The 72089-nt window shown below is 38.5% G+C and overlaps 2 protein-coding genes across 2 annotated transcripts; both read right to left on the bottom strand.

The window, feature by feature from the left end:
- Positions 1 to 39070: 39070 nt before the first annotated feature.
- Positions 39071 to 48270, bottom strand: C4H5orf15 (chromosome 4 C5orf15 homolog). Its single transcript, XM_053463398.1, has 3 exons — positions 48101 to 48270; positions 40723 to 41339; positions 39071 to 40041 (listed from the first exon to the last, which is right to left on the bottom strand). Exons 1-3 carry the CDS (start codon positions 48192 to 48194, stop codon positions 39910 to 39912), a joined length of 843 nt encoding a protein of 280 aa, XP_053319373.1. The 5' UTR covers positions 48195 to 48270; the 3' UTR covers positions 39071 to 39909.
- An 8226-nt stretch (positions 48271 to 56496) lies between these two features.
- Positions 56497 to 69617, bottom strand: LOC128491173 (voltage-dependent anion-selective channel protein 1). Its single transcript, XM_053463397.1, has 9 exons — positions 69480 to 69617; positions 62994 to 63063; positions 62858 to 62907; positions 62088 to 62240; positions 61945 to 61997; positions 59907 to 60134; positions 59126 to 59276; positions 58222 to 58279; positions 56497 to 57477 (listed from the first exon to the last, which is right to left on the bottom strand). Exons 2-9 carry the CDS (start codon positions 63058 to 63060, stop codon positions 57386 to 57388), a joined length of 852 nt encoding a protein of 283 aa, XP_053319372.1. The 5' UTR covers positions 63061 to 63063; positions 69480 to 69617; the 3' UTR covers positions 56497 to 57385.
- Positions 69618 to 72089: the final 2472 nt, after the last annotated feature.

The following is a 72089-nucleotide window of genomic DNA, read 5'->3' as shown; positions in this document are numbered from 1 at the left end:
TTTTGTTTTTCGCACAGGCATCCATGACAAATAGACCAAACTTCTGCAATATATATATCTTCAAAACAATAGCAGTGGGCAAGAATCCATAGCCGGCTTATAAATGAAAGTTTCTAGAACATTCCTAAACTATTCCTATTTTGAATTCAAAAACATTAAATGAAATGCGTTTCTGATGAAACTTCAGCAACCTGACATATTATTTATTATCAGAACAGCACATGCAAGGTGCTTGGTAGTTGTGTCTCAATAAATTGTCAAACTGTTTTTAGCCAGCATTTTAACAAAAATAACCATTGGCTAAGAAGTGACACTATTTTACTGATTCATTATTCTAACTACCAAGGGACAGAATTTCATAACATTGATGGCCATGAAATTTCAGATCCGTGATTTTGTTTGCTCTTCTTGTCCCTTTGCTTCCTTTCCACACACAAGCTTCACCATTTTACCGGGTATAAATATTTGCTGCAAAGACACGCTAAATTTATTTTGACACCCATGGGATTATAAATAGTTTGTAAAGTTGATCGGATTGTGATGAGAATTCTGAATTAAATCCACTGTTAGTCTTTCTGGCAGTAAAGAGCACCTTGGGTGCCATGAGATTATATTGATTGCTTTTCTTCCCACATGGATGAGATCTTATTTATATGTAACCAGATGAGACTGACAATGGCTGATGTAGAACAAGAAACGAGCGCATAGTAAGTTGGTCATTATCAGTTAGTGCTATTCAGTGTGTATATATCACTTATTCAAATAAATACCGATTAAGGCTGATTTTAGGTAGATTTATATAATCGCCAAATCAGCATGTGTGTAACACTTAAACAACTAGTTCTCAATATATGTTACTGCAGCAGTAGAATCATACATATATCCCATACCACAATGTCCATTCTAGACACATTCTCAAAGTCTTCCATCATTGGAATGTGATATTTGAGAGACCACAGGAGAAGTGCATGAAGAAGAGGGTACATGAGCTAGCCTAGCACCATGTGAGATGAACCCTGGGAGGTTTGAGAGGTCTACAGGCAAAGTGGTAGTAGGAGACGTGTTACATTTTGATGGGAATGGGAACAAATAAATACCAAGGAGCATGCTGATGAGTCCTCTTTTCATGACTAGATCAGAAGATCAGAGTTTTCCAGATGGAGGATGATATTGAATATCAGAATGGCTGCAAAAACTAGAGAACCTCCATGGCTGCAAGATTGGGTGCCTTGTGTATGGTGGAGGAAGCAAGGGACTGCTGGCAAGAAGGTCAGAAGTGTGTTCAGGCTGCACATGACACATGATGTCAGCTGATCGGTGAATACCGGAATGCTTCTTCTCAGCTCCCCAGTACTAGGCCTACTTCAAGATGCAGAAACGTATGCCAGACAACCTACTGGCTTCTGCAAAGACTTCATGTGCTGAGGGTGGCTCTGCTGGACGTCTAACATATTCTGGACCCATGGCTTGCTGTGGATTGCTCCCCAGTCTGGTCAGTGACATGGGGTGGCCCTCCCCATTTCATATTTTTTCTCACCCAGAGTTGGGTTTAAAGACAAGGGCTATTTCAGGTTTAAAAGACCTATTGTCCATGACGTATAGAGGGTGATAGAAGCAGAAGTTGGGGTGTATCCACGTTAGGAGAGGGAACAGGGTAAATCGTAGTAATGTTGTTAGGAACTCTGGATCTGTACAGTTACGGTCCTTCTGCAATATTGTTAGATTTTGGTTGGCACAGGTGCTTTCAGTTGATGCCTCACCAATGAATGAATAGGGCAGCTATGAAGTAGCTACTACTTCTCCTCTCTCTACGCTGAGTAGGACAGGGGCTTCAGCAACCCCGCTATCGGCAACAGGGTCTCAGGTAACACATTCAGGGACAGAGGCATTTTGTTATCTAGGGTACATGAGGCACTGGCATGGATCAGATATGAAGAGTAACTTTGTCACAGGAAGGCAGCCCTCCCATGAATCAGATATGATCAGAACTATAGTGCCCTGTGGTTAAAGGTGATGTTACCTATGCAAGGAGCTGCTCAGTCCTTTCATGCAGATTCCTGAGGCTTAAGTCAGGGATGGAGAAAAGGGGCATGGGCTGTGGGAGCCATTTGTACGTACTGTTTTTTTAACAGTAACTGCGTAAATACACAAGTACTATGAAAGGAAGTGTCAACAGTTAATGCGGACATGATGAATAGAGACTCAGAAATGTTATTGGAACAAGGTTATGTTTTTCAAATTCCTATTTTCGGTGATGTAAAAGGTTTATGTGAAAAACAGGTGGTGACTGATAAAATAATAAAGTGAAGGCTTTGGGGAATATGCAGGCCCCTTTTAACACACCATCTTTGGTGGATCTCCTATGGGAGTGGTACCTAAAAAAGACACAAAAAATGTTTTGTTTAATACATCACTTGTCATTCTCGAAGGGGCAATCAGTAAATGATAGGATTGGTAGGAACTTCTGCCGAGTATCCCAAACATCTTTCATCAGAGCTATTCATTGGATTACATGGCAAAAGCCGATATTGAGTCTGGCTGAAGTCGGATTGTTTTTGTTTATTGGGGTACCACTGGGAGGCCACTTATATCATTATTTGCCGTTAGACTATGCAATATCTTGTGCATATTGAAGCATTCAGTTGTTTTGTGTGGGTTAGAGCTTTTCATGTTGCATGGATTGCTAATGAGATTGCAACAATGGTAACATTTCAGAGAAGTGACACTAGAATCAGCTCCCTCAGGTGTGAACGTACAAGTGTATATTTGGAATCTAGTCGACTTTACTTTTTTAATCTTATTTCTAGGTCATTAGTACCGGCAAAATGGGCAGCATATGTAAACGTGTGGAGGGAATGGAGAAATTAAATTAATGGAGGAAATTAAGCTCATGATTAAGCACCTTGTGAAACGCATTATGCGTCTTGCTCTTGTCTTTCAAAATTTGACAAAAGAGATTTATATTACTTCAATGGAGTTCATGAAATGTTTTCTATGAAATCACCTGGTTCACAGAGCACCGACTGGTCTTTTGTGGGAGTGGGAGTCTTGATTGTTTTATCTCCTAAGATGTGAGACAGCCATGGCGGCAAAGTTTGACCCCTCTTTGCAAAACCTTTTTAAGATTGTTGGGATGTCTCCTGCATCCTTGGAGATAATAACATATTTAAACGGAAATCGTCTTGTACTATCATTACATTAATGACTTTTGATAAACCTACATTTGTAACTACTTATAGTCTAGAATATCCCTTAATTTGTAAGTTAATTGCAGTATTTGCTTGACGACCCCCCAAAATTTGAATATTCATTTAGAAAAAAATTAAGAAAAAGCCTGAATTTAACACTACCCTATAGGAAAAAGGGGCAAGGAGCTGCAGTGGAGTTGTAGCACTCTATTCATGCATTAAATTAATTGGTGCCTGCATGATGCATTTTTCAGGGTCCCCAGAATTAAATCCAAACAGTGGTTGGATAATTAGTACTGGAATACTTAGTATTTTATTGGACACATTTATATACATGAGATTATGTGTATTGACTACCAAACATAACTTTATTTTTATGATGGAGGATTTATTAAAGTCATATTCTCTTGGGGTTATGACTATTTTTTTCCTACCAAAAGACATACCTACAGGGAGCCATTTATTTGCCCACAAATCAAACTGTGTTGAAACATGAAACTGCTGCATTCATTTGATATCCTTTCACTCACAGTAAGTTTTAGTTTTGCTCACTACTTGAAATGAAAAAAAAGGTGTTATCACATTAACAAAACAATGCTACAGTGTTATACCTATTTTAATTCTGAGTAAATCCATCCCAATCGACTCATTAAAGATTTTGTGAAAAATTGACAATGCACATTGGGGCATCTTACAGATAACTGCCTCACTTTTAGTATGTTCAACAACAGCACATATCGAAATGTATTCTCCCACAAGTATCTTCTAGGGATTAGCTAATTGGTAAGAAAAATGTTTTTTTTTTCAATTTGTTTTTTTCATTCATTGAACATTATGTCAATCAATTAGATCAGGAATTGACTTTAAACAAAATCAAAATTTATGAATAACATTTTGCTTTGTGTATTTTTTTTTCTTCAGGCTAATAGATTAACAAATTCAGTTTCAGTTTACCCCTAGGCTTGACACTTTCATTTAATTTGTCTAAATGAAATCATAAAAGTGAAGACTGGGACTTATTTATGCCGATACGGCATCTGTCAGTTGCATTGTACATGAATGAGTAGGGAGTTATTTAAGTGCTCAAAATAACAATTAAATATCAACCAAACAGATAATTTATGTTACACTTTAAAGAGTCTTATTATTGTTATTATTACCCTTATCATTATTATTATGTTTTTTAACCTCAAAAATTATTTAACATTCAGAATGATATACAAATAAAATCAATAAAACTATCCTAGACTACGGTCTTCTCTTACCACTTTGCTACATCTCTTTAGTTTTTTTTTTAAGATTTAATACTCAATATCACAGTTATTTGTTGGAATTATATTATTGAAGCTCCAATGCTAAACCAGTATCACAGCTATTCATATACATTGCATGAAAAGTACAACCAGCAGTACCAGCATGTCCTCCTTTCCTCCAGAACAGCATTAACTTTTTTTCAGCAATTTGAACAACAGTAGCTTGTCTGTTGGATTTGACCACATGGGCCAGCCTTTGCCGCCCCCCCCCACATGCATCAATGAGCCTTGGTCGCCTGTGACCCTGATGCCGGTTCACCTCTTTTCCTTCCTTGAATCATTCTTGATAGGTACTGACCACTGCAGATCGGCAACACCCCTCAAGAGCTGCTGTTTTGGGGATGCTCTGACCCCGTTGTCTACTCACCACAATTTGGCCCTTGTCAAAGTCGCTCAGACCCTTACGCCATTTTTCCTGCTTCTAACAGATCAACTTTGAGGACGACATGTTCACTTGCTGCCTAATATATCCCACCCACTGACAGGTGCCATGATAACAAGATTATCAGCGTTATTCACTTCACCTGTCAGTGAAGCAATGTTATGGCTGATTGATGTAAGTATGTCAACCGCATATAAACATATTTTAAGCTCTTCTTTTTTGTTTGTTGGAAAATCTCTAATGACAAGATATTCTTTTTATGTTGATAGTTAAAGGTTTTAGTGATGAAATATTCAAAATGCGTGACACAACCTGAACATACGTTTATTCTTACTATTCTTGCTGTTGGCTTGGAATAGAGAAACCTAATAGCTCTGTGCATCCATCCAGTAATTCCAAAAGCCTGAAGAGTATGAAGCATATACATATCCCCACCTGACCCTGTCAAAGGCTTCTTCAGTATCTAATGACAGGGTCAGGTGGGGCATGCCTTTTTTACTCGCAGAATCTAATATATTAATAATTGTTCTGACGCTATTGCAGGGCGATCTCCCGGATACAAAACCAACTTGGTATATATGAATCACTGTCAGCAAGATCTCCTTCATCCTCTTTGAAAATATAAAAGAAAGAAGGTTTGTATCTACATTGATAAGGGAAACTGGACAGTAATTAGAGACTCACATAGCTGCTTTATTTTGCTTTACGGTTGGGAGGATATTTGCTCTGAGCATTTGATCAGGAAAACGTCCACTTTAAACAATATATATATAGAAAGAAAACCTTAGACTTTGACAGCAATTAAGAGCTATTCCCCCATCTAGTCTGCCCATTTTTCCTGCTGTTAAAACCTCAAGCATTATTGGGTCCTTGGTCTTAAACTACCCAATATATCTGCAATAATAAGCTTAATTGCCTTAAGTATATACAATTATTTTTAACATTATTTTTAGATGCTGTTCTGTTAAGATAATGCTTGGTTTAGCACAATAGGCTAGATATAGCATGTTTGCCCTTGTTCTTTCTATTAAAAATACGAGGACAGCAGGCTTGTTTGACCCAATTGCTTTTTTCACATTTTAAGAAATGAATGTTCCAAAAAAAGCTTTACAATATTGGATCATTATATTGTACATTGAGATTAACCTTTGTATTCCCATGATAAAATAAACCTTATACTTCTCAATAACTATTGAAAATTACTTTCAACTGTGTTTTGCTAGACACTGCTTGACCTACTTTATATTAATCATAAAACTAAGGAGTCAAGGACAGATGTGACCTCCACATATTAGTTCACTGGATATTTTTTTGTCACTGCTCTAGTTTTCTGCAAATAAATTCTGAAACAGGCCATTGCTCCAGTTGTTTGCTTCTGACACAAACCCCAGGAAAATTGGGGTAAATGTCTGTATTCATTTAAAAGAATACTTAAAGAGTAAGGGTGCACAGTGCACAACATACAGACCCCAGGTACATTGTGTGGATGATTCCCTGCTTCTTTGCATGCAAGCCCAGCTGCTGTATACCCACAGTACTGCTTCACTTAAAAAAGTGCAGCAGGTGACTGCCAATCAGAAGGCACCTTGTAACATTGAGGAGAGGTTGCCTTAGCAGATCTGACATAGTTTTGGCATTAAACATGGCAGTACCAGCAAGGTATCATGAACACTATGTACCAAAAGAATTCAGCATCAGAAGTTCAGCAGCGAGCTGTCACTACAGCCATCTCTGCCTCCAGCTGCTACAACAGAGCTGCTCTCACACACAAGTGCAGAGTAAGGGATTATTATTTTAGAGTCAGGTGGTTTGACTATTTAAGCAGTTGACATCTTTGCTCATTTGTGTTTGTGCTAGCACTGCAAAAAGATATTCTTTGATCCAATCCTTACTGTGTATTGTTCCGGCTGATTACCTTCCCATTGAGGACCATTGGCTTGTTTGGACCACAAGTTCCTGAGACATTGTCTGATCCGTTGCCGACCACCATCTTCTTTAATGGCTCTGCTCCTGTTTCAGTCTCTCTGGTACCTTGTATTCACTGTTTGATTGATCCTGGTTTGACCCATTGGCTTGTCCTGACTATGATTCTGGCGTGGAAGTGCATGGTTGAGGCTATTCTCTGTTAGAGGCTCCAAGTCTACTTTAACACCCCAGGCATGCCTAGTGAGGTACTTGATAGTACAACAGAGTCATCATAGAGCCTGAATGAATGACTGATGCCATTTCAGCATTCCCAAAGCAGCTGGCTGAATTGGCTGAAACCATTCAGGATCACTTTGCGGATCAACTTTATGTTAGCAAGAAAATCCAGTGCCCCCGGGATCTAGCTTCCTCCTCTCCTGTCCGCATCCTCACCAGTAGTGCTTCCAGAACAATTATTTGGTGAATTGGATCACTACAGGATCTTCATCACAACCTGCAAGATCCTGTTCTAATTTAAGACCTTGACAGGCAACACAGACTTTACAATGTGCACAAGTGTTTCCCAGCTCTCAATGCAACCCCAAGCCGAAGCCCAATATTTATTTATGGAAATAGTCCTGTTTTGGATTATTCCATGTAAATTATTGCTATGGACATGTTAAATGAAGAGCCCTACAAGTCATTCTCTGCCCAAGCTATGATTCAAGCCCTACAACAGGTCAGCTGCACGGTGGAGGACTTCATTGTTAAATTCAGGGGTCTAGCTATTGAAACAGGCTGGATAAACCTGCTTTTTGGATCATTTCCTCCTGGGACTAAATGAAGAGTTCAAAGATGAACTCACTCATATAGAAAGCCTCACTCAGATATCCCTACTGATGGACAGTTGCGAGAAAGACACCTTGAAATGTATTCTTCCTGCTCTAGCCTTGTGAACACTGTCCCAGAAAAACTAACCTCATTGGCCTTGCTGGTTTCTACAAGTTAAGCTAGTTGCAGCTCACTTGGTTTAAATCAGGAGTGCACAAAGGGAGTATGCCGATCCAGTTTACTGCCTTTTTTATAGCAGCCTGGAGAGCTGGACTACTACAAACACTTCTTTAAGTTTTGTTGTGCTGCGCAGTAGGGAAGCAACCCTAATGCTAGAGAGCAACTATTATGTTTAGTTAGGGCTCCAGAAGTGTTTCATCCTGCTGCTGCTAAAGTCTTAAGCAAAAAAAACAAACAATTGAGCTGGATAAGCTCTTAAATTTATCAGAAGTTCTATTATTACATTTAGTACTTTTCCGACTCCCAATGCCTGTTGACCAACACAAATTAATACTATAGTACTCTTACAACCATTATATGGTGAGAACTGAGCTTGACATCAACATGCCTCCTGTTTTCTCTCATAAAGACAGGGACACACATCAGGCTTATGTAGGAAAAAAACAATATCTTTCTCATTTTCTCTCACCCAGCTAGATGCAATACAAAATGTCTATGTATACTAGAACAATATCCACATTTAGAGGCTTCACATCTTTTTAAGCAGGACAAGTGCAATAGTAGTAAAGAATGGATAACCATAAGTACTTCCCAACAATAGGCAGATGTTCAAGAAAAGACACTCTCCGACTATCCAACATATAGATCTTCTAAGGGGTGCTTGCACAATGGGGGGGATATAAAAAACACAATAGTGTAGATTGTTATAGTAATTGTAGAATATAAATCTGTGTATTTCCTTCTACTTCCTACTGCGGTTTTTGCATATTTCATGTTATGTGCAGTATATTCCTATAAGCGTTCTGGAATGTATTCTTTTATTTTGACTTCGAGGGTATTGTGCCATTGTGTCTTGTTTCTTCTGATTAGAGACCGTGGAAGTAAAGACTTGAATTTTGAGAAGAGCAGGATTTCATTTTTTCCTCTTATGAGTGCATAAAATACACAGATTGATATTCTACAATTACTATAACAATCTACACAAGTGCAATATTAGCTACGAGGTAGCACTTACATATATGGATTGTGACAAAATACCCCTTAACTTGGTATTCTGTCCAGGAATCTTTGCTCACACACAGTCTTCCAGGTTGCACAGACAGCGCAGGCACAAGGAGGGTTAAATAAAAGGCTGGTGCCTGTTTTTATTTTTTTTAAGACAGGCACAACAGAACAAAACAAATCAAAACAAAATCCTTGCTCTTATGAGTGCTAACTAAACAAAGTTCTCCAGCCTAACTGTGGTTAGACGGCTTATCGGTTACCAACAAAACCAGGCTACATGTAATAGCAGCGATAAATAATATAGCAGCTCTCTCCCTCTGTCTCAGGGAGCCAAATGATCTCCCTCTGCTCAGATCCAGAGGCTATTTAACTGCCTCTCCCATTAATTAGGGAAAGCAGGTGAGTTCTGATGAGAGTATGCTGGAATCTCCAGACTGGATTCCCACCTGCTGTTCATAAACTGTGGAGTGGAGCACTGGCCTGACCTACTCTCCAAGCGCTCTACCCCAGGGACCCAAAATACACAATTAACATGGAAGCAATCATTCCAAACATCTCCCTGGGGCTGGTAAAAACTACTGAAGGTAACCCCCCTGCAACATATAAGGGGATATATATATACACTCCCTCCATTATTCTCCCATGCTTTCTGTCACAGTTTATATGAACATACAGTCCAGGTCACCTTATTTTGTCTACCATCTTACTTACATCAGACACATTTTGAACAACACTACAAATAACCTGGGTTGCAGGTCAGTGATGCCCTTTAATCTCATCCTTTAATAGGTTGTCCTTCAAAGGTAATGTCAATCAATGAACCTTCAGGAAAATCTACATTTTCAGATTTTACAATATTTACTCTAGACCAGGGGTTGCCTAAGACCATCGGAAAACACATATTTCACAATATATAATTACATAATTTTATGGTTGGGGGGTCACCACAACATGAGGAACTGTATTAAAGGGTCGCGGCATCAGGAAGGTTGAGAGCCACTGCTCTAGACTTTATTGAATAGCACAATTCAAATCTTTTTTTTTTCTTTTTGTGTGACTCTAATTTTTTTTTTCTTTTTGTGTGAATTCTAAATTGTTTTGCAACAGGGAAATATCTATTGAAAACTAGCAGGTGAGTCTACATTAGCAGTATGTTTGAGCATAAATTGGGATAACCTTATTGTTCAAGCTACAAGATAAAAATCATATCTAGCCTCGGGCAACCATAGCTGCAAAAAAACTTTGAGCCTCAATGGAAATATTCACTATTTTTGTAAAACCAGACAACTTGTAGGGATACAATATGATATAAAATAATATCTGTAAGAGATTTAGGTAAAAGCAATACTTAAATTGTTAATTAAGTATATTTTTTGCTTAATGAATTCGGGCTATATGCATTTCCGTAGCTAAAAATTGTTGCATTTGTTGTTGAAGTGGATAGCAACATATTTTATTTTGCATTTGGAAAGAGATGGAAAGTCCGGGATGTAAATAAGATCTAAAGGTAGACCACACATACTCACAAAGCAGGCCTGCTCTGTAGAGCATAAAAATCACCTGGAGGCTGTTCTCAATAAATACATTTTTTTTTAAAAAAAAACTAATGCTGATTGGAAATCTCTGTATCAGAGAGCCTTCAATTTAAATCAAGCTTGATAAATAAGGTGTTACTTTATTTAAATTAAAACACCATTTGTGTGGAACGTGTATTAAGCTTTAACCCATTAATATTTTGCAATCCGGACACCCGTTCCCAGTAGGAGGCCAAGTAGTTGTTATTGTTATACTTAGGTAATTATTATCCTTTTGCTCAGGACAAGTTAAGGTATTTATAGACAAATTTAGTGCCAACCATACACCCCATCACACAATTTAGTGGTAAAAAAAATTTCTTTAAAAATCACCTTAAATTCCAAGCCAAACAGTAAAATTAACAGAAATTAATCCATATCAGCTGATAGAATGCTGACATTCTTTACAGTGTTGGCTATCATGATAACAAGGAGACATATTAAGAAGTGATCAGATAATAATTTTCTTTTTTCCCCACTAATAGACACTGCTGATTGGCCTGTGACTTTTCTGCAGCTTTCTCATCTTCCTCAGAGGAACCAAGCATGAGACTTTGAGGTCGGAACAAGAGCCATTCCACGGTCTCCACTGCACTGCAGAAAAAAAATCCACAATTTCTACATCACAAATGTAGCTGGAACTGAAAGGGCTGGCACTGGTAGTAATGTATTCAGTGTGAGTTTATTCCTGCAGAACAGTATAGATCTGTGCCTTGTTTCATTTTTTTTGTTTTTTTTTGTTCTGTAACTCATATAGATTATTTGTTTTCTGCCAGGAATATGCCTATTCAGAGATGAAATATTAATAATTAAAATCTTCTTAAATTGATCTTCACACTTGCATTGCTGCACAGAATTAGTTTTCATGGTAACACTGAACGCATAAGATTTTTATTTGTCCGTATAGAATTTTTATTTGCCTTTATAGTCCTATAAATTCATAGCTTACAGCTCAGATAGCAGCAGCATTGTAGCATTTAGGATTTGTTCAAATCCTTTCTGAAACTTTGCAGAGAAAATAAGGCTCATCTTCTGTTTCCATTCTTCAAAATGTATTCATTATCTCGTATAAAATCTGCTCTAGATAAGTAAGTGTCTTTTAGTTTTCAAGCATGTCCTAGGCTATTACACAAAAAAGAGCTTGGTGTTGAAACCAACAGTTGTGAACATTGCAGATTTGCTTAAAAAGTAAAGCTATAATAATTATTCTAATAAATATCAATGTACGATAGTTTATAAGTATCATGGCTATTCCGAAATTCAAGCACATTTGAGCTGACAGAAAATCAAAGTTTACAGGAGCAAACCTATAAGCGTTGGACTAAGCACCACATTTTAGATCAGTTTTTGTCAGCGAGTTGAGTTAACCCAATTTCACAAAAGCAAGAAATTTGTTGATTCAGTAACTCAAGTTAAAATGGGGGTTGAAACTAGGTTCCAACTTGCACATTTAATGTCAGTAACCTGTCACTTACCTGAGAAGAAGGGGGAGACCCCTCGCCTCTAACATACAGCAGCAGCCGCTGTGAAGAAAGGGAGACCGCCGCTTCTACTACACAGCAGCCTCAGCTGCTGCGAAGAAGGGAAGGACCCCCGCCTCCGTATCACAACAGCCTCAGCTGCCTCATAGAAGGGGGAGACCCGCCGCCTCCGTATCACAGCAGCCTCAGCTGCTGTGTAGAAGGGGGAGACCCCTTATATAGGGAGGTTACGTGCACACCACACTCAAGATGGCCCCAGGATGGATGTGACGTAACAGAACATTTGAAAATGTGGCGGCAAATTCAAATTAGGCACCAAAACATTCCTGCCTATTTAAAACTCTCAGAAACCCTTGGGCTTTGCCTTCTGATGGTTGTGCTTATATCCTATGGTACCAATTCCTCATTACGCGTTTCTGGTTGATTTACTGCTACTGATCGGGCTTTATTCGTTGTTCCTGATTTCTGGTATCCTGACCTCGGCTAGCTCTACGACATTCCTGCTCTCTGGCGCCCTGACCTCGGCTTGTCTGACCTTGAACACTTATTCCGGTCCTGTCTGATATCTGTGTCTCTACTGTACGTGACATAGCCTTGTTAAAAAAAATATATATTTAAAGTAAAATAAGAAAACAGGGATCCCCTGGTCCCATTCTAAACCAATAGCAAACACCCCATCAGCACTTGCTATTACACCACATGATTATTATACATTCAATAAAAGAATTTCCATGAAAAGGGTTTAGGCATTCTGAATTGCTAGAAATGATGTTTCTAGTGCTCTAGTAAGTTTTAAAAGTATTATATACATATACAGAGTATTAAAATCCTAAAAATGAAAACCTACTCAAGATACAGAATTTTGAGATAACTCATCTTCATGTGGGGGTTTTTTTTATCGGAGTCCTCATTGAGTAATGACTGGGAGTATTTGGGTCATTGCTTAAAAAATACAGAAACAAACACAAACAGTGGCAATTATTTTAAAAAACTGTGAGTTTAAATGTCTCCTGATGAATACAGTATTCATTATAAGGCACCATCCTGTTGATTTGGTCAGGGTCGTCCTTCGTAGGGCAAAGATAAAAAATAATCATGTATGTGAGATTATATTAACAATTATGCATCGTACAGGAACATCACAGTGACCTCAGAAAACAGTGGGTGTAAACCTAATATATGCAATAATATACTAACTGTGGTATCTTAAAAAGTAAAAAAAACTAAGGCAAAGGTTCCAGTATTTAATTTAACCCTTTAAATGTTGGACGTCTGGACACATTTTTAAGGCATTTTCAATATTTACCCAGGGACAACTCCTCCCAAACTTAAACCTACCCCCATAGCGCTATAAAGACAAATTTGCAGTTAAAGAATTAATTTCTGATACAATCAGGTGGCCGGGAGAATTCTCAAGATTCTTATGAATGTTTGGAAGATGATAGAAAATGTTCATCTTTGAGCTTTTGTTATGCAAATAATCAAATTCCCCTTTTGTTTAAATACCAGTTCATTCGCTCTCCAAAACCTCTTTCACTTCCATCTTAAAATTTTTAGTTGGATACTTATCTTGTTAGTCTTAGTATACCCTAAAAATCTTAAGCACTCTGCATTTTACTTTTCTGCACCCATTAAAACTTCCTTACATTATATACATTATATTTCACAAAACAATCTGTTAATTTCTCTAATGGCTAGGAGTTAGCATAAGGGTTTAGGAGTTGCATAGAGATTGTGTTAGATAAAGTGAGATGTTAGAGTTAGGTTAGCATTGGCGTAAAGTTTAAGAGACAGGAATAATGGTTTAGGTCACTGGTCAATGATCAAAATAATCTCTAATTAGTGATTGAATTATTAGGTTAATAATATATTTAAAACAAATCTGTAATCACTTGTAACTGAAATGAATGCACCACTGACATTTATAAGTGAAATTGATAAATAATCAGTGACCGAAAGTCACTAATCAGTAGTCAGTATACTGTAATTATGTAATAAAAAATAAACATAAACATTAATAACATATTTATTTTTAATAGTAATGTGTGTTTATTTTTTTGTTAACAAGATCTAGATGAGCCTCCTCATTTGTCACTGAGGGGAGAGAAAAAGTTCATCCAGGAGCTTTAATAATTATCAGATCCAATATCTTGGTCAAGGGTTATCTGATCATCACTCCTAATTGGTTCTCAAACTGGCAGTAACATTCAGGTCAGTGCTATGGAAGTTTTTTTTTTAAAGAACATATAATTTTTTATTTATAACCATTCCAATGCTGGTGTTCCTTGACATGTAGATCCGAAGAAGTCTCAACAAGAATGTTGAAAGTGCTTTACTGTGATGTGCACATTTATTTACTGTTTTTAAGGGCAACCATTGGGGGTCAATAGATTAAAAGTGTTTTTCAATATTATGCTATGTCTGTTTGTTTTTCTTCATCAGTTGTATCTCTTGTTTGATTAATCCATTTTCTGATTTTTCATATATTGGATGGAAAGTACAGACTGAAGTCATGCTTGTTTATACATAGTAGAGCCGGTTTCCTAGCACACGTGAGTGGAATTCCAATGGGGGGGTGTTGTGATTAATTGAGCACTATTATAAATATAGATTTACACATTTCTTTTTATTTTTGACACATTTTCACATTTTTGTTTGTTCCTAAAGCATTGATTCATGCCTGGCCCCCTTAAGCCTGTGGAGACCGAACAACTGCAATTGCATCACAGAACATGCAGAACGTATCTGTAGGGTTATTGCAGAATAGAAATGGTGAATGCTACAAGGTCATGGATGGATCGTGCAGCAGGGGGGTCAAAGGTGGCCTTCAGTCATGAGGGCACCGAAGATAACCCAAATATTGTCCTGAAGCTGCTTGGTCAGCTTGGACGGTATCACTCAGAGTGATTGCGCGGCTTCCTGGAAGAAAAAAGTAGCCCTGCAGTTTTTTATATATAAAAAAAAAAGTTAATTACACTCTCTATTATGTTGTCCAAATGAACAAATTCATTAGCATATCAGTCATTTTATTTTTTATTAGAAAGTGTTATCAGACAAAAACAACATTTTTAAGAACATTTTATGGCAGTGCTTCCTTCATTCTCACATGATTATGTGAATGAGATATTATGAATGAGACAACATGATTAAAAAAATATTTATAGGGGGGTTTTGGACATTCTGCAGTACTAGGTATGATGTTTCTCTAATGACAAAAGTGTTAAATTCAACAGAGTAGGTGGAACGGCAGTTTTAAATAGCAACACGTAAATATTTTTTGGAAGATGTAACACAAAAATGTTTTAGTTATACCACGCTGAAATACTATATAAAAGGACGGGCACAATTTCCCAAACTAACTAGCTCTGTGTCATTTGGGATATCAAAGCATACTAATTAGAATGCATGTTGCATCTGAATTTTCTGTTCACCCAACAAGATTATAATAGGTTTTATGTGGCAGGAACTTCAAAGCTAATATGCATATTGTATACTGCAATTTTATTTATTATTGTCAGCGCGGCACAGTACAATGAAAATGAAATTATATGGTGTGTAAAAATGGTGTAATCAGTGTCCAGCTACATGCTTTGTAAAACCCCATTGATGAATGTGATGACAAACAAATGAAATAATGACCTTTCTTTTATTATTTGTGGATAAAGTCCCCAAAGAAAGGTCAGGTCATAGAATTCAAAGGGTATATCTAGAATAGTGCTGAAGTGCCTTTACCATTACTCTTATGCTATTTACATACAAGCATAAAATTATTTTAAAAAAAATAATTGTGACTGCGCAAGAAAATATCCAATTCGTGAAAACACCCAGTGTATTAATAATTAACACTTACAATCTGTAGATCATGTGTTAATTTAAATATATAACAAGGACCATCTCTAGGAGCCAAAAAAGAAATATAAAAATACATAGTACAATATTGATGTTGAAAAATATGTGAAATAAAAAAGAAAAATCACAAAGAAGGCTTCAATTCAATAAAGTGAACCATTTTTTTTTAATTTCACTTATTTTTCAACAGCAATATTTCACTATTTATTTTTCTATTTTCTATTTTGGATCCTAAACATGGTCATTGTTATATACTGTATATATAACAAATAATCTACAATTCTTCAGAGTGTGTTTTCATGAATTCGTTTTTGCACTGTTTATTAATAGGCTTTCGTGCTCTGTTGTTTCACTCTTGCTGCATAAAATCACTTTTATTCTATAGGTCATCTTTTATCACTATTTATAGGGATTAAATTATACCTTAAACTCATGTACTGTGGCTTTTCTTTCTCTCTCCTGTGCCTTACTCTTTGGATGATATGGCATTGTGAATAATGTTTGGCTGTTCATTATACTGTAGTTATGCATTTACAGCCAAATATATTGGTGTGTTTTCATTAAAATATTTTATAAAAATGTCCCTTATTGAAAAAGTATATCTTACATTGGATAAGTAGCTTACATTACGTTAAACGATAGGTAATATCTGTTGCTTCCAAAATTCATTTTTTTATTTCTAATTCTGAGACAGAATTTTAGAAACAATTAAATGGTGTACAATAGAATAGCCAAATAAATATTAATTTAATATAGGTATCAATATCACTTATTATATTAAGACGCAAAATAATAGTGCATGGTGAGTAAAACCATCATCTTGACATTGCAGGTACAGCTCATAACAGAATATAGCTCTCCTCCAGAGAGCAACAGCATTTCTGATGACACATCACAGAGCAGCAATAATAGAGGTTGTCAGCAGCACCAAAAAATCAACAGGTGCAAGAGCTGGGCTCCACCAGGTACAGTCTATAAAGGTAAACCCTTCATACAGACACATTTAGAAATAAAGCATCATTCCCAAGGAGAGAAACCTACAGTACTCAATTGCATCATCAAGGTATATACTTTGTATAATAAAGTACCTTATTTAAGAAGACTTAGAAGCTGTGGTTTCAAAAACTCTTTGGTCACAAAAACATTTAGATATTAAAGGGCAAGGGGAATGGGAGAGAGAATAAAGGAGTGTGAAATCGGAGAGAGATGAGGGGGAGGGAATAGGAATGAGAACGGGAGTGTGAGAGGAATGAGAACGATTAAAATAATACTCACGTAATAGGGTTTCTTTCATGATATAACCCTAGGCATTTATTATAAATCACTGTTTAACTATATGTAAGCCGTAACCTTATATAGGAGGCTGTCACGTTGGCGATCTTTTGGACACCACTGCAGTTGTGACCCCTCAAAAAAAATGTAATCTTGACTGTTGATTCTTATTTACAATATAACTCCAACTGGTCAGGAGGGAATAGAATATGTGAGGATTTTTAGATGGCCCTTAATAACCAGTTAATAGAAGACTAATATGTATTACTCATATATATATAAACTGATGTTTTGAAGGCTGGACAAATGTAAGAAAAAAAACACTTTAAGCACAAAGATACACTACACTCATTACAAGTACTTAAGGATCCCCACACATCACACTATAACATCAATATGCATTACATGGACAAGTAGACACAGATAACTACATGACAATACCCTATGTCTTACAACTCTTATGTTCTTGCATTGTAACCAATCAAAATAAGTCAATAAATGACCATCCCTATTACTATCATGTGTGTTCAAGAGATACATAGAGGCCACCCGAGAAGGAAATGAGATGAGGTATAAACAGGCTCCATAACATTTGTCCACATTTACACATCAACTTGCATCCATACACAATATCTACCTGTCTATTATGGGTGCAGTGCAGCTACCTAATACTACCATCATCTCCACCTGAGCCAGTTGCACCTGTCACCCAGTATCCCCAGTTGACATATGGACCTGTGCCACCACCACACAGGAGTTGGCCAGACCGAAGATATTGGATATGAATGCTAATGACACCTATAGCCAATCCATCCCATCTGTCCCATAAAGGTTCTGTGATGTTCACATAATACAATCTATGATCCCACAAATGTAAGCAAACAAATAGTTGATAACAATCTAACATAAAACTAGATACAGAACAAAGGTTACTTCCTGATCGTGACAACTTCTCTCTGTAACTGTTTCCTAGTTCCATTCTTAACTTTGGAAACAATGATGACATTAAAGAAATCAAACACTTAGACACGATCCTTTTACATGCAGTCTCCAAAACTATCACACAATATTAATGTAAAATACTATGGAACCATTAATTTTCACAGCAAAAATTAATTTTGTATGATGATGTCTATAGTCCGGTGATATATAATACCATATCTATAATTATGCCGCTTAAATATTTAAGCTACCAAAAGATAAGAGGTTATTTATTAATTTTGTCATTCGTTTATAGAGAACAGACTCATAAAAGGTCACATGGCTATATCTGCCACTAAAACGGTTTTTAAGTAGAAGATTATTGAATATTCAAGTCTGTTCTAATAATTTACCCATTTGGAAATTTAAAATGAATATACATATTGTGACACTACACAGCCCCAGGGAGATGGTTGGTGCATATTTTGGGCACAAATGATGTGAAAAATTATATGTATGGGTCCCTGGTGCGAAGAATTTGGAGAGCAGGGTAGGCAGCATGCTGACCCGTCATCTGCCGAAAGCACCTATAATGGGCACATGAGCATTTGAATTGGACCACAGAGCAATGGAGGAAGTTGGTATGGTCTGATGAATCACATTTTCTTTTACATCATGGCACCAGGATGCACTATGGGAAGAAGGCAACCCAGCAGAGGCAGTGTGATGCTTTGGGCAATTTTATGTCGGAAAACCTTGTTACCAGTGAGGTACTGTAGTGAGCCAGGGTATCTCACTTATTCTGATATGAACTAACACCTACATACACATGACAGAGCAGCTTTGCTTTAGGGGGAAGTGGCAGCATTAGAGCTAACAGGAAACCAACAACACCCGCCAACAGCAGCAGCCAGAGCAAAGGGTGTGGTGAGGACGTAGCCGCCTCAGGATCCACTGAGGAGAAAATTGCTGAATTAACAAAAAACAGTGAAAAGCTTTTTTAGATATATAAGTGAGAGAAGAAAACATAAACCAGGAATAATTAAACTAACGACAAATAAAGGGAATATTTAAAGGAAGATAAAGATCTAGCTGACTGCCTGAATAAGTGCTTCTGTTTACAGATGAAGATGAGAGACCCTTGTTAGCAAAGAGAAATTAGGGTGACATGTGAGACAGTTATGTTTACAAAGGAGGAAGTTCTACTTAGACTCTGCAATGTAAAAACAGACCCATAGTTGAGACCTGATGGTATATACCCAGTATTATTAAAATAGCTCCAAAGTGTCCTGGCAAAACCACTAGGAGACTTATTTAACCAGTAAATATGAATATGAATATGATTGTTACATATGAGAATACAGGTTTTATGCAAATATTATTTAAAGAACAATATTTGTTGGCTGTAGAACACAGATGCACAAATAAATAAAGTATTTTAAAATACATAACTACATACAAAAATGCACAGAAGCCCCGAGTACTCGTTTATGTTGATATTTTAGCACAGATCACTAACTACTACAGACACCATCTGCCTTAATATAGGGGGCATCCTTTTGTTTGTTGTAATGTGTAAAAATATAAATATAATTTGCTGGTACAGTACACCTATTTCAGACAATAGGATTATCACCTCTGTACACCAGAAGTGGTCACAAGAATAGTGTATATTATTTGCTTGCGAACACAAAAATCTGTTTTGCACACTTATATTAAACATATGTTTAAATTAGTTAAATAAAATAACTAGGGTATTAACAGGATCACTACAACTGAGACCCATATTTATCAAGGCAAAAGGAAAAATCATGGTATAATAACATTTTAAACCATTTCAACCAGAATTCATCTAGTTTTGGTTAGATAAATATAGGAGTCAAATATATTAAACTTTTAAGGTCTTCTACACAACTTGCGGCCTCTTTTGAATTATGTTTACACTACCATGGGATGTACCTGGTAAAAATGCTAAATTATCATCTGTTATTGTAATTATCTAATATTTATTGACCATCTGGTTCAGTCTGTCACTTTGACCTCAAAAAAGAGTGGCTACAGGTATTCTTTTTTTTTTTCTATGATTTCACACTCAACAGAAATATACGGTATATCTGCAACTCGTCTATAAACATACACTTTACAAATTTTCTTAGACAGACATAAAAAAATCAATCATCTTAAGCAGTGCCAAACTTCTCTTTGGCTTCTGTGCAAACCCAAGAGGATATTATGCTTGCTGTTTTACAGATTAGGATGGCCATTTAGACAACACAACATTGACTTCAATTATTGTCCTTTCAAGGATATGGTGACATATCTGGAAATTCTAAACCAGAGATTAGGGTTTTTCAGATGTGAGTAATTATGTTTACATACTGCCATCTTCTGGAAATAGCTGTGAAGACAGTCCCTTCAATTTAAATGAACCTTGCGCTTTAAATAGAGTCGGAGCTTGTGAAGGAAAAAAATATATTTTATTCCTCTATTAATAAGCTAGAAAATGTTTAAACCTGCCCTGTACATCCTAGATAGCATGTGGAGGGAAATTCACAGATGTCTAAATGTCTATCTATTATATTCAGTATGATAGGTGGGCAAAAAAAAAACAATTTAAAATATACGTAACTATATTATTTACATTTACTGTAGGGAAAACATATTAATATAGTCTTTTCCGTAGTCAGAAGTTTCCAGTGTAATCAAGGTCATGTCTTTTTTACTTGTATGCTGCATTTTATGTCTCCAAGTATGCTGCTTTCCCTGTTACATTTTCAATGGACAGGAAAGCTACTAAATGTGCAGATAATATAATACATATTCCATAACCTTTGTTTTTTAGGCTTTATAAGGTGACATACATCACATTTGTTAATATTTCCACTCAACTGGGTATAATACAACTTACAACAGTAAATTGCACCAAACCATTTTGCCAACATGATAGAATCAACATAAATGTATGGTATTGCAGGACAGTTCAAAAAAATGTACAAAAATAGAGGAGCACACAACCTAAAAGGCATTCAAAGATTCAATAATAATGTACACAAAACAAAGCAAGAATTCAGCAGATACCCAGTGAATGCCATTCAAAAAACACCTCAGATCTAAATATTGGGGATTCTGTCACACATTATGGCCATATTCAGCTGATGCCCAGCGAATACTTAGCAAAAAACACCTATCAAAGGTTGACTGAACCATTATCTTCATAACAGGTTGGATATGGAGCACACCAACTGACAATCTAAATATCACACAAGGAGTGGTGTTTAGCCTTGTCCACTCCAAGCTAATTCAAATCTATCTGTGGCTAGCCACAACCCTTGGGTAGCAAACCCTATCCCCACATGAAGCTACTCACCCAGAAGAGGAAGAGCTTTGGGTGACCTATCCTGGGAAGTTCCCAGTTCCCAGATCACACTTCTGTCTGAAGGTTACCCCTAGACCAAGGAAAAATGGTTTCTTTATGTTTCTAATAGAATTCAGTACTGAAAAGTTTAATTCCTCAGTACAGCGAGAAAACAAAAGTAAATAGAACCTGGACCCACTTAACACACAAAATGTTAAACTAGTTGGGATCAAGTTTCGGGATGTATGCAGTATTTGCATTTAATGTGCAGAAGTTGTATAATGTAGCAGTGAAAGGAGTCTTGCATGCAGTATTGGCCTCCAAGTAAATAACAAACTAAGATTAGTGTTCATAATGAGGCAATCACATGTAATTAAGTTCCTAATGAGAATATTAGTAGAAAGTACGCAATTTCTTGCTGTTATCTATCTTGGAGGCAGCAGCTGTTAGGAATGATTTTATTCCATTTCCCTTTCACAACATTCGGTGATGTCGTTTGCACTCTTAGAGGGACTATGGGAGCAACAAACTGATAAATGTAACTAAAACATATTTGAAAAATAAGACTGGAGCTGTTTATATATATATATGATTCAAATATCAATATTATAAATAATAGATTCATATATTATGTAATCCCACAGCAAACTATAGGTTTCAGCATCATTTTAAGTGCAGAATTACCAGTGAACATGTGACAGCATGGATTACTCAAACATTTGTACAATTCACAATCAACATTTCGGATGTCCACACCAAGACACCTCTGTCTGAGGTTGAGGCTAGAGGCAGGGTGGGGAGGGTGGTGAAATGGCGTCAGAAGTGGGCATCACACGCTAGCCACATGGAATCTGCATTTATTTTTAATATTTTTTTATGATGAGTCTGTTTTTCTGTATGGATATCTGAGTGCAATAATCACCCTCACTAATACAGTAGCTTTATTGTTTTACAATATCACATTATTGCCTGTATTTCTTTCTCCTGTGTGTTTGTGGCACTACCTTATATAAAAAAAAAAAATATGCAATGATTGGAGTCACCCCAGGACATTTAAGTTAAACTTTAGCTCAACTGGCCACTAGTCCTCTTAGTGACTAGACGCAATTGTCTATTACCGTATTTGCTCGATTATAAGACGACCCTGATTATACAAAAAGCCTGAATATAAGACTACCCTATAGGAAAAGTTTTACTAGTAAATATTAATTCATGTAAACTATTTTTTCATATTTAATAAAAGCTATGATTGAGAAAAATATATTTTTTTAATTTCCTTTTATTTGCCAACCTGCCCCCCCCCCAGTTATGCACATCTGCCCCCAGGCTTGCCACTCTGCCCCCAGAAATGCCTTATACCCCCCTATTTGCCACTCTGTCCCATGATGTGCCTTTTAACCCTCTATATGCCACTCTGCCTCCAGAAATGTCTTATACCCTCCTATTTGCCACTCTGCCCCATGATATGCCTTTTAACCCCCTATATGCCCCTCTGCCCCATGATATGCCTTATACCCCTATATGCCACTCTAAAAGGAGGAATTAGTGTAGATAGGCTGAAAGTGAGATACTTGAGACTCCATCAGCTCCATGTGTATGATTAGCTAATTTAAGTGCTTCACCTGTGTTCGAGGAAGCTGATGGACTGATGATGCCCCCAATTGTTGCTTTACTCTTTAGTTTCTTTCTTAGTTACATTTCCCAAATTGGTTTGGATCATGGGCAATTCCTTTATATACTGGGTGGCAAGGAGTGCTGAGACATGAGTTTACAGCAAGAATGTAAGTTTTTTCTCAGAGAGGGCTTGCATATGCTGGCAGGGTTTGAGAGGGCATCAGTGGGACCAGGTGTTTTTCGAAATGTTGCAGAGGTTTGTCCCCAGTTTCATCATTTTAGTCATTCACGCAAGTAGGAACGATCTCAGTGTAGTGCCTTGCTAAGGGAGGTGTTGGAGACAGGGGGGCTGGTGCTGGTGTCAGTGATGGTCCCTTGGCCAGCATGGAGTTTAGCTCCAATAGAACTGTGTTTAGTAGAACTGCCTGCCAAGCTCCTGTAGCAGGTCATTTACATTTGTTAGTATGAAATTGGTGCCACTGGCCTCAGGAGGGGAAACTATGTATATAAAGTTGTGGTTGATGCCCTACCCATAAACTGATGTCCAGAGTTACTTGGGCAGGTCAGTTGGAGTGTCATGATCTGTGCTATGGGTCTAAACAGTCACAGTCTGGTGCTGTTTTTAAGGGTTTGGGCAAGTTTGGTGTGGAGAAATTTCAGTGGCCTGCACAGAGCCCTGACCTTACACAGTTGAATACATTGGAGATGAATTGGAATGCCAATTGCAAGCCAGACCAATGCTCTTTCGGTTGAATGGGAACAAATTTTCCCAGCCAACTCCATATTAATGCCCGTGTTTTTGGAACTGAATGTCCATCAACCTCATATAGGTGTGATCAGATGCCAACTCACTTACGGTCATATGGTGTAACTAGATCAAAACAACAACAAATGTGTCTGGGTACCAAGCACTTAAAATTGGTATTTAAGAACAACCATGAGAAGCACTGTTGTTTTAATCCTCTGCTCTGCTTAGTTTTGCTTACTGTTTTCAATTTGTTTTATGTACATTCATAAAAGTTCATTCACAGAAGGTACTGGTGACCTTGATATTTTTGCTAGTGTGACACAAAAAAAGTAGTAATTATAAGTTTTAATTATTTAAAAAGGCCATAGCCGAGCCTACGTAATTAAAAACAACTTAAAGGAAGCCACTAAGGGTATTTAATGATTATTCATATGCCAATTATATTTGAAAAATTATCTTATACCGCTATTTCAGTATATGAAGAGCAACATAACAGCAGAAATTTATTGGTACAAAAATAATTGTTATTTATGTGCAAAGCCCAAACTTGAAGCAAACTTCAAATTGCCAATTTAATTCCTTATAAAACCACATACAGCATCATGCTTAATTTCAAGTTGCTCATAAAAGGGAAACAACTGTTTAGAAAATATTAATACATATCATACCAAAACATAATATTTTTATTCATCTGGCTGTTCAGTAGCAGCCACACACACATTATTCATTCATACATATATATTCCTTAAGTCTACCTTATACTTATTTATCGGTAGTCAGGGCTTACAGCATTGGTACTGTGTAAGTAGGAGAATAATTAGTAAGAGTATCAGGCAGTATGATGTTTTGAAGAAGATCAGTTTATTGCAAAAAATGAAATAAAACAATGGTATATTACAAGTGATAAAAGATATATTACAAGTGATAAAAAGATATAAAAAATTTATAAAAGTGCCATTTTTAGGTAAATAATGTATCTAGAAAATCAGGAGCACTTCTAACAGCTTGGTCTTTGGATGATGCCTGGAGGGAAATTGTTTTCCAGTAATAGCAAGCAGCTCCGATTCCGAATGCATGTCATGAATATGATGAGAGAACGCAGTGAAGTTGGACGTTTTAAGAGGCCTATTTGCCATGGCTAAAAGTGTAGAGACAGGGCATCATTTATGAGTGGGGTAGAAAGGAATATGTGCATCGGAACCTGTTTGATCACTCTTGGATTTGTTTTTTTGAGGGAGAATTGATCCTGAATTTCTTTTGTTTTGTTTGGGACATCTTTAAAGCTGACCAATTCAAATTCAAATAGTATATTTTTGAAAACTCGACAACCCATGGTTTTTTTTTAGCTTTTGTTGAAGTGATTAACCTAGGGGTTCACTTTTTCCAACCCACACATTTATCTAGCTTCATGCAAGAGTAATACATTTCAAATGTGTCAGAACTAGCTATTAAATCCTTCACGTATGTATAATAATAAAGTGTGTTTATGTTATTCTAGAGCTCAACTGTTTATAGTAGGTAGTACCTCAGGTAGTACCTCAGATTTAATATACACCATAATGTACTCAGGGTCTGAGCAAGTAAGGGATTGCAGTGAGTTTCCTCATCAAAAAGTACAGAGTTAAATCTGACTGCTGTGACTGCTTCGGAGAGACTGCTTAAGAAACCACAGTTCTAGAGTCTTTCTCACCACTTTCCAGTTTGGTCATCTTCAGCCACTTCTCTTACTGCTGCACGCTCCAGTTGTTGAGTTGCATTGGCTATGACCCAATTCACCACCTCCCCTGATGTTTTGGGTGTTGGGGCCATTAGAGGTTGCGGAGCTAGGAGATCCAGCTCATAAATGTTTCATCTCCATCAAAGCTCCTTTGTACACACTGAACTTGCTTCAGTAGAATCTCTTGATGGACTTCCAGTAATAGTTTGGATCACTTTAGGATGAAGGAATCCAACTGAAACCACAAAATGTGACGGTACCCAGGTGAGGCTACTGGACCCTTGCAGGGCTGTCAGTTCCCCTCTCCTAGGTCGAGAGAGCACTGCTACTTCCCAGAGCAATGGATGTAAAATATAGCTTTTTGCCAAGGAATTCCCTCCAGTAACCAGATGAGACTTAAGGGGGAGAAGCAGGATTGAGATCAATGTGGAATGTGATATTGTCCCAGTCCCAAACAGTGACTTACACTTATATGACAATGTACAGTTCGGAGGCATCATCTTGTCTCTTTCTAAAACGTCATTCCTTTTCATTTTATATTTTAATAGTTTGACTCTATCCAGTTTTCCTTTACCAGGATTTAATTATTGTACGTCTTTTCCAAAAAGTTGTTTTTACATTTTTTTTTACCTGTTCACCACTCTTCTTTTTTTAAAAAAAATAAATCCTAATTCTTGGTGCATTTTGTAGCCGTCAAGGTAGATGGTAGCTTTAAATGCCAATATGGCCATTTACATTTATATATTTTAAAAATGTTTTTTGTCTGTAATATGTAATTATCGATGTAAACTAAGATCTAAAAATCACTTTACTGGTATGTTTACTGATTAACATTATCCCCCGGTTATTATTGTTGTGATACCAGACAAAATATTTTAAATCACTCTCTTCCCATCCTAAATACATTTCTTATGATTATCTAATAATGTTTATATAAAATATTATTTTTATCTTACGAGTGTTCTGAGTATATATATTGTTCCTCCCAGTATGCCATAAACATATTGGTTGCAAATTGTGCACCCATAGCTGTACCTCTTTTCTGTAAATAAAATTTGCCTTGAAACCAAAAATAATAATTATTAAAAATTACGTTCTGGGATAGGGGACAGGCACCTCAGGACTCAGGGCACATGACAGGAACCCCTCAGGCAATAAGATGTGATCAAAAATAAGGCGGGTCGGTAACAGAAGGACAGAATCACAAAGTCAAGTCAGGTATCCAGGAGAATGGTAACAAATAAGCGGGATCAGAATCAGAAGATCAGTAGGAAGCTGCTAGAAGAAGTACAGGATCAGGATACAGAGCCACAGCAGTAGGCAGGTTTAAGGACAGGCTAAGGCCCAGGTAACGTGGCTCAGCTGTCCAGAATACCGTATTTGCTCGATTATAAGACGACCCTGATTATAAGACGACCCCCCAAAATCTGAATATTAACTTAGGAAAAAAAGAAAAAGCCTGAATATAAGACGACCCTAAAGGAAAAAAGTTTTACCAGTAAATGTTAATTCATGTAAACTATTTTTTTTAATAAAAGCTATGATTGAGAAAAATATTTTTTTTTTTGTTTTTATTTCTTTTATATTTTCTATTGTATTTTCCAACCTGTCCCCCAGTTACGCACATCTGCCCCCAGGCTTGCCACACCAATATGGCACTGTGGCCCATGATATGCCTTTTAACCCTCTATATGCCACTGTGCCCCATGGTATGCCTTTTGACCCCCTATGTGCCACTCTGCCTCCAGAAATGCCTTATACCCCTATATCCCATTCTGGCATTTAGGGGGTTAAAATGCATATTATGGGGCAGAGTGGCATATAGGGAGGTATAAGGCATTCCAGGAGGCAGAGTGGCATTAAGGGAGTTAAAAGGCATTATATAGAGCACTCTGCCTCCAGAAATGCCTTATACCCCTATATGCCACTCTGGCATTTAGGGGGTTAAAAGGCATATTATGGGGCAGAGTGGCATATAGGGAGGTATAAGGCATTTCAGGAGGCAGAGTGCACTATTAAATGCCCCCTTAACGCCACTCTGCCTCCTGAAATGCCTTATACCTCCCTATATGCCACTCTGCCCCATAATATGCCTTTTAACCCCCTAAGTGCCAGAGTGGCATATAGGGGTGTAAGGCATTCCAGAAATGCCCTACACACACACACACACACACACACACACACACACACACACACACTTACTTACTTACCGGTGCTTCCAATTTCCTGCTGTATTGCCGGGGCAGCGGGTTGACGTCTCATTCCGCGGCAGCCGGAAGGAGGTGGAGTTGGCAGCGGGGGTTTGTATGCGTCCGTCGCAAATACCTTCCCCGGCTGTCAGAGATCAGGAACTCTGGAACAATGATCTCTGACAGTCGGGGAAGGTATTTGCGACGGACGCATACAAACCCCCGCTGCCAACTTCACCTCCGGAAGCACCGGTAAGTGTGTGTGTGTGGGGGGGGCGACGACAGGAGGATCCAGGTCCCCTGCAGCGGTGCGGGGGATCTGGATCTTAGTCTCCTAATCAGACCTCTATTTGAGGTCTGATTAGAAGACGACCCCGATTATAAGACGAGGGGTATTTTTCAGAGCATTTGCTCTGAAAAAAACCTCGTCTTATAATCGAGCAAATACGGTAATTAGTAATGGGTGCTCCTGAGAGGGAAGGGTGGCCTCTAGTGGCTGCAGATAGGCACAACGGTAGGTATAGTTGTCACAATGTCCAGGATGGCAGGGTGGAATCCTGGCCTCCTATTTCGCTTTATCTCTCCTCCTTTTTAACTTTATCTCCCCCTTTTCTCCCTACCCCTTCTCTTTAACTTTCATCTCTCCCCTCTCTCATTTATCTTTATCTGTATCTTTTTCTCTTCATTTTTCTCCCCTCTCTGTATATATTTTTTCTTTCTCTTTATGTCTCCCTTTCTTCATAACACTTCCTGCCCCCTTTCTCTTTATCTCTTCCTTTTCTCATGCTTAGTAATAGTTGGGTGGCCCCTGGCCCCTTGCTCCCGTTCCTTGTCTCCCAGGATTTTACCCAGGCAGCGCCCCAGCCACCCTCTCCAAGGCATCTTCAAGGCCTCTGTCCTCTCTGGGGAGCCATGGGATAAGATGTCATGTCCCGGAGCTTTGTGTCTTTAAGGTGTAAAGTGTGCGTGTAATGCATCCAATACAACCCATGGAGGCTGTGACACTTTACACGCTAATAAATAATGCCAACAAACACTTCAATCTAAAACGGCCTTTCTACTTTTCAAAAAAGAGAATTGAATTATCAACCACAGAGAGAGATTTAAAAACGTGGGATTTGTATTTCTCTTTATACAACCTGAAGGATGATCCAAAATATGTGAAAGAGCACAAAGCAGATCCAAAGTTTTTATCGGCCATCTTATAATAAGATTCCTCTTAGACACACAGACAAACACTGATGTATAAAATGAATAATGGGTCATTATGAAGAGCTCATTGGCTTTAAACATAGCACTGTCACACATTTGCCACAAGATCTAGATCTAGTGGCAAACGTGATCTAGATCTGCCCTGGTTACATTACATTACATTATATTTATTTGTAAAGTGCCGGCCATTTCCGTAGCGCTGTTACATTCATTAGAACAATTTATAAACACATACAATAACAAACTGGTGCAAAGGAGAAGAGGGCCCTGCTCTTGCGAGCTTACAATCTAGTTCAATGTAAGCACTATTGAAGTGGAAGTATCTAGTAGTAACACCAGCTCTACAACGAAGCAGTTGACCATGCATACTCATGGAACAGGGCTTCTGAGTGCTGACTAAAAATCAGCTGTTCTCTGTAACATCACTCACAACAAGGTTCCAAATCGACTCTAATCGTGTCTATTAAATCACATTAAACACAATATTTAGGAGGGATTTCCATAGTCTTTTGGTCATATAGTGTTTATAACGTGTATGGAGATATATTGCCCAACACATCTGGTACATGGAAAATGATTGGACTGCAGGCAAAGGTGCAAATGTAATGGAGGACTCTGCATTTGCAAGGTGAACACCATGTAAATTTAAAGGACCATATGCATTAAGGTACAGGGGCTGGAGTCTCCTTTTAATTACCCATAGTATTTTAATATCTTGCCGTAGAACTTTATATATCATTAAACGTACACATTGATCAATAAAAATGGCAACATACTCACTCATTTCTTTATAAAACATATTGCTGCAGACTTCATAAGTGGAGGTTGATTTTCAGGACCTCAAAACCGTGTCCTAACAACAAAATATTCATCCGATAAAAAAAAAAACAACAAACTGTAGTTATCTTTTTGTATTTATTGTCAACAGTGTAATGCAGCAAAGAAATGCATACAGAAAAAACAGGAATTTTACTCACCGTAAATTCTTTTTTCCTTAATATAGTGGCAGTACACATGGGTGTTGCTCTTCCTTAGGGACAAGGATCTGAAATACAAAGTTAAAACCCTCCCCTTCCTTAACTCCTCCTCTTCCTTACCCATAAGACCACACCGGACCAAACACAGCCAGTAAGTACCAAGAATACTAACATGCTTGAAAAATATCTTTAATGGTAAGACAACATGAGGGAGGGAAACATGTACTGCCACTATATTAAGGAAAAAAGAATTTACGGTGAGTAAAATTCCTGTTTTTCCTGGCATATAGTGGCAGTACACATGGGATATAGCAAGATAATCAAATGGGCGGGGAATACTTAAGAGGCCACTGACTGGTGCATCCTGCGCCAGAAAAAATGCCACAGAGGAGGAGAAGATGTCTAGTAATGCTGGACAAATGTATCGAAGGAACACCGGGTAGCTGCCTTACACATATATCTTCAGGAGATGAGGTCGACTTCCCAAACCTAGACAACGACATAGCTCTTGGGGAGCGAGTCAAAATATGGGACAAGATGACTTGCCTGCTGCTTGAGTGAGCTAGTCAAATGGTTACTGTAAGCTACCTCAAGATGGCTAGCATGATCTGAATATCTACCAAAAAAGGACAAACAATTGATCCGTATAGCGGAAAGCAGTGGTGCGATCTGTAGAAATGTCTAGAGCTCTTTGGACATCCCAATGTGCCATTGTCTTCTGCGGAAATACCTGATCCTGATGGAAAAATGGTGACCATAGCAGCTGAAGACAGAGCAGTAGTTACCCAGTTGTCCTGCTGAAGTAAGAGTCACCAACAATGTCATCTTCAGTGACAAAAACTTCTTCCAGCGATTCGAAGGGTACAGAATAGAGAGCTAGAAAAACAAGGTCAAAAACCCAGGAAGGAAAAAAATGAGACTGTCTGGAGGTTGCCGAATAGTTGCCGCTTAAAGAAATGCCTGATCAGAACATACAAGGCTAAATCAAAAAGTAGAAAAAAATACCGAGGGCGGATACTAGCCCTTTTGAGGTCGACACATTAAGACCTGCTAAGAATCTGTCTTGCAAAAAACCACGAGGACGGCCCTGCATAACCAGGAGAGGAATTCCTCCAACTCTGAAACCTCCGAATAAGGAGGACCTCAGCATTGTCATGGGAAAGTCCATTACCTCTAAGGATAACCCTCGTCAAAGCTAGGCCATCAAAATGACCATCTGAAGGAATTTTGTTCTCCACCAGCTGGGACGAAAATGGCAGCTCCTAAACTCGAGGCCATATTGTTTAGCTCTAAGAACTAAGTCTGTATTGGCCAATATGGGATAGATGTTAAGACCCTGGCCTAGTCCGTTTGAATCTTGAGGAGGACATGTGGGATCATAGCCAACGGAGGAAAAATGTAAGCCACCCTGAATCTCCATATTACTGGCATAATGTGCAACACCAGAAGGTTGACCCATGAATACAGAGAGGCTAAAACCCAGAAGATTGCTGTTGTCTCTGGTTGCCACAATGTTGAAACCTGGAAGACAAAACTAGAACCAGGATGGAGAAGATTCTTTTGTCTAGGGAATAAATCCGATCTGCTAATGTAGTCTGCAATACAATTGTCCCTTCCCCTGAAACGCGTGGCTGACAAATCTTGTGGTTTTGTTGAGCCCATGCCATGACTTCTTCCGAGAAGGCCTGAAGTTTTGGAATCCAGGTGCCGCCCTGTCTGTTGATATATGATATTGTGGTAACTTAGTCGGCTTGGATTCTTACAGCCTTCCCTTTTAATCAAGGACTGAACTACTCGAGGGCCAAAAAAATAAATAAAAGCTCGATAATTTGAGGACTGGGTAAGATTGTTAGTGACCGCTTGCCCTGCCTGAAGAGGTAACCAAAATGCGCTCCCCAGCCTGTTTAAGGCATCTGTGGTCAGAGTGATCCACTGATATTGATGAAAGCAAAGACCCTTGCTGAGACGATCTGTCCTCTTCCACCAGTTTAATTGGGCTTGGACACTGAAGTCGATGTCCAGATTTTCTTATTTCTGGGACAAATGCCCAAGGATGTCCCCTTGAAGTGGCCTATATGTGCTGTGGCAAGGTAACAGAGTCCGTCTATATCAGTGGCAAGTTGGGCGCTCTCTATTCCTAGCATGGGGGGTTAATTGCTGGAAGTCAGCCGGTGGATCCAATTAACCTGCACTGAGACATTTAAAGGGTGGCCGTTAGAGGCATAAGTTGTCTGAAAACAGGGAGAGAGGCAGTAAAGCCAGAGTTCCTAAGACTTAAGGAAAAGTTACGGTCCAAAGAAACGTCTGTTGTGCTGTAACTACTTATGACTGGGACTGGATTAGCTGGCCAGTTAGTATAGGTAGTCTCCAAGATGGAGTAGGATTTGTTTCTTTGTTTTGTTTATTTACACTGTGAGGCGCAATACTGTGGACCTCAAAGAAAGCTACAATAAACCACATTTTGCTTTTATTCTGTTGGTGTTGGGAGTTTCTTGATTGTAACTGGGCCATCTTGCCACAGTGCCTTGGAGCAGCTTACTGCAGGGATACAAGTCGTCAGAATGCCCAAGATGCTCATAGCCTTTCTAAAAGGGCCAGGTATGATTTTGTTGCAAAGCTGACACAACCCTTCTTACTTTTCTGATCTTTGATCTGGAATAAAGAGCCATAAGGAGGAGGAGTCCACTATCAGCTGCAAGAACTGCATACTTAGAAAAAATAAGGTTGGACTTTTTATGATCAAAACATATCTGTATGAACCATTGCAGCCGACCACCAATTCCATCAGAATTAGCCTAGACTCTTGTTCTTAGGATGTTACTGAAACCTTTTGTCCTGGCTTTGTCTACAAAATTATGCTCCTAATAAAAACGTTGAAAAAGCCTGGTGTTTTATCTGGGCACCTCCTGTTCCATCTGGTCTTCTTATCCTGGGGAAGCGTACTCTTGATGTGCTCTGCCAATGGGTAAACAATGCCATCTTAATGAGAACGAAGGCCGGAGCTGAAATGGATTCGATGAGCCGGTCGTCCAGGGATGGGATGACCCTGATACATTATTCTCTGAAAGTTGAGAGACCCAAACTGGAAATGGAGAATTCTCGGCCCATTCCTTATAGAGAGCCTGAGGAATTTACTGGATGCAACTGCAATAGGCACATGAGCATCCTTCAGGTCCATGGTCACCATGTAATCTCCTTGTTCAGTAGTTGGCTGACTGTGAGGATAGATTTCATTCTAACATGCTTGTATAGAATACAGGCTTAGACCATATTAAAACTGGACTGAAGGATCCAACTGGTTCGTGACCAGGAACAGCCTAGAGTAAACATTCTGAAAATTCTGCACGTTTTGGATTCATTCTTATAGAAGGGTTGCACCTGAGACAAAGTTTTAGATATCCCACGTCTGCAGGTTTAAGACAGCTGAACTGGACAGCTTCTCTGGCAACTCTTCCACATTCACTAACTGGCTTGAGAAACCAGACGATACCAGTGATGATGTGAGTGATAATGTTTCACAAGAATGTGGCTTGTGTTGGCCATTTAAAGGCAAATCGTCCGCACTTTGTTCCATACTTAGTGACAATGCATTTATTGCCTAAAATATTTTCCGTCTGCAATGATCCTCAGGATCCAATTGTCTAAACAGCTTATGCCTTACAAATGTTAAAACAAACAAGGCCGACATAGATGCTGTCCTGGCCACTGATTCTTTTGGCAGATACGACAATTATAAAAGGCTCAATTTCCTAAATTGGCTAGATACTTCTGTATCCGGTTCCCTCGACAGGAAGTACTCCCATCCAAGTGCTAACCAAGCCCAACCCTGCTTGGCTACCGAGATCAGACGTGATCAGGTGCATACAGGGTGGTATGGCCGTAGGCCTAATGCCTGTTACCAGATGCCTAGAGCTCTAGCCACTGAAGCGCTAGACAATGCTACTTGCACTGGAATGCTGAGGATTGGAACATACTCCTCTTAGGCAACATGCAAAATCCTTTGGATGCTTCTCACAATTACCTCTTGTAATCGCCTGGAGAGATCTTATAAAATTTCCAAAGCACTTGTGGAGGAAGGGAAATTATATCCTCTGACTCCTCACAAGATGAGCCTGAATTAATAGATTTTTAACACCTGGTATTCCCCGGTGGAAATTAACCAGGCCCAAGCCTGTTTAGCTACCGAGATTATGGCCATAGGCTAACTCCCCGGTAATCTCCCCTGAGGACAACAGATTCAGGAACCAACGTGAATGAGACTATCAAAGTTGGGTTCCAAAGCAAAAACAGACGCAGTCTTGAATGGTTATGTGCAAGGTTGTCTAGAAGCCAACGCCCAAAAACTGCATGTCCTGAGCAATTAAGCTGAGCAAGGATTGCCTAACTCCTTTATTCAGCCGTCCGGCAAGGGGGTGCACAAAACATATTTGGACTTAAAAGGAGCCTTAATCTTTTAGAAAACAATGTTACAGGGCAGAGGCTTTTTTAAGATTAAGATAAATTAATCATACCTTAAAAGGCCTCAATCCGTGTGGGGGGTTGGTGCCACGGATATCCAGTACTGACAAGCCCCACTGCTGTCAGACTGGACTGCACAGCTTAAATTTAAATTTTGTGCCCTGAAGATCGGATCCGCGTATGCTCTGTAACACGATCAGATCTTCGGCGGAATGCAACGCCTCCTGGGTGTGCGTTCCACCGCTGTGCTACTGCTCCTTCCCTTGCCGGCCTGAAGAGAGAACTCTTATTCTGTTCCATAACATCCGCCGATGCGGATGTTCCTACCTCACTCTGCTCACCACCCGGGGAGCAATTGGAGGAGGGATCCCCCTGGACACAACCCGTGTGCCCCACCGAACTACATGTCCGTCCCTGACAAGGAAGAACTGGCTGTGTTTGGTCCGGTGTGGTCTTATGGGTAAGGAAGAGGAGGAGTTAAGGAAGGGGAGGGTTTTAACTTTGTATTTCAGATCCTTGTCCCTAAGGAAGAGCAACACCCATGTGTACTGCCACTATATGCCAGGAAAATAAAATGTATCTTGCAGTCAGCTTATAAATCACTTTAATTAAAGAAACATGCATTGCCTTATTTAACACTAACACAACCAGACACTCAACACTAACACACACATGGAGGCACTAACATGCATACACACACACTCACATACCCAGACACACATTAACACACACACTGCCATAACCACAGATGCTCATAAACACTAACATATTCAAACACACATAGACACTGAAAAAACAACCAGACACATTAACACACACACTGACACTAACACAACTAAAGACACATTCAGACAATAACACACAGGCACCAACACACACATTAGCATTCCCAGGGACTCAAACACCCACACTAACATTGTCATACCCAGACACACACAATAGCATACTCAAAAACACAGTCACACACACTAACATACCCAGACACACACAGTAACCACACCAACATACTCACACACAACTCACTTCTCTTCCTCTTCATTTCTGTATTTTCTTTCTCCTTTTTTTCCTTTGCTGCCTTATTCTTCTACAGAGACCAAAAAAGAGAGACCAAAAAGGAAAAGAGACTGCAAGAAAAAGGTAGACATGACATGATAGCGAGGGGGAGGAAAAAGAGGCACGCAAGACATTAAAAGAGATCCAAAAAAGGCGATATAGCAAAATAAACAGTACAACAATTAAAAAGACAGAAAAAGGAATATCAAAGGAAAAGGGACTGCAAGAAGTACTTTTTTAATCTCATTTTCCATGAGATTATGACAGCAAGAGAGACAAAGGATATAAGAGAAGAGAGAGAAAAACACAGAAGATACAGTAATTATTTAGTTCTATCTCTTGTTTTGCACCTCTTAATGACTTCTCTTTCTTTTTTATCTGCTATTTTTCTATCCTTTCACTGTCCTTATTATTATTATTATTCTTGCTTTCTGGCACCTTTCTTTTCTTGTTTACATCTAGTTCTATTTCATATTAAACATTTCCTTTTATTAAACCCACCTATTCCCCAGAAAAAGCCACCACTGGGACATAGTGCCTCTAGGGTCGTAATTGTGGCCAATGAATCAGTTATCTCTGGGATCTGGTCTTACAACATAGTCTCTTTAAAGGCAGTCCTCTCTCTACATTGCCCACCAGAAAATGTCGTTTTCAGCACACAGTGTATAGAGGGGACTTCAAATAAGCTAATAAGCAATAACAGCTTCCACTCCTCTGGGAAGGCTTTCTACAAGATTGTGGAGTGTTTCTGTGGGAATTTTTGCCCATTCATCTAGTAAAGCATTTGTGAGGTCAGGTACTGATGTTGGATGAAAAGGCCTGGCTCTCCAATTCATCCCAAAGGTGTTCAATGAGGTTGAAGTCAGGGGTTTGTGCCGGCCGGCCAAATTCTTCTACACCGGACTCATCCGCCAATGTCTTTATGGACCTCTCTTGGTGCGCTGGGGCACAGTCATGCTGAAATATAAAATGGCCCTCCCAAAACTGTTCCTACAAAATTAGAAGCGTAGCATTATCCCTTCAGCATACCTAAAATTCCCAGAGAAACACCCCAAAATCATGTGAAAAGCCTTCCCAGAAACACAAAGGGGGGGGGGGGCAGGGCCGGCCGAAGACTTAACGCCGCCTGGGGCGAAGTTTAAAACGCTGCCCCCCCCGCCGACGCCGGGGGGGGGCGGGGCGAAGTTTAAAACGCCGCCCCCCCGCCGACGCCGGGGGGGGGGGCATTTTAAACTTCGCCGATGCCATACGACCCCCCGTACTTACCTTTTAACAGTCTCCCTGCTCTGCCACGGTGCCGGCTTGTAATGCTGAGCGCCGGAAATTGACGTCACTTCCGGCGCTCTGCATTACAAGCCGGCACCGGGACCGAACAGGGAGACTCGCCGCAGAGGAGAGAGAGAGAGGGGCGCCGAGCGGGTAAGCGAAAACCACTCGGTGCCCCTCTCTCTCTCTCTCCTCCGCTACAAAAAAAAACAAAAACAAAAAAAAACGCTTGCCCCAGTCTGCCCCATTATAGGGCCGGCCCTGGGGGGGGGGACACATATTCATGTCTATGAATTTAGAATACCATGTTATAAAAGTCCCTTTTGGTGTAATGGTTATGCCATTCTTCGAAGTGAAGTTCTTTCCATAGGGTTTGACTGAAGTTTAGCATGACCCTTCTCTGTCTGCAGAATAGTACACTTTTACATATTGTTATCTGTTCACAAGAACTCAATAGCCTGCTTAACCCCTTAAGGACCAGGCTGTTTACCTTTCGGGACCGAGACTGTTAACGCTTTTGCCGTGCTTGTGTTTAGATATAATTTTCTCGTCACTCATTTAGTGTACCCACACACGTTATATATAGTTTTTTCAGGACAAGAAGGGCTTTCTTCGGATACCATTTTTGTAAATCAAATTTTCTAATTTCCTATTAAAAAAAATAAAATATGATGAAAATAATATATATGCGTGTGTGTGCGTGTGTATGTTGTGTAATCAGGCAATTTATGCATAAATTGGATCATTGCTCAGTAGTGGTATCTAATGTGTACAAGAAACGTTTACCTATTTTAGTATGTTTTTGTCTGTTTTGTTTTTTTACATATTAGCATTTGCAGTTATATTTTATGTCTAGGATTGCAAAGGCACTATTTGTTATGAACATAGTTTACAATATATGTGACTACATCAAATATGAAAAGGAGAATCAAAGTTTAACAAATATATAGTAAAAATGTCAAAAAAAATGGTCATTAGGGTATGAAAAACCCCAACCCTGAATGGATTAACTCAAAGAAAATGCAACACAATTTAAAGTTATGATTTTTTATTTTATTACAATCACTGAAATCATTGAATATTGTGCTCCTGAAAAGTAAAATTAAATATGTGATCTGATGTATTTGTGCTTCCTTAAGAATGTAATTCCTTTAGTTCCTTACAAAATTGCAGCATAGTACAAAGTTTTTTTAATGCTTAAATGAAGGAATTAACATTTAGTTTTCCTCATCAGAAATCACTCAAAGCATTTGAAATTACAAGTAAACATATGATGCTAAAATAATCAGAGATACAGCATAAAGTTAAACGGTTTACATAAATAGTTAAGTTTACAGAAATCAGATAATGATAAACATACATCGTACTCAGACATATGTTATGTACATAAGTTCCACTTCTGGCAGGAGAAAAAAAAAAGACCTTCCAGTTTCTATCACAAATGTCTGCTCTACAGGTACAAAAGTATTAGCCACTACATTATCTTTCACACAAATATCAATATTTCAAATATTTGTCTTCTTCCAATGAAACCCATTTGTAAAAATATACATTGTTGTATTGTGCTGGATTCAATACGAGAGAGAAATGTGTATTGGCCCAGATTAACAGAATGTCATGTTTTTGTTTTGTAGTCTAATAATTATTTATCTCTAGCATTCAATACAGGCCAATATCTGTGTACATGTTATATATATTGCAAAGACGACAAAGCACATTAGCTGCTAATGTGCACATATTATGATTTTCATTCAGACTTTAATGTACCTTTTACTCATATACTATTTGCTCACAAAAAAAAAAACTGCACAGAAAGGAAATAAATGTAAAATGTAATATACACTGGTATTTAGAGGTAGGCTAAATCACATTTATTATTAAGGCCCAAATGCATCATAGCAGTCTTGCAACATCAGATATGCTGGTATAAATGTATGGAGTGTTTATGGGGCATTTATATATAAAAAAAAAAACATACCCAATACAGTCCCAAGCAAACTGGACAATGTTAATGCTCACTAGCTTATTAAAGCAAAAGCTTCTAAAGTTGGTTTAGACTAAAAGGTTTTTGGCTTTGTCTTACTTTTCTTTAACTACACTGGCAAGATTAGATTTTGGCCCCATGTGTGTGCTCTCTCGTAAATATAAACCAAGTGTACCAAGTACAACCTCTACAAATAATACAGAACATTTTCATTGGTTAACAGGACAGTTTAGTTTCATCACATGGCGCTTCTTCAAAATGATAATATTAACGTTCTTGGCAAGTAGTTTAATATGCATTCTTTATCTGTGGGGAGCACAGCAGGAAACCAGTGGCATGAAAGTACTCCCAAGGGGAACACTTTCTGTGCGTGCGCACAGGGGCTCACAGAGCGCTGGAGGTGGCTGGCCCAGTGTGACTGTGTAGTAGCGAGTAGGCGATATATTTGGCCGAACAAATCACCTGCAAAGGAGCTTGGGGGCAGAGAAAGAGGCAGCTGCATAGAGGTGGATTCTCCTGAATCGATAATAATAAACCATAATTTTAGTATATTCAATAGTATTTGTTGAAAACGTTACTCAGATAAGCATTATAACTTTTTATTTTCTGTCTGTCAATCTATTTTTAAGCTGCCATAGTAGTTTGAGTTTAGTGATCACTTTAAAACAACCAATATTACACCACATGTATGGGGTGGCTCAATAAATTAAAGATGGGTTAATTATTTAAACCCCTTACAATAAACTCATTGTATTTCTGAGTTAAATTATCCATGGAAATGGTAAACCAGTCTGCCTTGGATTGATTGGTTAATACACTAAAACATGTCAACTCCAGATGATACCCAATTATTCATTTAGGAAGGAAGCCACAGGGAATGCTATCCTAGTACCTTTTTAGAAATTACAACGGAAAACCGATTCTAAATCTCTGTGTGTGTAAAATATACATACATTATATATACATATACACATATACATATGTTCCCAGACTCAGGACACTTAAGTAACAATTTGTAGCCAAGTGGGAAATGCAGAAGCAGAACACCTGGAAGTCAATAGAAGTATTTCCTTATCTATATGGACAAGATCATATTAGTATACGAGGTAAGTGCTATGCTTTGAGTTAAAATGTACTTTGGCCTTTGCACATTAAACCAAAGGCATACCCCACAGCAGAAGACATTACCCAACACACGTTACCATAAGTTAGGAAAACACTGAAATTAACTAACACGTATCTGATCACATGCCGTTGAAGTTTGAAGTGGATCTCTCCAAGGAAGCAAAGGGATTGTCAATCAAAAGCAGAAAATACAAAATTAACAATTAACTGTTATTTTTAAAAAAATGTGCAACCCAAACTACACCATAGGTAAGATTTATGGCGATATGGCCAAAATTAGGGCCATAAAAAACAGAAGATATTTAGTCTCTTAAAAAATGTAATCCTTGGTCATTTTAAGTGAAGGCATTGCTTCATTCACATTCTGATCTAGCCGGCGATAGCCTACACCTTTAGAGCAAAGACCGTCACGCCATCTTCTGCTTTGTATCAGGATGAAGATCTAAAAGAGAAAGTAAATGAAACATTATTGTTTAGCTTACAGAAACATGCATTTTCTAGAATGTATCTAGCTCAGGTGTATCATAAATAAAGTAATTCTAAAATCCTGCATAAGTGCCCTTGGCTCTGCTCAATGTGCAAGATGTTTTAGGCTATTTGATCCAAAGAAGCTACAGAGGTTAGAAAGCTCTATTTTCATTTCATATAAAAACCTTGATATATAGCTGCTGTAACGTAGCTTCTACATCTTGATCCAGCTGAGCTCATTGGGGTATCTGAGCCCTTGGATATTATTTCATACCCTTTCACTAATCTATGCGTCTGTGTTTTACTTTATCTCAAACATCCGTAGAATGCTATGTGCCTTTCATTTTCTTCCATATGCACATGCTCACCAAAGATCCTTCGGCAGTGTTTTATCTTACATTTTGATAGCAACCTTAACAGTTTACAGGCCGTAAGGTAATTATATACTAAACAAACAAAGACATAACAGTGCTATAGTGCTTGTTCAGCTCCCAGTCTATATAAAATATCACAGGGTCGGGGTGAGAATATGACAAAAACATACAAATACCAAAGCTGAGTGATTTAAAATAAGTATATAAAATTATACACACACAAATTGTGTGTAAAAACGATGTCTATTAAATAATTAAATCTTAATAGCAAATGAACATACCTTTCTTTTGTTGTGGTAAGTGATGTATACTACAGCAATCAAAAATCCAATTAGTACCAAGTGTAAGAAGAAGTGGCTATCTTCTTCCACATCAGAATCAGTAACTCCAGCTTTAATAACGTAGTTATTCAAATCATCATCATAATCATGGTTATCTTCCTCCACTACTGGGTTAGGCTGCTCATCATCCGGATTGGATTCCTCGACCCCATTAGATGTCAAATCATAGTCATTGTTAGTCAAGTCATAATCATCAACGTCTGCTCCCTTGGTGTACGATATGGTGGTGACAACGGAGCTCTTCTCTTCAAACAGCAGGCCATCGTCAACGGTGAGCTCTTCGGGAGTTTCAGAAACAGGTGCAGAAGTAAGTTTAACGAGTTTAGAAAGTTCGGAAGTTGTTGCGACGGCGGCAGTTTTGTTGTCTGCGAGCCTCTGTGGTGTAGTCGAGGTAATTTCAATAGGAGGAGTACTCGATAAAGAGGTTATATTTACAGCTACTAGATCAGTAACATTTGTATCTGCACTTTTGTCAGAAGTCTGCAAAGATGTCACATTGAGATTCAGCACTGTAGTCTCATTAACTGTACTTAAAGGGACAGGTGAAGTTCCAGGAGCTAGAATACAAAATACAAATAATTCAGTGCATAAACCTGCAATACATCCCTCCATCTTCCCAGAATTCAGCCTTCAATGTGCCCTCTATAGAGATGGTCTATACCTGATCCATTCAAACGTTAATCTCTTATCCAGTAGAGGACACCAACTCTCGGTATTACTTCACTACACTGTGCTCAGCTGGACTGTTCGAAATCATTCTCCACCTCTCGTTGTGTTCTTTACTTTTCTGTGGATAGCTGTCCTAATCCTGGTCCTCCACGTTCCTCTCTGTTCCCACATCAATCTGCATACCTCATGTTTCTCTATCCCCTACTCCGAATCGTAAGCAGGGTCCTCTGCCTAATGTATCGATGTGCGCTCTGAAAACCAACCTTTTCCAAGAAGAGTACAACCTTTCTTCCTGACACTTTCAGCCTTCACCCTAATCAAGGGATCAACCTCTGAACCCAATCAACTCATCCCATCCACTCTGCTATTGTTTCTCTTCCCCCTCAGCCACTGACTAGACTGTCAGCTCACAAGAGGAGCTCCCTCTATTACTTTTGTACCAGATTGCTATTGTGTGCGACCTTAAATTATCCCATTGATTGTAACAGGAATTTGCTGGCGCTATGTAAATAGATGTAATGTAATGTCTTAGTCTGTCATACTCATAGTTTTGTCATTTCAAATGTACTGTGTGAAGCCAGGCGTAAATTGCCGTGGCTACATAAATAATAGTAATGATAATATTAAAACATCAATAAAATTCATGAAAAGATGAAAGCAAAAGGGTACATTTTCTAAACATACAAATGCGCCATACATTCGTCATTTAATATTTCATTTTAAACCGAACGTCACACAGTATTTAAACAAAAGATTGATGCTCACCTAGTTTCTATTCTAGCACACCATAACCCCACACCACATGGGAGCGAATTCAAACATTTAAACATGAAATATTACTCTGCAATGTGTAGGCAAATTTTAAGTCCTTAGAATTTCTTTATGAATTAATACACACAGATCAAAAGAACATTATTTGTTATAAAGTCCAGTAACAAGCTTCTCGTAAAGAAGGGCAGAGCTGAGCTTGTATATGTATGTTCAAGGGGTAAAGAGACTGAACATCACTACAGGTTCCCTTTAGAATTTATATTTCATGGAGTGTAGTTGTTAGCACACAGATTTATGGGAAGGAAGCTAAGAAAGGGTGACTTCAGGCTCATTCCGTACAATATCTTCGTAAATCTAAATACACATAAGGGAAATGTTACATCGTGAAAACGACTTAAAATATAATTATTTGCTGGTAAACTAAACCAGTTAAACTGTAACGGTGCAGGCCCACTTTTTGTAGCATTCATATTGGCAACAGAGATGTGTGATAGGATGCACATATATCTTTTAAATGTTTATTGTTTAACTATAAGCTTTGTTACAATGAGTAGTTTGTAAGAGAATTATCCCCTCAAATATTACAAAGTAAGATTATGGACTCTGAGGACATTCCGCTCACAAGCAATGACGCAGGTTACAAGCAAAGGCAGTGTCTAGTAACTAATTCTACCTTCATTTTTGGGGATACGTGAATCCATGGTCATTATTATATTATTATATGTATACTAGTGTATATTTGCCATAAAATTACTTACTCTTTTCTCCTCCAATCTCCCTTCTCTTTCACTCTTCTGTACTCAACCTCTTCCTCTCCCCTTTTACTACCTCTCTTCTCTCCCCACCCTTAGATCTTTCCCTCCTCTTCCTCTTTTCATCCATCGCCGCTCTGATCTCTTTTTCTTCTCACTTCTTTCCATCCCTCCTGCTTCTCACTCTCATGGCCTTCCCTTTCTCCCCATTTGTAATGTTTTCACAACTCTCTTCGTTCAGACATTAAATATATACAACAAAAGAGTTCATATAAAAAACACTATAACTTTGTTAGCAAGGATTCTTTCATTAAGTTTCAAATCACTGTTTTAAGAGGCCAGTTTTCTGTAATGGACTTAAAGACTACTGTACTTTGCAACAAATAGATAAAGCCATCTGGTATACGATATCAGAAACTGCTTTTTTCACTCTCTCCACGAGAAAATGAGCATTTCACGTGTAGTAAATTAAAGGCAGTTTAAAATATCAATGAACATCACTGCATTGCTTACATCTGGGAAATGGTTCCTGTTAAAGCCCATAAAACATGCAGATAATTATTAGTTTTGTAGTGAAGCAGAATATCTATAGACCAAGTGCACCATATGATACCTTTTAAAACTCGGAGAGGTTTTTTTGTGTGTTCTTAAGAGGCATTGAATACTCCATGAAACATCTGGATGCACTTAACCACTGACTTGTAAAACTAGAGCACTTTAATAGCTATTGCGCAACTTATGTTTGAACATTCTGGTATATAGCGTATTTCTGTTTTTTTCATTGCGTTCATTATGTGTAAAGTTTTGGGGCTTTTTTTTTTTTTTTTACTTACATTTTAACAATTATTCTTACTAAAATGTACATAAAATCTTTGGTGGTTGTGATAATGTGTAATGTCCGTGTCGACTTTATAAAAATTGAACCATGAATCTGCACGGCAGACAGCCACTATTTGCGAGCATTTACTAGCAAACATACACCAAACCGCCGCAAATGAATTGGAAATAGTAAAGATATTTTCACTGCAGTACAGACAATTTTATGCCCCATTGTACCTCAAATCCCCTATAAAATGCATTACCGGGAGAGTCATCTAAAGAACTACAAGCTGGTAGCAGTTACCATACAGCTTGACATATTGCTACTGGAAGCATTAAGGGTTTTATGGGGGCCGGTAGCTAAAGCGTAAAAACATATTAAGTTCTTTGAAAAAAGTAAAGAGAAAAAGAATACTATAAATCAAGATGTCAACAACTATTATCCTGGAGATAAAAACATGGAGAACAAATGAAAACTGAGACTGTGAACACAACATAGATTAATATAGATTGCAATGAGTTTATTACTTCATTTAACATTAACAAATGGGTGCTTTTTATAATGCCGTATTGTCCCCAACATAGGATGCACTTACCAATTAAAATCATCAAACTTTTAAAAGCAAACCAAGTAATAATTCTATCTAGAATAAAACACAGTCAATGATTATGGCGCTTTGCTTGCAGAAAAAAAAAAAGTTTATTTCCCAAATACAGACTAAGCGCAATGCAGCAAGATTTAGCTATGATTTGCACATGCAAAAATTCAGGCTTTAACCCCTTAATATTTTGTGCACTTATAACTGTTTTTTTACTGCCATTTTTATACATCAGACCAATCATTTGGTGTAAAAAGAATATAGTAAGAAATATAGGAAAACGCCTTTCAAAAAGGTAAAATGCATACTAGAGTAAAATGAAAATGGCAACGTAACCGGAAACCCAATATTAATAGATTACAGTAACATTACAACATATAGATGTTGATTCTTTTGAAGAGACTTACAGTGTTATATATATACACACACACACACATATATACACGCATACATACACCTCACTGCTCAAGCTTAAATACAGGCAATCCACAGAGTCTGCAAATCAAGAGTTTTTGAATGTTGTGTTCGGCTAAATCCGTGCAGGGCCAAGGCACACAGTGACAATCTCTACACCTATTTATCTAGAAAACGGTGAGCTGCCTCAATCTAATGTGTTATTAACTTCTATAAATAACAGGATCACCTTTGACCGAATATATGTGGTTCTAGATACATGTAGATTGTATATCATGGAAGACAGGTTCCACTGGAAGTCTGGGAATTTAAAATTGCTCTCTAGTGGGTTACTGGAGATCTTGTGCAAACTGGACACAATATCATGAGGTGACCTGCGTCCAATCCTGCAGGAAGAACCTCAGCTGCCCCTATAGGAAACTGTATGGGGTCAGGACCAGTTTGTTGAATTGAACATAGCCTCCAGGACGATACCTGGGTCTTTACGGTTTGTCCCAAAATCCTGAAGTAGTTCTTGAAGTGGCTTGTAACCTTCGGACATGAACAGGGTTAGCCCTAAGTCACAATAGTAGCATCCATCCATCCTGCAAAAATTCAATGTCACACCATGAAGCTCTTCTGATGTTATTGTAAAGCCTTAGCAGGCCTATGCCAGCATCATGTAAGAAATACACTGTGGCTCTGAACCTCAGATGATCTCTTCCTAAAGGGGTCTTAACTGATCTGGCTACTGACCAGGCCTGTAGAGGACATTCGCTACCTTGGAAAGCCATCTTCAGCCATAACTAGAAGTACTCAGGAAAAGAAGACAGATTAGACTCCTTCTAGAGATAGATCCTCTCTTCTCTGGATACTTACAATGCACCATAATAGGCAAACACAATCCTGGAAAAGACAGCCCTACATTTCGTATTTCATATCTAAAACAGCGCCAAGTACTACAATACTTTTTTGCCCACTTCTCTGGGTGGGAACAAAGTGGCTTCCTCAAGAACTAATCTTCAGAAGAGGGTTTTTCATAAGAAACCTGCTCGAGTTCATAGCTGACTATTCCTTTGCCTTGGTGCAAACTGTGACTGCCCCTTGAATGGGCCCGACGGGGCATTTTTGCAATTATAGTAGGTAGGATATTATATATACACATAAACAGCAGCACTTTCCTGAATTAGAGCAGGGACTCCACCTCGTGCAATATGTGCAAAGGTGCCAACACACCAAATGCTCCCAGCTGATTACAGTCTAACCAAGGACAGTTGAAAAGTGTTTCCCTGAACTAAGGAAGCGCACTGGATAGAAAAAAGCACAAGCTTATCGTGCCTTGTTTCAGAAGACTGCACTCCTGTGCCCAGTCAGATTATTTACAACCATGGAGCTCCGCCATAAACTTATTATCACAAAAGCCCGGGGCGAGGCACCAATTTAACACATACACGTGCACATACGACTGCAACTCTCACATACAGAACCAAGTATTATTAGTTTATTTGAGAAGAATTTAATAAATCTTAAAGGTGCATATCAGGGTAAGAACTATTAACTGAGGTATTGAAATGTACTGTTTTTCTCCCTTAAAGATAAAGATTACTTCTACAACACCAGGGCTACCTACTTTTTTTTTTTTTTTACGCATTCTTCTTATGTTTAAGCAGCAGGATACAAAAGCTCTCAATGGGCACTTCTATATATCCCTCTCGGATACCTATTGCAACACCACTGACAAATATGATGACCTGATATAAACAGTAAAAATAAATGGCCAGCAGAAGCATTTGCATACAATGAACTTTGCTCCGTCCCACGATGTATTGTGTGCAATAACACAAAACATTCTATGAAAAGAATAGATCGTCATAGGTATGTGCAGCATTATCTATATACAATGGGAGAAAACGAGAAGGAAATCAACTTACGACCAGTTGACGTAAGTAATTAACACCACTCCCTGTTTGCGAAACACAAACCTTTGCATTCCACAAACCCCTCTGTCCTGTCAACTTGCAGGACGACTATCTGGAAATGTCACTTTTCAAAGAAAACCAAGCCGTTATCAGCCTTTACCATCACACAGGTTTTAACAGAGCATCTAAAGTCACCAAGCACTAAATTTGGTAACTAAGGTTATCATGTCTCGAGGGAGAAACAAAATAAAAAAAAAAATATGTATACACATGTAATATATATATAATGTCCTGCCTTCAAATGTAAGAAAATTCACACATGCCATAATAATATGCCCAAGTAGGCGCAACCAGCCTGTAATATATTTTTTTGGCTGAAATAATACTATCGCTGTTTACGTGGCATTTATTACCAGGCTTTTTTGGGGGGCACACAATCCCTGGTTTATTCACTAAAGAGAGCATTGACAGGAGAGCTGTGGTTTCAACTCCTTCACTGCAGTATTCATTAGGAAGGGCCAACGCTGGTAAGTTTCTCTGGCATGAATGGCTGGGCTGGCCCTGCATAATTCAGCACGGAAAGAGATGGAAAAAAAAATTACTCACTGAACAAACTATACATTGTACGGGGCCAGCCAAGCTCGTCCTGCAACAGATCTTCATAATGTTAAGTCAAGGAGCAGAAAGCCAACTCTCAATTTCGCGAATAACCCTCAATACGGCATAATTGCGCATCTCTTTTATCTGAGATTTTCTTTTAAATAAATAAAAAAATTATTTTTTTTATTTATATATATATATATATTTTTATTTTTTTTTAAGAAATAATCCTGGCACAAGGACTAATTTAATTTGTTCATATATCAAGTATTAAAACTAAACAGAGTTTCTGTGTGTGTCCACAAAACGTGCTTATTAAATACTCTATTTAGGAGTCTTTCATTGAATCATTGGAGTATACTGTTATTAACCCTCTAGGTGCCAGGGGTTAATAATCGATTATGTTTCTTGCCCTGATACCAAGAAGGCAAAGTGATCACAACCAGGAGTTTAATAGCCCTCACTACTGTCCTAGTGTGTATATACCCCCTACATAGCTACCCCCTACACTATGGCCAGGACCAATAATTATTGAAGGTAATAATAATAACAATTCAATTATTAGAGACAACGTACATATTCCCACAAGACTGTATATGTGAAATAGTATGCAGAAACCCGAAATTATCCGTTGCGAAGGCACCTTTAATTGGGCCTTTAGCCAAAGAGCATTGCAAAAGGAAGGGGTTAACCCCACAGGGATCACGTCAGATAAGACGCCCTTTTGCTCCAGAGAAGGGGCTACCCGCCACTTCGTTCACATAATAAGTATAAAGCCCCTATGCATTGGTCTTACAGATTGGCGCGCACGTAGTCCTTCCATAGAAGACGCTGAGAAGGAGAAGTAACCAGGGGCTCCGGAGCTGTCGCGGCGATTTACTGGCGGCCATTCTAACAAGGAAGAGACGTGGCTGCTTTGATTCGGTCAGGATGTGCGACGTCACCAAGAAGAGACAAACTTCTTCACGCCAGCAATGAGTAGTTAGCAACGATTTGTCTCCTATTTATAACCTTCTCCCCACCCCTTACTGTTACTCTCCAATCACAGGGCGTTATACATGACACCGCCCGCCCCAAGGGGAAGCAGTGGTACCCAGAGTGGGGCCGGCGTTTCAGTAGCGGTGGTAATGTGTACGTTATGTTAGTTATGTGAACAAAAAGACATGCAGTGATACCAAATAAAGTGATGCATCCCATGTGTGGAATTTTGCCTCCAAAAATACTAAATGAACTGCCACATCCCAAATGGGATTTTATATTATTTATGTAAATGAAGTACATATTTTAGGGATATAATAAATTTAATAAACAAGTAGACCCCAGGACTCGTCCAACATACACATTTTACTAGCCACTTACAAAGTTGTCAACAAAGCCATTCCAGAAACAGAATTTAACCCCTTCAATCCCAAAAGCTTTTTGAAAGACACTTTTCCCAAATCCTAAATTTTATAGTTCAGTACACTAAATAACCCTAAATTAAATAATTAAATGGTGTTTTTTTCGTGTTAAAATTATATATATATATTAAAATTCTACTTTATATGCATACTATGGAGAAAATTTTATTTTTCTCTGAGGAGCTGCATGATTGTTCTTCCCCATTAAATTGCCTCTGCTGATTGCCATTGATTGGTTCGGTCAGCCTAAGGCTAGGTTTCCACTTGGGTATTTTTCCTGCGTTATTTTCTTGATGAAAAACGCGTTTTTTTTCTGGCATTTTAGCCTTTCTGTGGAAATTGCTTTTTTGCCCTTAGGCAGTTTTTCCAGCCTTTACAAGTTAGAATTTTCACCCAGCTAAAAGGGATTAGGATAAATGGCAAGTATCTGCCCCCTCCTGATGTCATTTCCTTGGTAGAGTTCTACTTAAACACGCCCCGGCGGACCCTTTTGTCTCTTTTCTGTGGTTTGTAAGGCATGCTTCATTCCGAATGTCAGCTCCTCTAGGAAGATTGGCCCCAAATGATGGTGCAAATTGCAAGGGATACTCACTAGTTGAATAAGCTTGGACACATCAAAGACAATTCTGGGTGCCATGCTGCTAATAAATTACACAGAGACAGCACGTACAAGCAGATAAAAGATTTACCACCATACTGGGAAAATGGCAGCTCTTCCTCTTCCTGGGTCCTGCCCCTTTTTTGTAACTGTGGAAAAAAACGCCATAAAAAACGCCAAGGCAAAACCCACATGGCGTTTTCATGGCGTTTTTTTCTCTCCCATAGACTTCTATTGGAGAAAAATGCCAAGATTTCCTTGCAAAAAACGCCAGAGTGTCAACACGATGCGATTTTGAAAAACTGCCACACAGCCCAAAAAAGCAGTAAAACGCCAAAGAGGACTGAAAAAACACCAAACAGAAAAACGCCAAGTGGATATGGCATTGTGCGATTTCCTATTGAAGAACAGCTTACATCTGGCCTCAGCGTTTTTTCACTAATAAAACGCTGTGTGGCTGAATTGGCGTTATTATGGGCGTTTTTGCAAAAAATACCCAAGTGGAAACCTAGCCTCAGAAAGGTTGGGTGAAGTGACAGGATATTGATTAGCAAATACTGTCTGCCAGGCTGCTGCTGATCTAAGCTTTCATGTAGTGACCTTTAAGGCAAAATATCTCCTGTGACAGGAACAGTTTCCTCTAACTCCAGCAAGTGTGTTATGCTTTGGTTACTGTTATGTGGCCTGATATGTCATCTAGAGCAGGATTAACCTGACCTACAAAGTGTAGGTCAGGTTAGCAACTTTCATCCTGGAGGCTAAGTAACTCTTGTTTTGCACACCATAGTGACCAGAGTTGTTTTGCAATTTTGCTTAGGATTTCTTCTACACAGTCGGTCCCACTGCTGAACCATGATCCAATTTATGTTTATTTACGTTTCTTATTTATTTTCTTTATTTATTTCTTTTTTTCCATTTTTATTTCATTTTTTACTGAGATCTTGAAGAAGGGCTGTATAGAATTGCACTGCTGATCGCAAGGTGTGTGATCATCCAGCAGGTGGAAACCTTCAGAGATCCCAGTAGGGCCTGGGCAGACCCTGCTGTCAATTGGTTGATGCCAGAGGAGGCCTCTGCAGGTGACCAATAGAGTAGTTGGCACGGCCCTTTAACTCCTGACGGCAAACCTACGGATTTCCGCTTCCGTTAACCCCTGCGATGCTGCGTAGATAAGGTAGGCTAGATGGGGAAGGGACCAGGGAGATTAGTAGATGAAGATGAACATGAAGATTCTTCGTGTTGTGTGTCTTCGTCTTCTTCTAGGTTTTGCCGCCGCCAGGTTCGTGTGTTCGGGATTCGGGTTGAACAGCGAAAACACACCCTTCATGGTAGTTTTCATGTTCACCCGAATACGAATGCACAAGTCTAATTGTTATATCATTATAGATAAAACACTAATTACAATAGGTGTATGGATGTCATGACCAAGGACTGGTTAAGTTTTGATTCTTTAAAGCAGGACCAAAACTGAGCAGATGGGCCCAGTGGTTCTTACCTAACGTCAAATTCAATTATTATTATTATACTTTATTTATAAAGCACCGACAGATTCCGCAGCGCTGTACAAGATGAAAATTTTACAGATAACGACAAGTACAATACAGCAATTGACATACAGATACAAGAGGAATGAAGGGCCCTGTTCCAGCAGGAATTTACAATCTAGGTGTTTCTAAAATGCTTTTTCCTGCAAAAGTACATTATAGCGCTATTAGCAAGTACATGGTGTGGTAGTTAAAAATAAAATAATCTTAAATTTATTTATGCCTTTAATATTCAGGTTATATTATACATACTGTATCATCTACACCAGGCTGCAGCTGACATTTACGACTTTTACTTTCCTGTGACTGACTCTCATGTTCATTCCACACTGTTGTGCATGGATACCAATATTTACACACATATTTGGTATCAATGTACCCAGGACACACATTTGTGTGACTTTTTGCTCCTTTTGGGTGCTTGTGTTAAAAGTGCATTGTTACCTTGTGAATAGAATAATGATCAATTAATGCAATTTTGCTAGTGCCATTCATGCAGAGCTTTTCACATACTGTGTGGGGCCTACTTATTCTGAGATTGGACTAATGTTAAGTTCTCATACAGCAGCAGCACTGCTCCTACAGACACACAGGACTTGAATTATGATGGTGGACTAAGCATACAAGGTCATGCATACCAGTAGCAGATGGTTTGCTTTGCTTTGGGTGGTCTGTGGCCCATGTTTTTCTAAAGCTGGCTTTTTGGTCTCCATTAGTAAAAGAAGATGGCCTAGTCCTAAAGTCTCATGTGGGAGTATCCAATATCGAGGTCCATTTACATACTAAAATTGACCCAGCCCTCATTTCATTTTTAGGTTTCAATTCCGTTACTTTTGATTGTCTGGCTTTCTGATTGGCGAGAACCATTCTAAAGACAGCTGGGCTACCTGAACTAGGCCTGTTTTATCTTCCTTCCACCTTTCTGGCCCATATTTTATTGTTGAAGCGAAAGCATGTCACAAGAAAGTTTTTTTCAGAGTTGGCACAGAGACTCAAGTCTAAAAAGCCTTTTTAACCAAGGGCTGATCCTCAAGACCCCTTAGGTTGTTCTGTTGTGCCCAGTGTCCATCTTCTTCTACCAAGAGCAAGCACCAAAAGATCTTAGATTAAAAAAAAAAAATCTTAGTTTAAATGACTGAATATATAGTATAACATATAGTCTGCCCATTAATCCTGGTGTAATAGTTCAAATTTTAATTTTGTATTCGTTTTTTATTCGTGTTTCCCATACATTCAGACACTGTCAAGAAATCTTACTAATCTACACTAGATTGGACAAAAGTATTAAGGCATACCTCTTAATTATTGAATTCAGGTATTTCAATCAGACCCATTGCCACAGGTGTATAAAATCAAGCACCTAGCCATGCTGTCTGCATTTACAAACATTTGGTCGTTTTAAAGAGCTCAGTGAATTTGCACATGGTACTGTGATAGGATGACACCTTTGTAATAAGTCAGTTTGTAAGATTTCATCCGGTCAACTGTGCTGAGTGCTGAGGTCAATGGTGCATAAAAGTCACCAACACTTTGGTGACTCCATAGCTTAACGAGTTCCAAACTTCCACTGGCATTAATATCAGCACAAAAAATGTATGGCGGGAGCTTCATGGAATGGGTTCCCATGACCGAGCAGCTGCATGCAAACCTCACATCACCAAGTACAATGCCAAACATTGAATAGAGTGATGTAAAGCAGATTTTGAGCAGTGGGAATGTGTTCTGTGGAGTGATGAATCTCGTTTCTCTGTTTGGCAGTCTAATGGGCGAGTCTGGGTTTGCAAGATGCCAGGAGATCATTTTTCAGGGTTTGGGTTAGACCCCTTACTTCCAGTGAAGGTAAATCTTAATACTTCAGCGTATCAAGACGTTTTGGACAATGCTATGCTTCCAACTTTGTGGGAACAGTTTGGGGAAGGTCCTTTTCTATTCCACCATGACTGACCAAGTGCAAAAAGCAGGGTACATAAAGACATGGTTGGATGAGTTTGGTGTGGAACAACTTGAATGGCCCGCACAGAGCCCTGATCTCAACCCCATCAAACACCTTTGGGATGAACTGGAACAGAGAATGCAAGTCAGGCCTTCTTGTACAACATCAGTGCCTGACCTCTGTATTGGATGAATGGGTAGCAATTCCCACAGAAATCTTATGGAAAGCCTTCCCAAAATAGTGGAGGGACCAACTACATATTAATGTCTATGTATTTAGAATGCAATGTCATAAAAGTCTCTGTTGGTGTAATGGTCATGGTCAGATATCCCAATGCTTTTGTCCATATATGTAAGTATGCATTATATAAAGGGGTCTGACTTTCCTAATGAATAGTGAAGTTGACATCTCAACTCTACTGCTAACTCTCAACTTACTTAGTTAATAAGACCTCTTGGGTGACAGTATGTTACAAGATCCACAATATGGATATACAGCCTTGAAAATGTCATCCTATTCCATATTATTACTGGAGAATCTGTTAAATTCTCACCTTGGAATCCATGGGCTTTATATATAGACTGCAGTTATGTGATCAAAGACACACTGATAGGGCATATAATTATTTCATGTTGGCCTAATGAATGCACACATTCCAAATGCTTCAATTTGAGTGATAGCCCCAAGCCTAACCTTCATGTACCAGGTCTTGCTACAGACTGTGCTATTTCTCTCTTAATAATTTACAGAAACAGTTTGTTCTTCTCAGCATGTGTTATAGTATGTCTTGTTTTCCTGTTTAGCTGATCTATTTTGTTGTTTGCCAATATCTGCTGTAAAACTGTAATTCTTTCTCTTTATACTTCAGAAATTATTTAAAAATAACTAGAGACATCTAGTGACACTAGTGAGGCATTACACCACAACCTCAACTGTATTTTTTGATAAATAACAGTCTTCAAAGTATATATTTTCATTATAAACTTTGCTTCTAATGGATTCTGAGCTAAGTAGAGTGGTACGCCTTCCGACCTCTTAATAAACGATCAATTTAAAATCACCTTTGTGTTTGCTGTGATAGACCAGTGCATATTAGATACTACACTATGATACTTTAATATTTGTCATTTTTGTCAAATGTTTTTAACTTTTTCACTAATTTGAAAGTTTTATAGAATTTTACAAAAGTACAATATTATAAAAGTATAATTTTAATGTAAAAATCAAATAGATTTTGTCAAAGCATATATAAAAACATTAATATTAGAAAATAAATTTTACTTAGATGAGTCATTATTGAGGCCATTAAGTGAATTCACCATAGCCTGAGTACTATGCATTTACATTTACTTTAATAATATTATAGTTTTAAAAGACCTTGAATGTTTGGGATTAACAGCTTTGTTTGTCTGCCCAATTTATAATTATATTTTATACTTATATTTATTTGTATTTTACATAAATGGAAGTTTAAAAGTCCTACGTATCCTTGAAGCTGACATCTTCTACCACAACCACAGAAGTAATATTAGAAGACTAAGATTAAGTGGGTTGTAAATTAAAAATTCTTAAATTCGACCAGGGTATTTAGTGGAGTACCTCAGGGGTCTTTCCTGTGTCCTCTTCTTTATAGTTTGTTTTATTAATGATCTCCCGTATTGCATTGAATGCCGATGACACAAAATTTGGTAGAAAAAAAGGACAATGGTACAATGGAAGGTGCTTTGATGAATCACGTTTTTTTTTACCTCACGTAAATAGCTGTGTGTGTGTGTATGTGTCGCTTACCTGAGATCAGGATGCAATATGGGAAGAAGGCAAGCCAGGGGGAGGCAATGTTTTGCTGGGGAAACCATGGGTCCAGCCATTCATGTGGATGTTACTTTGACACGTACCACCTACTTAAGCATTGTTGCAGACCATGTAGTCCCTTTCATGGACACAGTATTTCCTCATGGCATTGGCCTCTTTCAGCAGGATAATGCACTCTGCCACAAGGAAAAAATGGTTCAGGAATGGTTTAATGAATAAACAACGAGTTTAAGGTGTTGACTTGGCCTCCAAATTCCCCAGATCTCGATCTAATCGAGCATCTGTGGGATGTGCTGGACAAACAAGTCGGATGCATGGAGGCCCCACCTTACCTCGCAACTTACAGGACTTTTGTTAATCAGATATGTAGCCAGACACTGATCCATTTCACCTACAGATTTTTATTGGATCTAATTGATATTGTACTGTTTATTAATACACTTGTATACATTATTCTCATGAACTCCACCATCCTTTTTTCCCTCTGTAACCATGTGCCTTGTGACATATACTCCACATTTGGAGCACATTTTGTTCTCCATCTTTATTACTCATGCATCCATGCCCCTTGAAACATCTACTCCACATTTGGGGCATTAAAAGCATCACCTTCCCTTAGCCACCAGTTTGCCACTAGCCCAGAATTGCTTGAGAGACCAGCGTCTCTTTACTCTTCTGGACCTATCTTTTTGCAACTATGCAGTTATAAATATTGCTGAATCTTGTTATCAAAATAGTCCACTTTCTGTTACAATTAATGAACAGCTTAGTACATAAAAGCTCCTTTTTAATCAATTCTGTTATCGTAGATCTCAGCCTCGGGGGATTCCTTGGTACATCACTTCCGAAATTAGAGATTCTTTTGAGTATAGAATCTTTATACCAATTTTGACTCTCGTTATAGTAAGTTTTCTCCTTTTTTCTTTCTTTTTAGATTACACACTAAACATATCATTTGGAAATTATATGTTTAATTCTGTAATGTTCCTATTATTCTCCTATTATATTTTGCAAACATATTTTAGGAAGATGATGGCGCAGTGGATTGAACCACAGGAAGGCACATTGGTAGAATTGGGAATGTGGTGACTGACAGGGCAACAAACATGGTGAAAGCAGCTAGAGATGGGGAATTCTTGGCCCAGCAGCTGCTTTCATGCCAACCCACCAAATTATCATCCAAACCAACCTCAAACTAGGTTACCCAGCACTCAATATTCCAAGCGAGCGAGGTTCTAGTAATGCTCCTTCTTCCTTACTTTGGGGCGCCAATTCTTTTGACTTTTCGAATTTTGTGGAGTTTCAGTCCTGCACGAAGTGGCTGAATGTATCCATCTGCCAGTGCCTGCCCAGTGTCATACTGCTGCTGCTGCTCTGTCTCCTTCCTTACTCTGGGGGATCTTTTTATATTCATTCTTCCAATATTGCTTCCATAGGTAACTTGAAACTCTGTAGTGAGTCATGCTACAGAGGACAAGCAATTCATGTTTTCAGCACTCAGTGGTCCAACTCTGTGTGTGTTGCTAGGTTTGTCGCTATTGTTACACCTAGACACTTCCACTTCACAATAACAACACTTACAGCGCATCAGGACAGATCTAGCAGGGCAGGAATTTTACAAACTGACTTATGGCAAAGGCGGCATCTTATGACAATGCTAGATTTATAGCCACTGAGCTCTTCAATACAACCCATTCTAATGCCAACGTTTGTGTATTTTAACTGTCAATGTCAAGATTTGGACATTTCTTAAAAACATGGAGCATTTGTTAAAACGTGCTTCAATGTATAAAGGAAACTGGGACACTGACATTATACACATGACAAATTATTCTGATAGTGAAAGGTGTAATCGCAGAGCCCTATTTGTTTTATTTTATGATACCAAGTGAAAAAGCCCAAAGGTTTACTTTACTCAGGTTTTATTTAAGGTGATGTTTCATACAGCATACCAAGGGACTCTACTTTCACTGAATGGAAGACAATACATGACTCATCACATTCCTAAAAAAATACATAAAAATGTTGCAGAACGTAAAAGGACTTTGTGTGGAGAAAAAGATGTATAAGTGATGCCGCCGTGTGATGATGAGAAACAATGACTCTTCCCTTGCATATGGCTCTTTAAGCGGTTCCTGTACTGTGTGTTAGGGAAGTGAACCACAAGTTGTGAACTTAGCGACTCTGCACATGAAAAGAGAACATAGAATACCAGAAAAAGGCCTAAGAACAACATTGGCAATTTCAAACAACTTCCAGTTAAGACTCTAGAGTTGAGTATTTCATAAACTGTTATAAAGTCCCTTTTTGTGCAGGTACTGGCTGTTCTTACTGCCTTTGATCTAAATGACCTAATCCTTTACCTCATGTTGAGAAATTAGGATCAATACAAAGAAATGCTGATAAATGTGCTTTAGCTGCTTATGTAGGAAAACATTAAATAATCTAAAAAAAACCTTTAATATCTCTTTTCTTTATCTTAGTACCATTTTAGACCTACACTGATAAAAATCTATATATTTTATCTAGTAAAGCATGGTAAAAATGAGCAGCTATGAAATATTCCAAAGTTGGCATGGAATCACAAAACTGTTCCCTAGAGTTTCTTTCACGATCTATCTTCCCAACAAAAAACACACTTTAAAGCTTAGTTGTCCACTTCACAAGTAATCGATTGTGACTGAAAAAGAGGACTGTTTGCATCCCAGGCATAAAACATTACATGGTACACTAGATTTGTAGGGCATTTATGCTGCAGAACATCAGGAAAGTGAGCTATGCAGTGTGAAATGTTTTATGCTTCAAATTCCAGTCCTAGACCCAGCTTGTGACCTCCAGCGTTGATGTTCTTCCCATCAAGCAATGTTGATAGTGTAAGCTTGATGCCTACAAAATTAATAGCAAAAGAGGGTCAAATTATAACCAAAACAGTAGAAGACTTTTCACACAAAAAAATCTCTTTTTAGAAACTGCAAATATGTGCTTTTCAAATCAAATGTTACTAAATTTCCTTTAAACAGGCCAATCCCGAGCACTGCTTCGGGAAGAAGAAGAGAACAGCCAGTCAGGCTACTAAACACATGGCTATGCACAGGCAGTGACAAGGACACACATCATCTCATCAAGAGGAGATAAGGTGGCTGGGAAATAATAGTAGTTGGCAGGGATTAGGCGCGGTGTATGTAAAAGAGTGATTATGCGTTTTTTTTAAATCTATGGACAGATTTGATTTGGGGGTTCATTTTCATTTAGAAATTATTTGAGTTTGATTACAGTTTCAATTGGTCCGAAGATTTGCAGGACGCTACTGTTCATTACGCAGACACACATAAAAAACTGAAACCATCATGCACTTACCTGTTCTGAAGAAGTCTAGCTGAATTACATCTATATTATATTTGTCCAATATGTGTTCGATAAAACTTTTTTTTCAAGCAACATTTTTATTATTGCTTAGCTGTTTTATCAAAATGCTTTAAGAAAACATAGCTGTGACTTTAGCCATATGTTTCAGCTTATAATGTGTGAGTGTGTGTACTTGTGCATTCATTTTGCATTGACTCCAGTATAAATTTACAGGTACTATCACCTGCTATTGGGTTTTAAACAGATATATTTTTAATTACGTACCAGGCTTCAGAGTTTGGGTATATCCTAGTCCAATCAGGCTTGAATTGTTCACTTTAGCCTGTAACATAAAATAAAAATGTTTCTCTAGTGTCCTTTATACCACAAATAAATCAGTCTCTAGTCTTTATTCACTAAGAAGTCTAGTGGGCAGTCATGTTAAGGGTAAACGCAAGCTGATTAGGATTCCCTCTCCCGCTAACACTCGTAAAACTAATCACCTGTAATATACAATTTGTCTGAGAGTACATATACATGACTTTCTGTCATTTCAGTTATTTTAGAGCCAACTGAAAATACATGAGTTAGTTTTTGGTAGGTTCTAAATTCCCATATTTTCAATGGTTTCTTAACTGCTTCACACATCAGGACTTAATATTATGTCCTTCAAAAATGGTCCAAACAACCTTAGTACATAAAGCACATCCTGGGGTTTTAGCATCGGGGATATCTCCCAGCTGACATAGATTAGGCTATGGGCAGCTTGAGCTCTTCCTTGTCGGCAGGTGTAAACATGGAAACACCTGCACTGTATGTTTATGAATTCCCTTTCTGAATCTCTAAGAGAAAAAAAATGCAATGCAAATGCTAAAAACAAACTAAAAAATGATACTTGTGATATCACTATGACATCTTCAGGGCTAACCGCTGGTTAGAGAAGATACCTGCAAAATGATTTCTAGTAAAAATTAAAAAAAAACATTTAAAAAAAAGTTTAAAATGATAAAAAGCGAACAATGGAAAGAAAAATGTATAATCAATTGCCAAAGCATCCCACACCACTCCTACTGAAAAAAAAAAACCACAAATATAAAATCTAGTAAACGTATTCATTAAAAAGTACATTTCAGGATTTATTTTTTTAATTTAACTTGTAGACTACTCTTTTTTTTTTTTTTTTACTTACAGAGAAAGAAGCATCAGAATCAATTTGGTATTTGGCTGCAATTCCAAAACGTGTGTTGCTGTTTCCTGCTGTCCATGCCAGGTTTATGGCAGTTTCTAACTTGTCATTCACCTTCTGATATACAGAACCTCCAAACTCTGTACCATCATTTCTGTTGAAACAAAAAAATAGAATAAATAAATACATACAGCTAAAATAATTAAAAAAAAAAGATATACTAGACCAATTAATCTCTATTTTAAGTATAAGATAAACAACAAAGGTTTACATTATGTCCGTTTCTGATCTCCACATTTTGAATCCCTGCAATCCAACTGATACCAAATCCGGTTCAATTCTATTTCCTCTGGGCCACCTGGACAAGGCTATTTGAGCATATGATTTTGAATGTAGTTTCAAAATCAATTGCTTATGGTATAGTTTAATTAAGCTCTTGGTCCCATGCTAAATACATCCATATGAAACGCTAAATCCTGAAAAAGTAAAGTTTTGTTTGACTGTTGGTTTCTATTGTGTGACCAATTATCTTACTTCTGTCTAACCATGGCTCTACATTCTATTTGTTTTAACTACTACAATGTTGTTGTTTTTAAATAAAAATGTAAAATACTTTCATTGATATTTTAATCTGCTCTAAAATGTAATAATGATTATGGATAAACTGTCTGTATAGACACAGAAAGAAGCGCACTTTTCTTCCCAAGTACCGCTTCTCCGAGCCGCACTCGCACCCCTACAGACGTTATAACGATAATACACACGTTCCACATTTTTTACTTACACGTTAGTATGAAGTTGGAATTCGTCAGTTTTGTATCCAACTGCAAAGTTGCTTTGAGAGACCCTTGATTTTGTTGACTCGAAAGTCATTTGGTAGCCAGCTAACCAGCCCTCATAGCCAAAGACCACAGCTCCACGGACTGAAGGACCGGCAATATCAAAATCCATGTCACATCCCACATTAACGTGCTCCCGTTTGTATGCGCCCTTAATTTTTGCATTCTTCTTTCTGAAATGTCCAAAAGTACATGAAAGATTTTTTTTTTGTTTACAATAGTCAAAAAACAAAACAAAAGCAATGTACAAAACAGATAAACATCTATCCATCTGCTTGGTTCCTGCTATGGACACTAAAAAAACAGCAACAACAAAAAAACAGCAACAACAAAAAAACAGAAGATGGATCACATTACAGGACTGAACAGTTTCATTTAAGGAAACGCTATGTTAAGGTCGTTGGGTTATCCATTTAGAGCTAAAATTAATGTTTGTAGGTACTCTTGATATGTTCAGCTGTCACACCACCCTTCAGCTATGTACAACATGGAATAATATATTATATATCTTTCCTATAAGAATTGTTCAAAAGATTTTTATTTTTATATGAATAATTGAGCTTATCCTGTGGTAGATAGACCCATTCATATATTCAAGATTGGGACACAATGCATGACAGAGAAAGCCACAACACTGGACCATATTCAGTGACAGTGACATATTCTGTGACAGATGGCTGCCTAACACATAGGAAGGTGGAGTTTTGTGCCGTTACTTTTAAGTATACTTTGAAACCCAAGTTGTATGTATATATATATATATATATATATATATATATATATATATATATATATATATATATATATATATATATATATATATATATATATATATATATATATATATATATATATATATATATATATAGCACAGTACAAACCTCTCAAATGTCCCTAGGAGGGACAGTTTCTCTTTGGGACCTAAATCCCCCTATGTCCATTTATTTTTTACATGTAAATTTATTTAATTAAAAGTATGGGCTTCATTTTGGGCTTCCATTGCTGCCTTGCACATGGGATGTATAAGCTCTTAGGCTGGAATGAGTTAGTTATGCGTCTACATACTCCTTGGCAGCACTTCACATAAATGACTGATGTGACCAGCCTAACTGAATTGTATACGATGATGCCAGAATTTAAAGACGGGTATCAATGTGAACCACGGCTGCTGTCCTTTCTAAGCAACTGATGGCTAGTTCTGTTTCTATAGTAACATCAATACCCCCTCTCATGACTTCCATTACAATCCTGTGCTCCTCTAGAATGTTGGATAGGTTTGGGAACCTACAGCAGATGACAAGACCTTTCCAGGGTGTACCTGGGAGCCCTGCTAAGTTATCTATAGTGTACAATGAAACAAGTGTACCAATTGGAAATGAACACTTTAATATGAATCATGTTGTGGGTAAATAGCATGTTCTACCCCGTTTTCTGCCTTACAAGAATTCGCCATGTCCTCAATAACTCTGTTGTCTTATGGGGTGTCAGTCATGTATTAGGAGTACAATGTAACGGGAGATTATAAACATCCCCAAGCAGTCACATGCTCACACGATCATGGAGCCCAGCCACGGCTTGAAATCTGTGCATTTTCTAAATATGCTCACTCGGCAAAACCATTTCCATGCATTAATTGACTTCTTAAGGATAGGAAGAACGGTATGTCATCAATTTGCACTAAAAAAAAATATTGAAGCCCATATCCCTGAAAGTACCGTCTTGATATTAGCCAAATTTTGCTGTTGTGTTTTAAATTTCTAGTCCTATAACTCATCTAACGCTACAGTATTGATGGCAATGACAGGGCATCATTTGGTATATTTCTGCAAAGGAATTAAACAAGTATAAGTTCCTCTGGATACTGAAGCAAACATAATCCCTTAAAAAAGGAAAAATAGTTATTTTAGGTTATAAAAGCATGTACGATGTTTAAACATTTAATTAATATGTACCAAAAACAAAAATGACTTGTTCACAACTCACCCAGTGTTAGGAGAGAATGAGGAATCAAAGGTTAGCTTCAGTCCTTTGGCAAGCTGAATGAAAAAGAAATTGGTTAGATACAACAGTTAGACAAATGGGTAATATATATTTGTGCGTGATGTGTTAAAGGTTTTCTTAAGTACCTGATCTTCTACGGTGATCTCAGTTCCCAGCGTATTATCTGTGTTCCACTTCTCTGTGAACGTAAGACCATACTCCGACCACTTGTATTTAGTTTCCAAGCTGCCGCTAACTTTACTAGTTTCTGCATTTGCTGAGCCAGAACTTGTAAATTCCTGTAAATGAGAGAAAAAAACAGTGATGTTCCTGAACACTGCAGTCAGATTTTTTGTAGTCAAATCCGGCCCCCTCGAGTGCAGCAAATACCAACTTGGCTATTCCGTACACCGACGCATAGATAATCCCTCTCATAACACTAAGCCGTTCTCTCCCCTATACAAAGTAAGCTCATATACGGACAACTCCTGACTTGTTGCTAAGAACAACAAGCAGAAATTAGGCATATTTATGAATTTAGATATATTGCCAATATTGGCCCCTTATACAATTTGAATTCCACTAATTATGCTTGCAAAGCACACCTTCAACCACTAATGTAACTATGTATAATTTGTTCTTTTTTCATTTCAATATAGATATATTTCATTTAAGATAAGCAACTATTTTACACTGGAGAAATTCAGATCTGTGGCAAACAGTGGCAAAACCAGCCAATAACTTCCCCGATGTCATCTCCCTTATCCACTCTTTAAATCAACTACAATGGTTGATCAAGTTTGCCTAAAACTAGGCACTTATAAACGGTGTCCACAGCCCCTAAACTCAAAGCGTTAAGGTTTTCCGTTCCCAGTAACAGAGTCTCCATAAAAGAAACGCTGCTAGCAAAACTTACCAATCCACTTTCAGATTTTGTTTTTAAATCAAGCTTTATGAAGCCAAAGCCTGGAAATCAGAATGAAAGCATTAGAACCGTATATATATTATATAAAACATAGAGCATTCGAGTTTGGAAAATTTACGACACTTACCATATCCTTTGGTGAAGACATCTCTAGCAGATTTTCCTAAATCAGCGTAACTTGGAGGTATGGCCATTTTCTGTTGGAGGAGGATAAAAAAAATTAGGCATCACCGTGCATATAATTATAAATGAAACCGAAACATATTTAAAATTATACATTTATAGTATATTATATTACATCTCACAGCAAGTCTGAACCATTCTACAAGTGGATGAAAGCCCTCCCAATTCAGAGTTTATCCTAAACTTTTCCGAGCTGCTGCACCTTCAGTAGAGGACCTTGCTAAAAATACAGTGGAAAACACATTTAGAAAGTCACGTATAGCATTACCGCAACTAACCACAACGCCCATGGAAGACAGGAAATTCTAAATGGATCACAGGCAAAGCCGCGCTATGCAAGCAGAATGTCAACAATGATCCATCACGCAAGCATGGGTAGCTGCGCCTGAAGCTAATTGGGCAGCCTGACATTTTACATGCGATCAAGAAAGAGTCCACAGTGTAATTCAGATATATTGTGTTCAACACACAGACACTATATTTATATGTCATTGTATAGCAGAGATATATTGGCAGAATTTAAAACAAGCATTTATATTGCTTACGGGTCAACTAAAATTGTGCACAATGTGTTCATCGCCTACAAACAAATGAAATGATTTGATTAAATATGTTTAGATAAAAAATAGTGTTATGACACTTTCACAATAATGAATATATTGGTTTTTATAATGTGGCCGGTTATCGACTCCAATGCAGTGCGTTTGTAAATGTCTCAATCTGTTACTCTTTATATTACGTACGCCCTCACACGGTTAAACAGTAGAATGTTTAGTAGAATGCTAGAATTCCAAGGAAGTTGTTTACTGAAAAAAAAAAATATATATATATATTATATTAAATTATGCATAGATAATGTATGGCGCATTCATTCTTTAATAATGAGAGATTATGAATATTTTTCTCCAATTATTCTCATTTATTACAATTGAACATGTGCAGTCATGGCCCTATTGCAAAGATGGCATTATCTGGATAAAATAAATACTCCGGGAAATATTTCATGCCATGACAAATCCTTAGGGAAGAAAAAAAAATAGCATGTCTGATCTAGATTCTCCCTGAATAAGTAAACGTAACCAGAAATATCAGCCTAAACAAATGTTTTCTTCTGTCGTACTTTCACAATCGAGGGCGAGAAAAAAATGAGTAATAACATTAAAACTAACGATAACGTTAACAGACGTTCCCACATAATGATACAGTTTTAAGGACAAGAGAGCCCTACTCATGCTTACAATTCAACATCAGTAAGCTTTAGGAGCCACACGGCACCTACAAATTATTTAGCATTTAGGCCAAACTCCTAATTTAAGTTTTTAAATTAGGGGCAAACAAAGTAAATCGGGACAATGCGTTATTTATAACGTCTAAGCCTTCAGTCAGCAAAGAGAAACAGTGAGGCTACTACACAACTAGAAGTTTCTGTTTCCAAGCAAAAGAGTTATGTATCATATTTTCTTCACCAAAAGAAGAACACCTGGGGTGTTCATTCACAAGACAGCGAGTATTGAGTGACAAAAACAGCTGTGCGCCAAACTAACCCATAGATATGCAGGCTCCCTGAGAGTGTCCTTCCAGACACGCAAGGGCCCAAATACAACAGTAAAGGAGATGTGTAGCTGGCTAGATGGCTAGTGCAACTCTACTCCTTGGAACCTCAGCTCCAAGGCCTCGAGTTCAGATGGGTTATCAATGCCTTATCAAGAGCGAACCTCTTGCGGAATGCAAATTTGAGGTAGCCAGCCCTCCGTGCATAGTTAAAGAGTAATGCCAATTATTATTATAAGATGAAAACGTTCACCTCCTTAAAAAACTCCAACCTGGTTCAAGAGATAAAGCCCATCATAATCTACCTTTTTTAAGAGCCAAGCTAAGTGCAAGTAAAAGATGGCATGTAAGCACAATATGGCCCGATATAATATAAGTAATTCTCAAGCCATTAGACAATATGGAAACCCTCATGCATTAATGTCTCACAGCAAACAAAAGTATATCTTAAATTGTTATAAAAATGGTAGTGAAGCTCAACAGTAATAATTCTATCAGCATATCAGACTAATGCGTACCAGTAAGGCAGGCTAGACTTAAAATGCAGGGTGAAAGGGAACCAACCACAGATGAACTTATTCAGCCTTTGTGGGCCTCATTAGGCAAGGTTGGTCTCTCCCCAGACACAACAAGGTCCACATCTCAACTCTTCTTTGGGACTTTAGTAAAGCCAAAAGATGAAATTAGAGAGAGCGGAAGGATTCCTAGAACTGAGCCTTGGGGTACAAAGGGAGTGGAAAGGGAGAGGAACAGTTCCCAGAAACGTAGCTACAACACAACACTCAAGTACAAAATGTATGAAGTGGTCTTACAGTGTTCCTTTACAACATTGAGGAACGTCCGATTGCTGACTCATTGTTATTTAGCAGACTAATAAAATGTGGTTGCAGTCTAGGAGTATGTGGGATGTATGTTACCTAGTTGAATGAGGATGAGCAGGGCCTTCTCATTTCAAACTGATTTTTTGTTTCAAATACTTTCATTTTATAGCTGCGGATTTTCTTTGGGTTAAGGCAATATTTCTGTACGTGGAATAAATTCTTACTCAAAGCAAAGATTATTCCATGTATGTAGATTTGAAAAAAACATTTAGAAGACAACGCATCTAGAGATTTGATTTTAATTGATTTAAAGTGATTGGCAACTAACATGCCAGTAAACAGTTGTAGAATTGATATCCTTTATTTCTCTCCATGGAATGACATTATATCCTAGGGTCCAATTATCACACTTTAACATTATTTCTGGCAGGGTTTTTGTTTAATATGAGATTCAATAAATGCCTTTAGTTAATTGCTAAAGTGTAGCGTGTCAATGCTTGCGAATAAAACATCTATACTAAAGAGTTATTACTTTTTTTTGGGGGGGGGGATCAGTGAAGTAAATTTTCAGAAATACCCATATAGGAGAGCAACTGGATGCATATATTCAAACCTTCCCAGTGCAATATAGAAAGAAGGATCAGGTTTAAGCCAATGGGTGGCCAATCACGCCATCAACATTCACGTGGACCACATGGGCTCTGGTGCATGAAGCTACAATAGAGGAAACTTAACAGTTATCAGCGCTCAAGGGCGCTAGGGAGCCTCTTCACAGGTGTGAGGACAGGGTCATCCTTATGTGGTTGCTGCCCAGAGCCCAAATATCATTTTTTGCCTCTCAATGACCTGGCTAACTCCTGTGTGGTAGGGTATAATTAGAGGTGCAGAAACTGCTATGAAAAGGTACTCCTCGACTTATAATGGGGCCACGTTCAGATGAATCCATCATAAGTTGAAAATATAAGTCAAATTCGCATTTCACTACAAGTTCATGTAAAAGGTATTCTCCTTGGGTAATCAAGTCAATGTACTGAATGTGCATCGCTATTGCACCATCGTAAAGCAAGGAGTACATGGAAGCCTTTTCTACGTATGTGTGAATCTATATACTTTATACAAATCATCTGAGAATATGTGGAACATTCATATTAAATTAAATGGGTTTTTCATCAAACTTTAAATCTCATTCATAAGAGATTCATAGAATTCATAAGCCAGGTCCAGACAAACCCAACAAGCCAGGTAGCCATAGTTTGTAAAATGCTATTGCAGATACCTGACCTTTTCTACGATCTGAATTTCTGACCATTACCGCCCGCTCCCGCAACATGTTTTCCTCTCCCGCAACATATGTGTCCAATCTCGCCCACTCCCGCAAACATTCTGTCACAGCTTTTAGGGATAGTGAAGAATTTCATTCCCTCCTTCCGATATACTCATTCATTCCCTCAACCACGCTTACTCGTTCATACAAACTCCCTCACCCCCATTGCCTGAACTGCAGATTTCCTGCGCACTCCCACAAGGATGCCTTCGCGTTACTCACATACACAGTGTCTCTTCTCTTGTCCCGTCCAGGGGAAGCAGGAATGGAGCAGAGTCATGTGACATGATGTAAATTCTCGTGACTCCGCCTGAGACGCTGTGCGCGAGCAATGCAAGGGCATCCTTGCAGGAGTGCGTGGGATTACTGGGACACCCAAAAAACCGCCGCACCTGCAAGTTTTTTGACGGGTCCCAAGGGACCCGCATCCCGATGCAGTACCCTAGTGCACGCCATCATGGTATCAAAATAAAAATGGCACCTTGACACTTTTGTGTGAATTTCTGGAACAGAGAACAATTATTCAAAAAAAATGTGCTGACTAATGAGCAACTTAATATCTCTTCTGTTTCCCCAAATATTTTCTGTATTTATATCTGTCATGTTGGTTTGAACTTACAGCACTCCAGCCTTGTTTTTATGTTAAATACATATTGGAGTCCAGTTTGGATGAACTCCAGTACATCTTACTGCATGCAGGCATTTTTTAGTTTTTGGAGTAGCCAATCACATGTATGTTTTTTTCTATATTTAATGTTTTTTTATATATGCCATTTCCAACCATGCTAGACCATATCTCAAGAAGGATATAGATACTTTAGAGAACGTTCAGAGAAGGGCTACTAAAATGTTTAATGGATTACAGGATAAAACTTACCAGGACAGGTTAAAGGATCTTAAGATATATAGCCTGGAAGAAAGACGTGACCGGGGGGCATGTGACAGAAACATTTAACATTCAACGCGATAAAGAAGGAGGGTATAATTAAAAGGTGAAAAAACAAAAAGGAAGCATAGTCTTACATTAGAGGGGCAAAGGTTTAAAAGTAATATCAAGAAATATCACTTTACTGAGAGGGTAGTGGATGTGTGGAATAGTCTTTCAGCAGACGTGGTAGAGGTTAATACAGAGAAGGAGCTTAAGCAAGCATGACATAAGACTATCCTAGACATAAGAGAAGGCTAGCAACCAAGGAGAGCATTCAGAAATTGGGCAGATTGGATGGGCTGAATGGTTCTTATCTGCTGACCCATTCTATGTTAAGTCTCTTTTAGCATTTAAATGCTGTACATGAACGAGATCCCTTTTTTTTTCACAATAACTAGAATTACAATGCATTTCTTTGGATGTATTTTGTATTATATAAGAAGAGAGAAACATCTGTAAGCGTTTGCAGCTGGTTGTAAATGTATTACACTCCAACAAATTAGAGGATCTGTTAAACTAAGGAAAATATTTTGCACAAGCTAAAGGTAGACACCATTAGGAGACATTAAAATCTATTCATTTAAACGTAATCCCAGATTAGACCAACAAGCACGTAAATGATCAGCATGTGCAGTCATGCCGTCCAGAATGACATTTCTACGGTTGAAGGGATCGATGCCAAATGAGGAGTGTCCTTCACATACCGGTCAGATGACATCTTACTTCAGGGACAACAAATCTCCAAGCAAACCAACTGCCTGCCCTTCATTGCCAAGCGTGCCTCACGCATGTATATATAATAGATTTCAAGATGTAGGGCTAAGTAAATACTAAGGGTTCATGAACACATTTTAATGGATGCCCTTTTAAGAAAGCTCATTCTAAACCAGACTTTATTAGTTAACCCCTGGTGACCTTGACACCAATGCATCCCCAATTTACATTTGCGAACGCCTAAATGAGATGCTTTGTGCAATGATGTTTCTGTAAGTCAAATTGTTATATTATATACTACTTGTTATGTCCTGTCTACTCGTTGTACAGCACTACGGAATATGATGGCGCTACACAAAACAATAATAATAATGAGGAAGGGCAAATATCACATGGCAGCCACACCAGAGTGAATGAGAGTCTTAATTATTTTAAAAATGTAGTCCAGTAAAAAAAAAGGCAAAATATGTGTTCTTTTATTTAGTGCCTTACATTGCAGGTTTGCATGGATGTGATGAAGTATGTCAAACAGGGCTTGCCCTATCATGCATTAACACTCATGGCTCTGCCAATAAAGGTCATCACGTCTTTGATAATCCTATATCTTGTAATAGGGACAGGAAGTAGCCCATTCAGCATGATAGAGAAATAGGTAGCTGTATAGATAGGACCATTACTACACCGCTCTATACTCTACATACTGTTCTCACCTTTTGGATTCACGCAGACAATGTGTCTCTCACACACTGCTGGAGGACAAGGCCGGGTTGCTTGCAAAAATAAAATGCCGGTCTTGGCATATGGAGCGAGTAATGATTGACACACGCGCCTGGCGACTGAGCCAGGTTTGGTTTCAGAGGACTATAGCGTTCAGCCCCACATCCCGTCTCTCACACACGGAATAATACACAAAGGTCGACCGGCTATTCCGGCCTCCTCCATCTCGAGGACCTCTATAGGAACCCCTGAGACCAAATACACATGCGTGCAAAATGATGGCATTCTGACAAATCGAGGATCCACGATAACCGTAATAAATACGGGTTTGAAGGGTCCAGAAATGGCATTTCACGTTCCGGTCTTTACACTTACCTCGCTGTCCTAGAGCCTGCGGACCTAGCTGCAATAGATCTGACAGTGCAGGGAGAAGGAGGCGGAGGATGGGCGGAGTTCCAAGGGAAAGCCTAGCACGGTGACCCGTGACGTCACCAGCACTCCCTCAGTAGACTAACTCTGGTAGCAGGATCGCAGGCCACGCCTCTAGATGGTTCTATCGAGATCGCAGGGTGTGATGGGAGTGACTCGCGGCGGCCTCTGCCGCAGGAGAATAATATTACAATAGAGAATATAGCCGTGAGCTAGTGTGAAAGCTTTATATAGGTGCTTACTGCAGATGCAATTTTAAGGCCATATTTATAAACCGCTATGGCTCTATTATCACAATCACTGGGAACCTGGTGTTGGTGGGGTTTTTTTTGTTGACATACCTGTACATTGACAAAAAGTCCCAATAATATTCAAACGAATTGAGGCTGCCATAGCCACAAACAGGGGGCGAGTCCATATCGAAGTCCGTGGCTCTGGAATGGGGTGTCTAATAAGCTAATATAGGTGTGATGGCCAGGTGTCCACATATACTTTTGGTCATATAGTGTGAATTCAACAGCACAGTGATCCCTCCACTGTAGATTAAAAGTATAGATTTAAACAATTATTCTGCATACCAGTTAACTATTATTATATAATACAGTTGGGTGGAAAAAGTGAAATTTGAGCATTGTGGATAAGAGGTAACAGGCAATATTTAAACATTCATTATTTTTAGGCAGGGCTGGCCCTATAATGGGGCAGACTGGGGCAATTGCCCCAGGCGGCACTTTAGAAGGGGCGGCACTTTGCCGCCCCAAGCGCTTTTTTTTTTTTTTTTTTTGAAGCGGAGGAGAGAGAGAGGGGCACTGAGTGGTTTTCGCTTACCCGCTCGGCGCCCCTCTCTCTCTCTCCTCTGCGGCGAGTCTCCCTGTTCGGTCCCGGTGCCGGCTTGTAATGCAGAGCGCCGGAAGTGACGTCAATTTCCGGCGCTCAGCATTACAAGCCGGCACCGTGGCAGAGCAGGGAGACTCGCCGCAGGACTGTTTAAAGGTAAGTACCGGGGGGGAGACGAAGTTTAAAATGCCCCCCCCCGGCGTCGGCGGGGGGGGCGGCGTTTTAAACTTCGCCCCAGGCGGCGTTAAGTCTTCGGCCGGCCCTGTTTTTAGGTGTTATATTTTTTTTTTAGCCCATGGCAGATATATGTTTTTATGTATTTCACGTTTTAACCCCTTCAATCCCAGGGGTTTTTGGTACCTCAAAGCCCAGAGCAATTTTGCCATTTTTGGGGTATGTCGGTTTAGCGATGATTCTCTTTTCCTGTGAATAGTGTACCCATGTAAACTATATATTGTTTTTTCAAGGAGAGATAGAGCTTTCGTTTGATACCATAGTTGGATGATTAGCTGAAAATTTAGAATGAGAAATTTAGTAAAAACTAGCGAAGATTAGAAAATTAAACTAATTTTTTTTTACATTTTCCCTCTGAATCCTCACAAAATTAGGTAAAGTGATGGAAAATCCCCTCCAAGTTTATTAATTCAGGTGTCCTGATTTCAGAAATACCTAATTTAGGCTAGGTTTCCACTTGGGTTTTTTTAGCTAAAAACGCCTATAAAAACGCCAATAGCGCCACCTGGCGTTTTTTTGTGAAAAACGCATGCAGCCAGATGTTAGCTGTAATTCAATGGGAAATCGCAAAATGCCATTTCCACTTGGCGTTTTTCTGTTTGGCGTTTTTTCAGTCCTCTTTGGCGTTTTTCTGCTTTTTTGGGCTCTGTGGCAGTTTTTCAAAACTGCAGCATGTTGACACTCTGGCGTTTTTTGCAAGAAATCTTGGCTTTTTTTCTCCAATAGAAGTCTATGGGAGAGAAAAAACGCCATGAAAAAGCCATGTGGGTTTATTGCCTTGGCGTTTTTTATGGCGTTTTTTCCACAGTTACAATGCAGAGGATGGACCCAGTATCTGTGTGTCCTACGAGAAATAGGCTGAAAACAAACAGTTTCACACAAAACAAAGTCCTGGACTGGTTCATATTGAATTTTACACCATTTGGAACAAACATGCCATTACAAACAAACATACGCGACCAGATCCTGCGTGCCAAAAGCAACAGCAAACAATTTGCACCATCATTTGGGGCCAATCTTCCCAGAGGAGCAGACATTCGGAATAAAGCATGCCTTACAAACCACAGAAAAGAGACAAAAGGGTCTACCAAGTAAATGACATCAGGAGAGGGCAGATACTTGCCATTTATCCTAATCCCTTTTAGCTGGGTGAAACTTCTAACTTGTAAAGGCTGGAAAAACTGCCTAAGGTCAAAAAAAGCAATTTCCACAGAAAGGCTAAAACGCCAGAAAAAACTGCAGAAAAAACGCCAAAACGCAGGTAAATGCAGCGGCAGTTTTCTTGGCAGTTTTCCTGGCGTTTTTCATCAAGAAAAAAACGCCGGACAAAAACCCAAGTGGAAACCTAGCCTTAGGCTAGATTTCCACTTGGGTTTTTTTTGCTAAAAACGCCTATAAAAACGCCAATAGCGCCACCTGGCGTTTTTTTGTGAAAAACGCATGCAGCCAGATGTTAGCTGTAATTCAATAGGAAATCGCAAAATG

The sequence above is a fragment of the Spea bombifrons genome, chromosome 4 (assembly GCF_027358695.1).
Source record: "Spea bombifrons isolate aSpeBom1 chromosome 4, aSpeBom1.2.pri, whole genome shotgun sequence".
Lineage (NCBI taxonomy): Eukaryota > Metazoa > Chordata > Amphibia > Anura > Pelobatidae > Spea > Spea bombifrons.
This window is presented reverse-complemented; position numbering and strand designations above follow the sequence as displayed.

Bases quoted from the DNA above. Each gene is read 5' to 3' on its own strand.
- C4H5orf15 (XM_053463398.1), bottom strand. From the start codon at position 48,194: ATGGCCGCCAGTAAATCGCCGCGACAGCTCCGGAGCCCCTGGTTACTT. The intron at 41,340-48,100 runs GTAAGACCAATG...TTTGTATTCTAG, and splicing joins GACTACGTGCGCGCCAATCT to CTCCTGGAACTTCACCTGTC. The intron at 40,042-40,722 runs GTATGTTCATTT...TTTCTCTTTTAG, and splicing joins CTTACCACAACAAAAGAAAG to ATCTTCATCCTGATACAAAG.
- LOC128491173 (XM_053463397.1), bottom strand. From the start codon at position 63,060: ATGGCCATACCTCCAAGTTACGCTGATTTAGGAAAATCTGCTAGAGAT. The intron at 62,908-62,993 runs GTAAGTGTCGTA...TCTGATTTCCAG, and splicing joins TGTCTTCACCAAAGGATATG to GCTTTGGCTTCATAAAGCTT. The intron at 58,280-59,125 runs GTAAGTAAAAAA...TTTATGTTACAG, and splicing joins ATTCTGATGCTTCTTTCTCT to GCTAAAGTGAACAATTCAAG.